This window comes from Nicotiana sylvestris, chromosome 8 (assembly GCF_000393655.2).
Source record: "Nicotiana sylvestris chromosome 8, ASM39365v2, whole genome shotgun sequence".
Classification (NCBI taxonomy): Eukaryota; Viridiplantae; Streptophyta; class Magnoliopsida; order Solanales; family Solanaceae; genus Nicotiana; species Nicotiana sylvestris.
This window is the reverse complement of record NC_091064.1, coordinates 202,936,459-203,007,371: the sequence shown is the minus strand read 5'-3', so window position 1 is coordinate 203,007,371 and position 70,913 is coordinate 202,936,459. Positions and strand designations below refer to the sequence as shown.

General features: G+C 35.4%; 7 protein-coding genes across 12 annotated transcripts in view; 2 read left to right on the top strand and 5 right to left on the bottom strand.

Annotated features, from left to right (window-relative positions):
* Positions 1-11,542, bottom strand: part of LOC104213337 (uncharacterized) — a 17,227-nt gene extending 5,685 nt beyond the window's left edge. Inside the window, exons 1-8 of one of the 5 annotated variants that reach the window (XM_009762826.2) lie at positions 11,203-11,542; positions 6,081-7,924; positions 5,442-5,960; positions 3,483-3,793; positions 2,937-3,397; positions 2,306-2,358; positions 2,107-2,223; positions 192-2,050 (exon numbers count right to left, since the gene is read on the bottom strand). In XM_009762826.2, the coding sequence (XP_009761128.1) occupies positions 192-2,050; positions 2,107-2,223; positions 2,306-2,358; positions 2,937-3,397; positions 3,483-3,793; positions 5,442-5,960; positions 6,081-7,914 (5,154 nt within the window). In that variant the 5' untranslated portion in view covers positions 7,915-7,924; positions 11,203-11,542. The remainder of the gene's footprint in view (positions 1-191; positions 2,051-2,106; positions 2,224-2,305; positions 2,359-2,936; positions 3,398-3,482; positions 3,794-5,441; positions 5,961-6,080; positions 7,925-11,202) is intronic. The other 4 variants (XM_070152891.1, XM_070152889.1, XM_070152890.1 and 1 more) reach the window with 4 other exon arrangements.
* A 9,648-nt stretch (positions 11,543-21,190) lies between these two features.
* On the bottom strand, positions 21,191-29,391 carry LOC104213339 (uncharacterized). The gene is made up of 11 exons (XM_009762831.2): positions 28,884-29,391; positions 27,790-27,865; positions 27,542-27,649; positions 26,746-26,862; positions 26,041-26,397; positions 24,786-25,102; positions 23,029-23,128; positions 22,881-22,940; positions 22,513-22,599; positions 21,901-22,041; positions 21,191-21,657 (listed from the first exon to the last, which is right to left on the bottom strand). The coding sequence occupies exons 1-11, from the start codon at positions 28,988-28,990 to the stop codon at positions 21,328-21,330; spliced, it is 1,800 nt and encodes a 599-aa protein (XP_009761133.1). The 5' UTR covers positions 28,991-29,391; the 3' UTR covers positions 21,191-21,327.
* Positions 29,392-34,781: 5,390 nt separating this feature from the next.
* LOC104213340 (probable aquaporin TIP-type RB7-18C) lies at positions 34,782-36,808 on the top strand. The gene is made up of 3 exons (XM_009762832.2): positions 34,782-34,989; positions 35,501-35,751; positions 36,208-36,808. The coding sequence occupies exons 1-3, from the start codon at positions 34,863-34,865 to the stop codon at positions 36,580-36,582; spliced, it is 753 nt and encodes a 250-aa protein (XP_009761134.2). The 5' UTR covers positions 34,782-34,862; the 3' UTR covers positions 36,583-36,808.
* A 3,922-nt stretch (positions 36,809-40,730) lies between these two features.
* Positions 40,731-44,190, top strand: LOC104213341 (VAN3-binding protein). Its single transcript, XM_009762834.2, has 7 exons — positions 40,731-40,818; positions 41,383-41,705; positions 42,443-42,824; positions 42,923-43,099; positions 43,215-43,264; positions 43,372-43,429; positions 43,730-44,190. Exons 2-7 carry the CDS (start codon positions 41,442-41,444, stop codon positions 43,963-43,965), a joined length of 1,167 nt encoding a protein of 388 aa, XP_009761136.1. The 5' UTR covers positions 40,731-40,818; positions 41,383-41,441; the 3' UTR covers positions 43,966-44,190.
* Positions 44,191-44,534: 344 nt separating this feature from the next.
* LOC104213342 (formyltetrahydrofolate deformylase 1, mitochondrial) lies at positions 44,535-49,343 on the bottom strand. The gene is made up of 8 exons (XM_009762835.2): positions 49,111-49,343; positions 48,910-49,022; positions 47,280-47,430; positions 47,102-47,175; positions 46,862-47,021; positions 46,447-46,545; positions 46,267-46,353; positions 44,535-45,141 (listed from the first exon to the last, which is right to left on the bottom strand). The coding sequence occupies exons 1-8, from the start codon at positions 49,267-49,269 to the stop codon at positions 44,989-44,991; spliced, it is 996 nt and encodes a 331-aa protein (XP_009761137.1). The 5' UTR covers positions 49,270-49,343; the 3' UTR covers positions 44,535-44,988.
* A 6,364-nt stretch (positions 49,344-55,707) lies between these two features.
* On the bottom strand, positions 55,708-57,616 carry LOC104213347 (uncharacterized). Its single transcript, XM_070155161.1, has 6 exons — positions 57,391-57,616; positions 57,209-57,284; positions 56,523-56,914; positions 56,322-56,431; positions 56,022-56,222; positions 55,708-55,962 (listed from the first exon to the last, which is right to left on the bottom strand). The coding sequence occupies exons 1-6, from the start codon at positions 57,614-57,616 to the stop codon at positions 55,708-55,710; spliced, it is 1,260 nt and encodes a 419-aa protein (XP_070011262.1).
* A 6,418-nt stretch (positions 57,617-64,034) lies between these two features.
* Positions 64,035-68,344, bottom strand: LOC104213343 (uncharacterized). Of its 2 annotated transcripts, none has more exons than XM_009762837.2 (3): positions 68,247-68,344; positions 67,971-68,120; positions 64,035-64,431 (listed from the first exon to the last, which is right to left on the bottom strand). In XM_009762837.2, exon 2 carries the CDS (start codon positions 68,118-68,120, stop codon positions 67,971-67,973), a length of 150 nt encoding a protein of 49 aa, XP_009761139.1. In that variant the 5' UTR covers positions 68,247-68,344; the 3' UTR covers positions 64,035-64,431. The 2 variants fall into 2 exon arrangements, with proteins under 2 accessions (XP_009761139.1, XP_009761138.1); XM_009762836.2 differs by having other exon boundaries at positions 67,975-68,120.
* Positions 68,345-70,913: the final 2,569 nt, after the last annotated feature.

The window sequence follows — 70,913 nt, the reverse complement described above, 5'->3', positions numbered from 1 at the left end:
AATTCCCTAAAGAAGAAAAGCGCAAGTTCCAAATGTATAGCTTCTGTACGTGCACAAATCCTCAGAAAACAATTCGATGCAAAAGAACACTGGGAAATTCTCCCAGAACTACTCATTTCAATAGGATCTTACACCGAGTATCATACAAGTAATAAGGCAGCCAAAGGCTGATAAAGTTATTATTAACAAACCTCCACAAGGGAACCTTCTTGCATTTTAGAGCTTGCAGCATCTCCACATGCTTCCACATCATGGGAAGCCAACCTGGAGTCAGCATTTAGGCCTGCAGTCTTGCTCATTTCTGGCATACTATGACCCTTTGCTCCTCTTACATCCTTTTCGACACCTGTAACGGGAGTTTGAATAACCTCTTCATTCCTCACGTTGTCCTCTGCCATGTTGCCTGAAACACCAGTAGGCTCGCAAGCAGGGGTCGTGTCTTCATCAGACGGACCCTCAGATCTCTTGGAAAAGATGCCAGGAATCTTTTCGACAATTGAAATACCAGATTCATCCCCATTCACCTTTTTACCCTTGCCGCCATGCCCAGAAGGTGCTTGGGAAACTTTCCAGTAGTTATCAGGACCAGCTTCCACTAATTGATTCAGGGGCAAAGGATCAACCATTGCTACAATTTTTCCAGCATGTGACACAGCTTCAGCTGCCAGTTCCGCAGCCTTAACTATAGCATCCCAGTTCTCAGCATTTTTTGATGCAGCGGAAGCAGCGTCAATCCTTCTCCTCGCAGCCTCCCTAGCAGCGAATATAATTGAACCAGAACTATTGCTAACTTCTCGACCTTTCAATATGGAAGCAGGAGTGGCACTCTCCAAGTTGTTCATGTTATGGAAAGAGACAGCACTGGTTTGATCAGGATTGCTCACTCCACATGCTATCAATGCCTCATCCGCCATCAGTTTAGCTTGCATTGCAGCATTTGATGCAATCTTAGCAGCAGCCGCGGCTGCCTTTGCAACAGAAGCAGCAGCTGCTACAGCAGCGGCAGCAGATGTCAGCTTAACCTCCACATCCGCCACCAAAACAGAATTCTTTTGCTTATCTAATTGGCTCCACACATCTTGGCAGTGACTGACTGCAGAAGCAGCACTTGCAGCGGCCTCCTCTGCTTGCAGCTTAGACTCCTCAACTTTGCCTAAATACTCCGAAGTTAAGGCCTTTTTTCCTAAAAGCTCTCTCTTAGAGAGATCAGTGGAAGATGGGATAGAGATGATCGGTATATCAGAATTGTTTACAGGGGCAGAGCTAGAAAGAGGTGCTATGACAACTGACGTTGAAAAATGGCCAAGTATGGGAGCAGATGCAGGTCCTGTCTGGCTTTGAGCAACCAATGGTGCAACAGCAACCGATGATGACTGGCCAAAATTATCAGATGCCGGGGCTTTACTTGATAATTGAGTACATACTGCAGGGGCAGGAACAGATTCAGAAGAGGAACCACGCAAAGATTTGTGGGCACGATCCTCAGTACCAGATGCCTTTTTTCTCTTTCTAGATTTCTGATCAGCAGGCAACACTGAGGCATTTTTTTCATCACGCGGAGAAGCCCCAGCCAGAATACCACTTTCCCCAGCATGAGCCACTGAAACAGGCATTGCATGCTTTGCACCAGCAGAAATGGACAAGGATGACTCCTTTACGGGGGTTAATTTCACAGGCTCTGTAACAGGCAATGCAGGAAAGGCAGAAGTTTGTGGAGAAGCAACCCAGGAACCAGGGAAAGGGGCCTGTGGTAGCCAAGAGGCAGTGTGTCCCACAAAATTTCGTACTGGTGGAGTCTGATAGGGATGCATAGGAGAAAGTGCCTTATAATCGATGACAGCACCTCTGGCCATGCCACTAGATGGCAGCCCATCACATGAGGGGGTAGGTATATTCCAAAGAGGGGATGAAAGTGGTATAATAGGACTAACAACGCGTGAATTGATAGCCTTGCCGCTTGCTCGTCCAGTTGCCGGAGTAGTAACTTTATTTTGATGCATAACCTGCTTGTTAGCTTGATCTGGAGTTCTGGGACCTGCATTTCTCATTTCTAAAGTACAATCAGTAGCAGCATAACATGAAGGGGAAAAAATAGAGATCCTCTACCTGAACGTGGATGAGACGGAGTTTCATTGTTTCCAGTGTGAGATCTCTGTCCACGAATCCTGTCAACACACGCACGCCAAGCAGGGTCCCACAGACCTCTCCCTCCATCTGCAGAGCCTCAAGTAACAAATAAATTGTCCAAGTTTTAGAAAAGAAAGTAAAACATGAAAATATAACTAACACAAGCAGACAAACTAACCAGATGCCCCAAAAGCTGAAATCATGCAAGCCTCGTCTGGTGCAGCACCTTGTCTGCAGCAACCATTTGAAACAATGAAATTAAACATATACATCATATACATGTTAGATGGGCAGGCTATTTCACAATCCTTCCAGTATGCATTACTAGTGAGTTGGTCTAGCAACATCAAATAATCAGACCAATTGGACACCCACCAAAATAGTAGATGTTCTTCCCTTTCCTTGAACTCAAAACTATATACTTGAACAAAACTGGAAGAAAGAAATATCATCTTCAAGTCTATCCTATCAATCTAAATAACTCGTCTCGTTCTCTTTCTTTTCTCACCTTCAAATCTATCCTGTCAATTCAAAAGTCTACTCTCTCCTTTTTCTTATTTCCTTTATAATTTTCTTCTTTAAATGCAGCTCTGGTGTGGAAAGTAGTAGGTGGTTTGAAAGTTTTGTTGCTAATTCCCATAATCAAAAAAGAGGAAACAAGCATTCCTACCCACCGCCATATGAAGTCATACCTACATCCAAACATGCTCTAGTGCAATTTTTGTGCTTACACTACATGGTCTTATTTTAACGTGGATAGCTACCAGCACATATGCATATAAATTAAGAACGTGGCATATAGGACTCACATCAGAGACCCATAAACAAAAATTTGAGCTCGCAGTTGCACTTGTTGCAGATCTGTGAAAGGCTGATGAAACAATACAGATGCAGTAGATGAAGTGTTTAAATCCGGCAAACTTGAAGTTGGAAAGGAAACAACCCCATTGGACTTTGTAATATTGCGCTCGTTGTTTCCAGCTTCAATTTGCAATTTCTGCGCAGCAACAGAAGGGCTAAACAGAGCACCTGATTTGTCTCTTCTATCCAACTGCTTCAATGAGTTTGTTTCCTTCACTTGGTTTCCCTTCTTAGGATTTTCTTTACTTGATTTACTCGAGCCACGTCTTGCCTTGCGCTCACCCTTAGCACCTCCAGACTGAGCCGCTTTGTCAGTTACTAGAGGACTTACAAGAGAAATTTCTTGCACGATCTTAGTATCAGTTTGTCTGCTGCCAGATGTCAAAAGCAGTCCATCCCCAGCCTTCAACTGTAATTCAGTCAGAACAGATTAAGGAGCTATGAGAAGCATAATACAAAAATAAAATAATACGATTGTAGAAGACAATGCAGACCTCAGTTAGTTGGGAAGCTTGAGTACTAGTGATTGATTTGTCTGCTTCTCCCTTAGCATTAACAACCAATGGACTTACATCAAAAGTAAAGCTCCTATCTGCTTTAGTGGAAGCATTTTCTCCTGAACTTATGGAGGTGGACTGCGCTTTACCACCAATTTCAATTGTATCAACAAGGGGAGCAACATTCTCAACTACAGCACTACTTCTAATCTCTGCTGTTTTCTTTTCACTTGGTGAAATAGCAGAACAACTTACGAAAGCAACAGAATCATGTTTAGGTCCTCCAATTACGCCAGAACTTTCCTGAACTGCAAAGGCAACTAAATCATTTCAAAACTCCTTTTGTTTGTAAAAAAAAAAAAGGCCTTTCGCAGAAAAGAACAAGCGTCGAATGCTACCAATCTTTTCAATTCTCATTTAGAATTTTTCAAGGAACTCGATGCTATGTATTGCACTCCACCCAGGCAATGCTCCTTTTTGCAGGTTTCTATCTAAATCATTACCAACCATTATCTATTATCAGCCCCTTCCCGACCAAGAGACATTCTAAAATTTCAAATGAGTCCAAAGCTCTTTTCTTCTTCTATCCATTTTTTAAAATAAACTCATAATTGTGTGATTTGACAAAATGAAGAACCTTGAGCTCGTCCAGCATTACTTGAAGTATACTCATATGCTTTCATATGTTTATTACACATGCACATATATGATCACAGAGATATTGCCTATAGATTAGCGATATTTGAAAAGGCTAAAAATGAGAAAGGAATTGTGAAGTTATTCTCATAATGTCATCTAATAGGTACTTGGTATAATGAAACGAGGAGGGAGGAGAGAGAGAGAGTCCAAGTTATCTTTGAGTTCATAAGGCCCTATGATCATGTTTCAATTCTTCCATTTGGCATAGATAACTGACACAGTAAGACAATTCAATCTGTCAATCAGTTGATCACTGAACAAGCAATACAATTGGTTCTAAAGAGAGAATGAACAGGTCATAAAGCACAAAAGAAAAAGCAGAAGAATATAAGTATGCAAAACCTGACATCTCAATATGCAAATAAAGATAAAACAGCAACAAGTAACCTACAAATCGCCCATGTTCACTAAGAGGCTTATGACACCATTGACTTCAAAAGATGATGGACACTGAGACCAGTTAGTATTATACCCATCTGCAGTACATAATAAATGGGGATCTCATAAGGCCACAAAGCATTCAATGAAATGCAAACACCACTGCTTATGTCATGCTTTCACAAAGACAACTCTTCAGTAGTTAAGAGTGTTATCAAAGGCGTTGGGGCTTTAAGCGCAAAGTGCAAATAAAACGTGGACTTTGATGAAGAAAGGTGCAAATGGACGGAAAAGATACAATTGTGTATTTGTAGTCTAAGACTAATAATTATAAGCATGACTAATAAATATATGAACAACGAAATTGAAAATTGAAAACAAATTATGATAAAGTGAAATATCAATTATTTAGTGTCCCCTCCCTAAGATTACTCATTGGCAAGGAAAAGTATGCCTTAGAGCCTTGATGATGGTACTGAAGTGCTCTCTAAGCGAGCCGAAGCGCGCTCTAAGCGCTCAACATGTATTGCGCCTCGCCTCAGGGCTTAAGCACGCTTTAAGCATGCCTTTGACATCATTGATAGTCAACATAGAAGTCCAAAATGTTCACTAACAAGAAGTTCTCTCACAATGAAATGAGAAAGAAAACTAGCTTGTAAATAGTTCATTAGCAAACAACAACCAGATGTTGTGGTAGATAAAACTGAGAAAATTTAAAACAAAAATTATATATTAAATTACCACAGTCCAGAGGGAGCAAAGGGAAGGGGGAGACAAGTATACCTAAATAAGCCCATTTTTCCAAGAATAAATGATAATCGCTGAGCAACCAACAGATCATAGATATAATTATATGAGTGCCGGAAATAAAAGACCAACCTCCAACTTTTCCCAATTCCACTGTTTCTACAATTATTTCCTGATTCCTTGCAAGAGCAGCTGCCTCAGCACCATCACCCTCTTTGATAGTTGAACCACTATTCATTGCACATGCTTCCACATGCCTAAAGCACTCGCTATTTGCTTCAGCAATTGCTGCTTGCTCAACGTCGCTTGCTGTGTCGGGATTACCCTGAATAGAACTGTTCTGATTAACAATCACAGGTGCTATATCCATATGACAGTCACCAGATGCATCTTTTTCATCAGCGGAAAGGGGACCTGGACGGCCTGCAATAGACTCCTTCAGTGTTGCCACTTGTGCTTCTACACTGGGAACAACTTCCATTTTCTCCTTTTCTGCCAAATGCTCTGAACCCATCAAAACTGATACTGGCTTCAGCTTTTCATCATGATTAACTATCTCAGTTGCAATAGCGCCACTACCAGAAGGCAACGGAACACTCACTGGTGTGCCACCTGAGATTAAGCTCCCACCTTCAAACCCAGCATTTGATGCTGCAAAGTCACACCAAGTAGCAGTAAGAAGTAGCAAAAAATTATAACAGGCTAAATTTCTAAAACACATTTGGCCGTCTACAATATTTAAGCACTAAAATGAGAAATAGAAAATGATACCTTGTTTAATCAATGCGGAATGGTCAGAGATTTTTCCAGGTTCTTCACCCACAGAGGAGGATCTAACCCCATGGTCACGCTCACATGATCTCTCTGTCTCATTTTCTACTGGCAGCACTTCCTCCTTTTCCTTACCGCTAGAGACATCCTCATTAGTAGTATCAACATCAACCACACAAGGGAAGCTTTCTCCACATATGTCCATCGATCCAACAGGCACAGACGAGGAGGCGCGGTCTCCAGCACATGCATCCCCCTTGGAGACCCTATCAGCATCATTTCCAGTTTCCAAATTCTCAGGTACTGGCCTCTCCACAATAAGTTCAGCAGAAATAGATGCCTCTTGTATATTACTCGGACCTTCCAGAGAATAAGTACAATTACCGTTACCATTATTCGGCTTTGACGGCTCGGAGAGCTCTGATATTGTACATGCCTCTGACATACCAAGATTAAGTGGGATATGACTTTCAAGAATATTTTCCTCTTTCTCATTGCAAGTACTCAGTCCATCTGATATCTGCACAGCAGAGACCTCCATCTGACCCTTGGAGCCGTTTTCTTGGTCCTCGGAGTCTCTTGAATCTAAACACTGACTTATAGATGCCTCCTCATCCTCACAGAGTATGCTATTACCTTCAGCCTGTAGCTTATCTTCCGAGACTTTTGAGGAAACCGTCACCAATCCGCAAATCTCAGGAGGTTCAGCAGAAGAAGCATCTTCTTTGCATCCATCAGCAGTAAAACTGCATTCGTTCCTTTGCACGCAAGATTCCTGTAATTTAATCATCCTGGTATCAGTTGGAAGCTCTTTTACTACTTCCAGTTCTGAAGCAGAGAGAGAGAGAGGACTGGCATTAGAGGTACAAGTTTCACTTTCAACGCCACTTCCACACAGCTTTTCATCACCTGTACTACTCTTCTCTTTGCTCACAGAAATTTGTTTCTCCTCTGGTTTGTGATGTTCACTTGGTAAACCACTTGTATTTCCACTATGACAGCTGGTTAAATTATGCTGACTATCCAAAATCTCCACACTCACAGGACGAGCATCTGTAAGGCACTCGTTAATTGCACTTTGAATTACAGGAACAGATGGATGTCTATCAGATTTATCAGGTAGAAATTCATCTTGTGAAGTTTTAGCTTCCCCTAGATTCTCATCAATGCTTTTTATTTCAGTCTGTGACTTTTCCTCAGCAGTAACTCCAGAACATCTCTCACCAGCAATGTCAGAACATCTATCAGCAATACGTTCCAACGCCTGCATTTCTGCAGCGCATGCAATATGTTTACCTTCTCTCTCTGTTCTCTCACACTTAGAGAATGTAACAGTAAACTCAACTGACTCATCTGCTGGTGCTGCTGAGCTGGACTCTTTAATATCGTCTCTTTTATCATCCAACTTCAAATTAGATTCCACTGGCTGGATTAAGCAACCCAATTCATTTCCAGCATCTGACTCTTCAATAATAGTGTCCCCTGGAACCATTTCTTCTTGCCCAACCGATTTCAATAACATTTCAACAGATTCTGTTGATGTTGCCTCAGACCACACATTATTACGCCTTGGTATGGAGCAAGAATCTGCAGCACTTGAACTGAACTCTATTCCACTACTTCCCCGAGAAAAATCCTCTATCCACTGGTTGTCTTCCTGAGTGGGGATACCAAGGAAAACCTCGTTTTCAACTAAGCTGTCAAATCTTAAATGCCCCTGAAGACTATCGTCAAAATCAAATTTGGGAAGAGCATAGGGATGCAAAACAGAGGAAACTTTGGAGCTGTCTTCACCAGTTAAATGACTTTGATAATCATTGTCATTGTAATCCATCTGTATATCCCTGGACAGCAAAACATATAAGTTAGTCAAACGATTAACAATGAAATTCATGGAGTATATATTAAAAGATTTTCCTCCTTAAGCCATTCAAACTTTCCAAGAAATTAAACTTTGACAGCCAAATGTTTGTGGTTGTACCTTTTTGGGATAAGTATTGTGGTTGTACTTATAAATTGGCATGTGAGCTAAACTTCAAGCCAAATGTTTGCAACTTGGTTGATCATATTCATTTTCTTCATCAAGTGAGATTATATAGTGTAATCATTGTTTACTGATTGTTATCAAATTCAGAAGAAACTTTTCGATGTGGCAGATCAACATTTGGCTCCAAGTTAGCTTTGTTTCAAAGTGTATCAAGACTATTTTTTGATGTCTGGAATTTGGTTTTACCAGGAAATAACATCCTCATTGTGACAGTTTCATCTATGGTATATTACGGAATAAAGTGGGAAGATTACCATATAAAAGCACCAATGCAAAGATGCGACAACAATACTAGAGCTAAATCAAAATTATCCCCAAGTAAAATCTTGAAAAACATCAAAGTGAACCAAAGAAAGACACACTTGAACCACTACAAAAGAAGTATATCAAATGCACAAGCATAATGCCAATAACAAAAAAGAAACGACCAAGAATCCTTCGCTGACAACACATCATGAAATGAAGCTTCTATTAATATGCCTCAGAACCTTCAACTGATTTTCAATAATTACTCATACATGAATGAAGGAAAAAATAACCAGCAAACAAAGTAATTAGGTTGAGGCTGTATAGAACTTCTAATAGTTTTTATTTATATTTGGCAGAATACATAGTTAACCCCCTAACCTTGAAGCCAAATCCCTTTGACACACCCCTCCAACACAGGTAACTCCTTACACACCAAATCTTTCCAAAGTATGTCTAACACGCTATTTTTTTCTCGACCAAAACATGTGTAACGTCAAGCACCAATAAGGTCGTGACGTGTGTCATTAACATTTTCAAAGCACATTATTTACTCTTGATCATCTTCTATTCAAATTTCAAGTTTGTAGCCCATAACTCCAATCTGATATTTTTCAATGTTTATTCCACAAAATCATACCTAAACAGTATAAGTACATCAGATTAATCCATCCATCCCAACTAGTTAATGCTAAGTCTTAGCTTGAGGGACATTTTTGGTATTTGCTTGGGAGCTATTATAACCCTATACAACAAATAGGATGTTTAGTTCAGACAACTTTGATAATTGGATGATTGATACTTCATTTTGTAAGATTGTGATGGTTGTATGCCATCGTTGTACGAAGCATTCATTGGAGCTTGTATGAGGATTTCACTGCCTCTTGAGGGGTTCAAACAGATTTGGTGCTTCATTGAATTCCTTAATATGAGGTAGTTGATTTCTGACACCATTTATTGCCTATAACATTCATATTTGTATATTATCTTCTCATCTCTTTTCTATTTTCTCTTTTGCTTTCTTTTTTTGAATTTCCATTATCTTTGTACCTGCCCGCTAACACAAAACAATAAAAACATTGTACCATTCATAGTTCTCTAAAAGTTGCCTAACTAAAAAGAAAATCCAGAAGATCTAAATTGCTCGGACACGGGTGCGGGTATCCGACACGTGTACGAATCAAAGATCGGATCCTTCGAGATGTAAATTCTAAGATTCGGGGATACGGATCCCAGTACGGACGCGGGCGCAGAGATCCGACCAAAAATTATTCAAATAAATAAATAAATAATATCTCTAAATTATGAGAAATTTTGTGGAATACTTACATATAGCTTGTAAAGTGTAGATTTTTTTTTATTCTCAAGTTGTAGATAATTAAGGAATTCATTTTCTAGATAAGGTGTGCTATTCTCTTCAAACTTATCCTAGTTTTGGTTCAGACTTCGAGAATCAAATTGTATTTCGTCTCGAATTTTTCCGCCCGTCGTGGTCAAAGTACCCAAAATTATTTGGCCAAATCCCTTACGAATCCCATACCCACACCCATACTAGTGGCGTGTCAACACGGGTGCGGCACTTAAACTACCGCGTCAGGAACAGAAGATTATAGAAGCTACTAACAGATGCACAAAAGTTTTAAACAACATACAAAATGCAAATAAAAAAGGCCTTAAACCTTTTCAACCCACTCTCTCCTAACACAGGTAGCTAAAAATTCCCCTATGTCTTTTATAACTGTGGTGTCCAGACCAGCTTGCGCACACCTCGACTAATTCCACATGATACCTATTACCTCCCACCAACATCAGGTGCCAAGAACCTCAATCCACCAAGGCTTTGACAAATAGAAAAAAATCACCTAGTGTTTTTGTCTACGCTAGGATTTGAACCTGAGACCTCAGGCTATCAACCCACTTCATTGACCACTAAGCGACACGTTGGGCGCTAAAATGACTTTTGCCAAGAATCTTTCTATTTTGATTAGAGATTTGTGAGTGGGTGAAAAATGTAAAGAACCTCGTGTTAAGAACCTCTAGGTAAAGACTCCCTAATTTGCCTCAAAAAGATAAATGTGTATTTCCTTTACAAGGAAAAAGACAAATGAGTATTGGAATAGGTCCAAAAGAAGCTAAATGGATATTGAGGATTCAACTAGCAAAGGTAGGCATGGTACCTAGCTACAGACCTAAAGAAATGAACTTTTTACCAAGTCAAAAAATCACCATTTCATCCTTAACCACCAAGACGCTCCAAAGTTTAACTGTTTCAACAATAGCAACTACTACCCCTCAGTCCCAAACAAGTAGGGGTCTGCTATATGAATCTTTACTTAGCATATTTCTCCATTTAAGCTCAACTCATGTCATCATCATACCAAATAAAAATAAAAGCGAAAAATAAGTTAACTCTATAAAATAATAGTAATAATAATAAAAATACTGATATTGGAAGTTCTCTAAATTTCTAGTGGCATATAAATCCTACAAACAAACAAAAAAAGCAGTCAGGTGCCCAAAGCATCCCGTAAGATCCAGGGAAGGACCAGATGCGATATAGACCGTCTACCTTAAGGTACGCACTAGTGGCTGCTTCCATGCCACACGGAGACAACTTCATCGTTGCTCCGAGGCTCCCCTTCACATATAAATCTTAGAATTTGCCTTCTCTCGGTTGTAATCAGAGAGACCAAAAAAGGACAACTTTTATAAAACTCAAGCGACCACTCAGATAAAAATCAAAGTCTAACTAGTCACACACCTGCATTTAACTACCATGAAAACTACAGTTGAAAAAAAAATTACACGGCTGAGGAAATGAACAGTTACCAGAAGAATTAAGTGTAGAGTTGCTACCTCCCTCCATCCGGTGATAAGATCTCAACCGTCGATCAACTCAGCCCAAACGATATCAGCTACGCGATGCTTCATACCATCTAGGGTTTTACGCAACAACTCCCAAATCGCCAAACCCTAACCCTAACTTTAAACCTAGCTCTTTTAAAACCAAAACACGCACACCTAAACGACGTCGTCGGAAGAATAAATATCTCCGCCTGTAACCTCCACAGCTTCAGCGACGAAGAAGAATTTTTTAAGTGAGCAAGTGAAGAAAATAGCGAAATTGAGTGCAAATGAGCTTCTTATATATGTACGAAAAATAGTGTGTTTATCTCTGTGTGTGACTAAAGGGGTTTACTGTGTGAAAATTTGTTTTTATTTTCACGTGGACTGGATCGAATTTTGAAAAAGTGGGGAGTTTTGTGTAAATAGCAAGGAATAACTAGGGGATCAAATCTCAGAGGTGATGTAAAGTTTTGAAATTTTGAGGAGTTTTATGTAAATAATGAGGAATGATAAGGATGAAAACAAAAAGGAAAGGAAGAATATAATGAGGTGGTGGTATCTTATTGGTTCTGGTGATTTTGGAGCCAATGAGACGTGTTGTTCTATGGTTTAAAGCGACGGGCGGTCGTTTAAAGTCACCCGCAGATGAGTTACCAATAGATCTTCTTTAATCTTTTTATTATTGTTTTCCTTTTTTAACTAAAACTATATTTCGTCAAACTTCTAAAATCTATCTTATTTTGAAAAATATTTTTCTCAAAGCACTTTAACCAATTAATTTAAAATTACTTTTGAGCAAAAATTAATATTTGACTCAGTTTTTTAAAAGTATTTTTAAGTATATTTTTCTCAAAAATATTTTCGATGAGAAACTATTTTTTTTTTATTTCTCAAAATTGCTTCTGCTTCTACTCAAAAACACTTTTTTCTTCTAAAAGCTTGGTCAAACACTTCACTTTGAGAAAAATACATTTCACTAAAAAAAAGACACTTTAGCCAAAAACAAAATTAGTCAAACATGCTATTAACGTGGTACATACACTAAACTATATTCCTTAAATAATAAGTTATATATAAAAATATATTAGTCTAGGGTTGGGCATATATCGGGTAAAACCGATAACCCGAACCGTTAATTTTTTATTGGATTATCGATATCAGGTTATTGGGTTAACAGTTCGATAATGATTTAGAATTTTTTTACTATTGGGTTATCGGTTCGGGCCTCGGTTTGCCAATTTTGTTAATGGGTTAACCGATAACCCAATAAGAATTAATAAAATTACGACTTTATCCTTAAGTATATACAAATGCTAGGGCTTCAGTTCATTCTCTCATATTCTTTCTCAACCTCACTTTTCAGTTGTTTCATCTTCATTCTTCATAGACCTTACTAGTTACTCCTAGCATAAGTCTTTAGTATGCTATATGTGAATTCTTCTCTTTTTTTCTTAACTCCGGCGAATTGTCTTTTTTGTTTTGCTTAACTCTAGAGTGAGTTATCTTATCGGGTAAACCGATAACCGATTAACCGATACCCGAAAATCAATATCTTATCGGTTCGGTTATCGATTTATCAAATTTGTAAACCGATAACCGATATGCTAAATCGATAATATTCATAATCGAACCGAACCGACTCTCACCCCTATATTAGTCACTCATAACTAGACAACAAATATTCGACAATGACAACAATTAACCCAATGCAATTCCACCGTAAAGCACAGAACATCACTCTTATATAAAATAACATGACATGCATTTATCTTTTGGTGCATCTAAATATGAACCAAAAAAAATTAATTTTATTTTTTGGCTTTCTCTCCTTTAGGTGATAGAACAGAAATCAATTTCCTTCGAGAAAGAAAGCCATTTGAGACATAAATATAATTTTCCTTAGAATATTTTTTGGCAAATAGTATAAATAAAATGTACTTATCCATTATAAAAATCTTTTCAGATCTTACGATAAATGGAAGTTCAATTGTTCAACAACTAACATAAGACACACACAAGCTTTAGACTCGAGTAAAGCTAAGGCACTTGCAACACAATGGGAATTTTCTTTTAAAATAAAGTTAAAATAGTGTATTTAATGAATTCTCAAAAATTAGTAGGGTAATAAATGGTAAATGAAAAATTAAATTTTGAAATAAAATGCATGATACAGACGCAAACCAATAAAAATATGAGAAAACGATCTCCTATAACCACTTGTAATATGAATTGAAGAAATTCATCTTACAAAAATCTCACATATTTTGTTTACCAATCGTTTGAGTCTGTGACAAAATCGAATTAATTTCATTGAGTCTGTCTAAGTAATAAACTAATAATCACTCGCACGCTTGATGAAATTTGAGTTGACTTTGTATGCATGGCATTACCCGTTTGACCATAGATTTTGCCAAAATAAATTTGGGTTTTATTTGGTAAACACATATTTGATCATAGATTTTGGCTACATTTTGGCAAAATGTCAAATCCCAAATCTCAAAACCAGCTCAGTAGTTGTTTTTGGGCCAAAATATCATTATTATATTTTTTAAAAGTTGCCCCAAACTTTTATATTTTATAAAAGAGCCCACCATTTATTATCTTGTAACAATGTTGCTTCGTCTTCTTGGTCATCTGATAGCGTACATGTATTTCATTATAAAAATGATAATTTTGTACCAAATATACTTATACTCAAGACTATGGTTTGCGATAATATAATGAATGTTATTGATAATAGTATTGTTGGGTATTTATGATAGTTTTTAGAACTTGTGGGTATAAGTTATGTTTCATGTTTTTCCAAAATAAATTTTAGAAATATGTTTTGAATACTGATGTCCAATCACATTTCATCTTCAAATCAAATTTCAACCAAATCAGATTTTTCAAAACAATTTGGGAATCTATGGCCAAATGCTAGCTTAGTATGTGGCAAATTAAGTGAAAGTAAGGGCGTGTTTGGTACGAAGGAAAATGTTCTCCATGGAGAATGTATTCGTGAAAATATTTTTTTGGAAAATAAGTGGTTTTACCACTTATTTTCCCTTGTTTGGTTGGTGAGTGAAAAAGAAATTCGAAAATATTTTCTAGTGTTTCGTTAGACAATAGTGGCGGATTCTTCGGAAAATTACACTGTTTAGCTCGGTAATTTTTTAAAAAATATGTATATATACTATATAATGACCCCCTCCCCCGACTTCTGATGAGTTTATTTCTTTATATTTTGATTCCCCTTAATGAAAATCCTAGCTTCGCCACTGTTAGAGGGTGGAATTTTTTTGTTATAAAAATAATTTTTATGCTACTCTCCCCCTCCCCCTCCCCCCCCCCCCAAAAAAAAATCTCCATGTTTTCTGTGCTCTCCTCCACCCCTACATAAATTTATATTTTACGTTAAAAATAATGAGTTCAAATGAATCAGTGCCCGAGTGCTACGTCTGCCTCTCGTCAAATGGAGAGAAATCACCCAAATTTTTTGCTTCTGCTGGGATTTGATTTTTCGTCCTCGTGGTTTTTGTTATACTTCATTGACCGCTAGACCATATACTGAATCGTTTTCTTGTATGTGTTTCTCACTTGCCTCCAAATTGTGCCATAAACTTGACAAAACAGTGGAGTAGCAACAATTGTATCAGTTTTTATCTAGTATTTACTATAAAAATTACACGTATTTTTCAAGAGGCTTTTGTGGCCCACATATTATGGTAATTAATTTGATTAATAACTTGTCTTCCAAGTAATTACCTTATTAGATAAGATTTTATTGTTATGCATATCTCGAAGTTTCCTTGATAGAAGAAAACTATTAATTATGAGTCTCAAGGGTAATCGTATTTTATGGAAGAAGTTCCTAGAGTTAAAGTATTTGCCTAAAAGTCCATAGCCTACCTATAAATACGCATGTGACTCTATCAGTCAGACATCCTGCGATAGGCACAGGCTAGAAGGCTCATAAATTTTTCTGTTATAGATTTACGAAGGCGAGTCCCTACAATATTTGAACAACAATGGTTGAAGATATGTTCCTATTAATATTCCGTTGCGTTGGCTCTATGTATTTATGTGATTTTCTACATCGTGATATTAGAACTTGCCTTTAGCCGTGTTGTTTAGTATCTGTTGATGGTAATTGTGACTGTAATTTACCATGTTCATGTAACATGAAATTTCTCTATCGCATGGAGAAATTTTACGGTTTTGACCTCCTAGTGTATTGTAGTTGACTTCATAATATGTGTGACCTTTATATATATTTCTGTCGGCATTCTGCTCCTTGCTCGTCAGTTGTGTTTTAATGTAAGAAAGAAACACTCGTAATCTGATTAGGTTCCGTGGTTTGACGTTTTATAGTAAGATTAGGATTATGACGCCTCGTGTGTCTAGGTTACTCCATTGAATTTGGATTTACGTTTCTGTTCTGGTGGTTCATCGCTTACGAATATTTTATTCTTATGATGTTTGATTATAATTAGAAAATTGAATCTGTTTGTGCAACAAAATTTGCTGACATTAAATATCTTATTCAGTTTGATATTTAATGTGACATGAACTATCCATAACTTGTCTTCTTGTTTCAAATCTGTTTGTTATCAACTTTAATGAATATTAAATTATTTTATCCTCTGAAAGAGGAGTCTAGAACTTACATATAAGGTTGCTACTAATTTAAAGTAATTAGTTTAATTATTAGAATTGTTTTCCTAATGGGTCTATATAGGCATCTGCTTATACTTCGTCTTGCTCATTATTAAGAATGTAATCAATATTTTATTTTTTGTTGTTGTTGTTGTTGTTGTTGTTGTTGTTTTTTAGTGGTTAAAGGTTATAATGACATCTATTTAGTCCAGTTATCTTATTAAAAAGGTAACCCGGCCCTACAGGGAGATAACCATTTTAGTAAGGTTAATTGGAATGAGGTAGTAAACCTTCAAGTTGAAAATTATCTTATGCCCAAAGGTACGGATTAATTTTTATTAATTTTGTGTTACTAGTCTAATAAAGTAAAGTAAATTCTATGCATGGGTTGCAACCTCCGCCCACATGATGGTCTAGAATTTACTTAGAATCGGTATTTTACGTGATTCACCTTTGATGGATTGTACTTCATAGCTCATGTATGTTTATCCTTGTTTTGCAGTCTTTACCGCTTTTCCTACCACTATTTTTAATGAGAATGCTCGAATTCCAATAGTTTTTGGTGACAATTATACTGACTGGAAGGAGAAAGTCCTTCTCACTTTAGGATGCTCGGATCTGGACCTGACACTCCATGTGGATGAACCACCTATTCCCACGGAATCAAGTACACGAGCGGCTAAGGCTAATTATGAGCGGTAGGAGCGATCTAATCGCTTAAGTTTAATGCTCATCAAAGCCCACATAAGCCAAATCATTAAAGGGTTCTATCCCTAATAGCGATAAATCAAAGTTTATATGAAGGCAATTGATGAACAATTTGTAAGCTCCGATAAGGCATTGGCCAATACTCCTATGAAGAGGCTCTCAAGTATGACTTTTGGCGGAAGTCGTTTAGTGCGTGAACACATTTATGGAGATGAGAGACATTGCTTACTGAACTTAAGTCCCTTGAGGTTGATATGTCTGATGAACCATTTCTTGTGCATTTCATTCTCAACTCACTTCATACGGAATATGGTTCGTTCAAGATTTCTTACAACACACATAAGGATAAATGGTCAATCAATGAACTCTTGACCACGTATGTTCAATAAGAAGAGAGGTTGAAGCATGAGACACCTGAAAGTGTTAATACGGTGACTCATGGTAAAAGAAATGCAAAGAAGCGCAAAAGAGTTTCCATGAAGAAGAAAAACACCTTTGACAAAGATGGTTGTCGTTTCTGTAAGAAGAAGGGAATCTGGAAGAATGATTGTCTGAAATACAATAAATGACTTAATAAGAAAGGTAATTTTACCTTTGTATGTTATGAATCTAATTTTACTGAAGTTTCTGATAATATATGGTGGATTGATTCTGGTGCTTCAATTCACATTGCCAAAATCATGTAGGGCTTTCTAACTCAGAGGAAGTCGATAGAAAGTGAACAATACGTCTATTCTAGCAATAGGACGTGTTCACGTGTGAAAGGCGTGAGGACTTATAAGCTCATTTTGAAGGATGATTTTCACTTAAATTTAGAAAATACTTTTTATTTTCCAGACTATTCTAGAAATTTAATTTCTCTTTCAAGACTATCAATTAGTGGATATGATTTGAATTTTCACTATCCTTTTGTGAAACTTTTGAACGACAATAAAGTTGTTGTTTTTGAAATTTTAACGAAAATTTATATAAACTTGAGCTAGATCCCACATTTGAATGCAATGTTTTACCTTTGCATGACAAAGAAATTGGCACTAAGCAATGTATTATCAATGAGAACTCATCAAGTCTTTGGCACAAGAGATTGAGACACATCTCTATTAAAAGAGTCAAAAGGTTGATTAATGATGGAACTCTAAAAGCTCTTGATTTTTCTGACTTTGGGACTTGTGTGGACTGAATAAAGGATAAGCACACCAACAAATCAACAAAAGGTGCTAAAAAGGAGTTCCCAATTGCTTGAGATCATACATACAGACATCTGTGGACTTTTTCCTACCCCTTGCTTGAATAGTGAGAAATATTTTATCTCATTTATTGATGACTATTTAAGATATATGTATCTCTATTTTCTGTTTAACAAATCAGAACTACTTGATGCTTTTAAAGTTTACAAAGCAAAAGTAGAGAAACAAACTGGTGCTCAAATCAAAATTATAAGATCTGATAGGGTGGAGAATAGTATGGTAGGTACACAGATAAGGGACAAGTTAAGGGTCCATTTGATGAGTTCCTTGAAAGTGAAGGTATAATTGCCCAATATACCATGCCAGGAAAACCACAACAAAATGGTATAGTAGAAAGAAGGAATCAGACATTAATGAACATGTTAAGAAGCATGATTAGCAGATCAAGTTTACCTTTATCCTTATGAAGCCTTAACAATCGCTGTGTATATTTTAAATAGGGTTCCATCAAAGGTTGTCCGTAAGATAGCTTTTGGACTATGGAAAGGATGGATATCTAGTTTACACTATTTACACGTTTGGGGATGTCCATCTGATGTGAGGCTTTATAACCCGCAACTAAAGAAGTTGGATAAAATAATAATAAGTGGTTATTTTATAGGCTATGTGATTAACTCTAAGGGATATAGGTTATATTGTCCTTCTCATTCTCCTAAAATTATTGATGCTAGAAATACTAAATGTCTTGAGGAGCATGAAGAAAGTGGAAGTGGTTTGACTCAAAAAGGTAGAATTTGAAGAAATAAGGGAACTACCTGTGGTACCTTTATTTATTGAAAACTTGAATGTTGCTCAGAAAAATTCTCATGAATTATCTAAATAACAACAAGTTCAAGAGTCACCACCACTTGGGGAACCACATCAAGATCAACCCGCTTTACCTGAATCCACCGAAGAAGTGTTTGAACCAGTGGGAATAAGAAAATCCTCAAAAGTTCGAAAACCAGTAATTTTTAGTGACTATGTTGTATATCTCCAAGAGTCTGATTATGATATTGGACTAAAAGATGATCCATGCTCGTTTTCACAAGTCATGAGTGGGGAAAACTCTACACTTTGGTATGATGCCATGAAAGAAGAGTTAGAATCTATGTCTGAAAATAAAGTTTAGAATCTCGATGAATTACCAAAGGGATCCTCTACTATAGGTTCCAAATGGATTTTCAAAACCAAAAGAGACTCATCTGGTAATATCGAACAGTATAAAACCAGATTTGTAGCCAAGGGTTTTACTCAAAGGGAAGACATTGATTACCATGAAACCTTCTCTCCAGTATCAAAGAAGGATTCATTGAAAATAATCATGGTATTAGTAGCTCACTTTGATTTAGAGCTATACCAAATCGCTGTGAAAATGTCTTTCCTGAATGGAGATTTTAAAGAGGAGGTATACAAGCGTCAGCCTGAAGATTTTGTAATAAGGACAAAAGTAACCTTGTTTGCGAGTTGAATAAATACATTTATGGGCTAAAGCAGGCTTCCCGCCAATGATATATTAAATTTTATAATGTTGTTTCTTCATTTGAATTTACGGAGAACATCATTGATCAGTGTATATATCTTAAGATAAGCGGGATCAAATATATTTTTCTAGTCCTATATGTGGATGACATTTTGCTTGCAAGTAGTGATTTGGGGTTGTTGCACGAGACTAAACAGTTCCTTATCCAGAATTTTGAAATAAAGGATATGGGTGAAGCCTCTTATGTCATTGGCATAGAGATTCATAGAGATAGATCCCAAAGATTATTTGGACTATCTCAAAGGGTCTACATTGAAAGAATTAAGGAAAGATTCAGAATGAAAATTGTTCACCTATAGCAGCACCCATAATTAAAGGTGACAATTTCTCATTGAATCAATGTCCACAAAATGCGTTGGAAAATGAGCAAATGAAAAACATTCCATATGCTTCACTTGTTGGGAGCCTTATGTATGCACATGTCTGTACTAGACCTGATATTGCTTTTGCGGTAAGAATGTTTGACAGATATCAAAGTAACCCTGGTCTTGTCCATTAGAAAGCTAGTAAAAAGGTTTTGAGATATTTGCAATGAACCAATGATTTTAAGCTCACATACAAGTACTCTGACTCACTGGAAATGATTGGATATTCATACTCTAAATTGGGTGGATGAAAAGACACTGGAGGTGTTGTATCGTGGAAAAGTGTCAAGCAAACGATTGTTGCAACATCTACTATGGAAGCTGAATTTATATCATGCTATGAAGCTACATCACAGGCGTTATGACTGAAGAACTTTATTTGCGGCTTTAGGATTGTCGATTCCATTTCAAGGCCCTTGAGAATCTTCTGTGACAATTCAGCTGCAATGTTCTTTTCTAAGAACAATAAAAGTGGCAGCCGAAGCAAGCATATCAACATAAAGTATTTGATAGTTAGAGATTATGTCAAGAAGCAAGATGTGTGTTTTGAGCATGTCAGTACTACTTTGATAATTGTTGATCCTATGACTAAAGGTGTGCCGGCTAATATTTTCAAGGATCATGTAACCCATATGGGTCTTAGTAGCTCAATGTAGCCTTGCTTTACTCTCTAACAGTTTGTCTGGACATTATGTTTATTTTGATATGCATGACAATGCACACTTTAGTTTTTCATGTATTACTTTGTGATCATTGGATCAATAAAGTTGGGCATTGAATTACTTATATTTTCATTCATAAAGTTGTTAGACACTTTATTAGAATATATTGTGCATTGTAATACATGGAAGGAATTGTTTGTTTAAGAGCATGACCGCCATGATTCGTGTAAGGATATCTTCTAGTTAAAGTGATTATTGCATAACTTTTAGTTGAGTGATAAAGTATGTGGCCATATTGTTATAATTGTCACTCATACAGGATTATCTGATTATAATATGTGGACCAAGTGGGAGAATGTAAGAATTACACGTCTCTTTCAAGAGACTTTTGTGGCCCACATATTATGGTAATTAATTTGTTTAACTTGTCTCCCAAGTAATTGCTTTATTAGATAAGATTTTATTGTTATGAATATTAAGAAGTTTCCTTGATGGAAGGAAACTATTAATTATGAGTCCCTAGGGTAATCGTACTTAGGGCTAAAATATTTGCCTAAGAGTCCCTAGCTAACTTATAAATAGGCATGCGACTCCACAAGTCTGGTATCCTATTATAGACATGCTAGAAGACTCTAGGTTTTTCTGTCAAAGTTTTACAAAGGTGATTCCTTACAACGCTTGAACAACAATGGTACGTTTTTATTAATATTCCATTGCGTTGGCTCTATGTATTTATGTGATTTTTTTAAATTTACACCATATCTTGGCACTTCACAAATTAAAAGTTGAATATCTAAGTAACTCGATTTGCTAGAACCTGCAGATGAATTGAAGCCAATGTACATTCACTTGATTACCAGATCAAATCATAACCCTACAAACTGAAGGAATGAACCAAGGCTTAAGCATTAGTTATGTGCATCAGAAAGATCAACTCAAGACTTTCTCTACATTATTCAACACTTCTATGCCCACCAAGGCTTCTCTGTAAAATCTTTTGAAATTACATATTGGAATCTTGAAGAGTAAGGTAGCCATTCAATTATCTGAGATGACTTTTTATTGGTTCTTCCTTCAACACATTTATGTATGGAATCGCGAAGCTTCTTTTCAACGTTTTCCATAACCCAGTTAAGAAGATCATCCGCTGGAATACTTGCTTCCTTCGCATATCTTTCGAGAACCTTAGGTAAGAATACCCTTTTTGACTTCTTTACAACAATATTAGCCTGTAGAAACTCTCTTTTTGCCGCTTCCAATTCCTCCACAATATTTAAGGCTGTGTACACTTTCAGCTAGAAAAGAAGAAAGAAACCGAAGAAGTGTTAGATGTTGACAATCTGTTTAGATCCAATGTATATTGATATTACTCCGTTTTGCTTCAAATCTATCAAGAAGTCCTCAAGAAAGCGATATTGTTGGTTTACCAATATAAGGAGAAAATGCAACTACTTACCGAGAGATCAAAAGAAGCTCTGGTGCACAGGAAATATACAAGACAAAAAAATAAAATAAAATGAGAAAACATAACTACTTACCATGGGATCGGAAAAAGCGCCAGTGCAAAGAGCAAACAAAACAAGGGGCTGGAACTCTTGAAGGGCGAATTTTGAACTGATGAGTTGCTTTTCTTCGCCCGATCTTTTCCGTAAAGCAGTTGACAGAATGGTCTCCAACCACTGTAATTGGAGTTAAGAAAGAAAAATCATCAAGTGTTGTTAAAGTAAAAACTGTGGATTTACTAGGCTTTTTTGTAGCTAGTGTATATTTCAAGAGGACTTTAATCATTTTCATATTTCTTTTGGCATTTAAATCAGCCACAACTGCTGAAGCCCTAAATTTTTCTCCTCTCTTTGAGAAAGTGCATATTGGAAGATAATAACATACCATACTACTGTATATATATAAAAAAAAAAAAATTGAGAAACAATTGTACATATTGCATAAGGCTACAATAACTTTAACTATGTCTTAGTCCCAAACAAGTACTTATAAGCTGAGAATGGAAACCGGCACAGAGAATCTTTTTGCTAAATTATTGTTACATAAAATGAGCAAAAGAGGCAGGATCCAAATTAGTTTCTAATGATGTTATACTGCTATTCCTTAACTGGAGCTTTTAGCCATTCTAAATTTGAAATAGTGAATACCCGTCCAATCCGATGCGTACGCAGGCCAAAAATCGACTGTTCAATGGCATTGGCACTTATGATCTGGCCACCAACATTGTAAGCAGCCTGCACTATACAGAGAAGCAAATGGTGATTCAAATACTCAAAGATACATCTATGATAAATAAGCGAAGTAGATCAATCAGCAACCAGACAGTGTTTCTATGCATTCCCATCCTAATAAATAATTAGAATGAAGGATAACAGAGAAAATCATTTAAAGAGAAAAGAAAAGGACCATAACTCCGATACCAATCTGTATGCATATTTAAATACTTGCAATCCATAATAGACAAAAAGAATAAAAGGAGAATGACGCATAGTAAACACAAATTAGATTAGACTACCTTGTGAAACAATGCCAACCTCCTAAGAGAGTTCTGTGGTACTCCATATGCCAGATATGCCTAGATAAGACAAAGAAGGAAATGTAAAGAAACATAATAAACAAATCCAAAAGGAGAAACAATACAAGCAAGCAAGAGCCGTCTTTACATGCATAACTAAGGAATTGTACAAATTGATCCAGAATGCCATCTTGGCATTGGTTTCCATCTGACTGATATTTGTTCTTTCCAATTGCTCCACCAAAACTCTGAAAGTTTGAAACAAAGATACATATCAGAGTGGAGATTATCATGTCATCTGTTTTTTTTCTTTTGTTGCTTTATAGGCGTCTTTGCTATAGAGAGATAAACCAGCATATATAGCATGTATTGCACCAAATACAGAAAGATGATACGAAAAGCCTGAGCCCCTTAGCAAATTATGAAAATGTATCTTCCACCTATATCATTTTTATTGATTATAGAATAGTTGGTGCAACAAGATCTCCTCTGACTTAGTATCTTTCACCTTCAAGCAATAGAAAAGTTCTAAAGGCATTACAAAAGGATGCAAGGTCTACTTAGGATATAGTAATCTGTAATTCCACTTAGACACTTAGTACTTCTTCTATATCGGGCCGTCTTCAAAACAGTAATATCCTAACCGATCAAAGAAAAATTGTAATATCATAAAAGCTTATCCAGTAGGTCAGAACTCCTTAGTATCTAAAAGAGATGATGCTTTACAAAATGACCCAGATTAAACATAATGCTACTGGTGAGAAAGTGAAGAATTTCCAGAGCTTTTCCGGGTATCCTCTGATAACTACGTTAGGCAAATGATCCAAATACAGAATTGGCCCGTAATTATGGTTACAGCCTCTCATTCATTCCCGTTTCCTTTCTTTAAGGAGGAAATAAATGCTTAACTGTAACAGCGATTGGCTTTCTCGAGAGTGCTTATTTGGTCTTCTACATAGTTTAGTCTAGAAATGCAATGGATGCTAGTGACCTGACTAATAGGTGTTACACTTCTAGAAGAAAAAAGAGCACTAAAGGTTAACCCGAAGTCTCTTTTCCGGGCTATAATTTGGAGCATAACATAAATTCTGAAGGATGGCGTGGCCCCAATGTAGGATAAGATGCGGGAAGCGAGGCTTAGATGGTTCGGGCATGTGCAAAGGAGAAGCCTAAATGCCCCAGAAAGGATGTGTGAGTGGTTGGCTTTGGCGGGTATGAAAAGAGGTAAAGGGCAGCCTAAGGAGTATTGGGGAGAGGTAATCCGGCAGGACATGGCGCGACTTCGGCTTATGAGAACATGGCCCTTGATAGGAAGGTGTGGAGGTCGAGAATTAGGATTGACGGTTAGTAGGTAGTCGAGCGTTGTTCTATTCCCGCACCGGGTTAGTAGGGCTAGTCTGATAGTATCTTGCCTTAGGTTGCTAGTATTACATATTGTTTTCTTACAATCTTCCGCTACAATTTCCTAGTATCTTGCCGTTGTTATTGCTTTCTTTCATCTATTTTTCTGGCTCTTAGACTAATAGTATTATCTTTCTGGCCTTTGTTGTTGTTACTGTTTGTTCCTAGTGTTCTTTTCATCTTTCTAAGCCGAGGTTCTATCGGAAACAACTTCTCTACCCTCAGGGTAGGGGTAAGGTCTGGCTACACACTACCCTTCCCACAACCCACTTGTGGGACTCTATTGGGTTTGTTGTTGTTCTTGTTGTAAAGTAAATTCTGATTCAAATGGTGGCTCTAGGACAAACAAAATCATTAAAAAAGGGAGAAACAACCATCTTGTAATTCAAGAAAGCAGCATAGAGAAGTGGCAGCGAACTCAAGACTTCTCTTTCTTAGGGCCTCAACTTTTCAGTGGTAAACTTATGTAGTTTAAGCTTCTTTTATGCTATCAATGAAATGCACCTGTAGTTGCTGATGGCATAAGATGCACGAGAGAATTTATTCTTGTCTGTTGCTATCCAAGATATTTCAATAGTGGATTTGCAAAACCAATCTCTGTCTTCTTTAATATCATGCTTTGGAATTATCACATTAGTGGATGACCCTGATGACAAAGGTGATCGCTTTTCTTCAGTACTGCTCGACTGATCTGTACTACGGAGCCAACAGTATACTGCAGCCATGCACCTTACCATTTCCTCAGACAACTTACTGGGGCACTGGTAAAGATGGTCTTTAAGACTTCGGGACAGAGGAGCTTTCTCCATTGATGTTTGCTCCTGCAATAATTGACAGAAAATAACATGAGTCGATCATGTGGAAAACGTTGCTCCGATGAATTAGAGGAAACAAATAATGAAAGCTCTACAAGTAAAAGGGTATTTCTTTGACATAATTGGGATTGAATGTTTCATAGTGAGTAATTTGGATCCCCTTTCAGCAGAGAATGATAAAGGGCCAATAGAACAGCTTGTTTGTTAGTAAAGCAAAAGGCAGATTCAGCACAGAGCACACCACAAGAATGTAATAGAACACTAGAGGATAAAAGCATTGCATAATATTGGATGTGCTATTTAGAAGTGTCAAAGAAAATTAAAAGAAAATATAGATATTGAATTCCATTTGATACTATAATGTGGGCACTGAGTATGAGTGGGGAACTCAAGTTTTAGCATGCCAGAACCTGGATAACAAGTACAGCCCAAAACCAAAGACTAAGTAAGATATTTTGAACCTAGAGCTGTATTAAGTTAGTTACAACTGCTCAAAAATTGAATTCCTTATGATATTTAGCTTCACCTTTAGTTCCAACTTTCTCCATGCACATAATTTTAGGTTTCAATATTTAAGAACCAACACAAAATGTTAAATTGGATATAAATGCATGCATGGCGTAAGCCGTAAGGTGACATGCTTAAATTATACTCCACGTATTCAACTTTAGGTGTGCTTCATACTGGTAAAAAAAATCTAATGGTAGCAAAATATCAGAAGCAAATAAACAAAAGTCAAAGTGGTTTGTCCTTTTAATGTTTTCAGTTTCCTAGCAGAAAAAACAAGAATTCTAGGATTCATGTTTTTCGCCATATGGATCCTGACTGGACAAGGGGCTTAAGCAAGAGACCGACCAACTACAGCAAAGTGTTAAGGTGTGGCCACGTTAGCAGAACTTCTCATACTCTTCGGATTTTTTTTACTCTTAGGGTTGGAACCTTACCTTAGCATGGGCTGAACAACTTTTCTGAATGTGTGCATTAGCTTTACTATTATAAAATGAAGCATGTCTTGATTTTGACTGCGACAAGTTCCTTTTTCCCAATTCATTTATGGCAGCAAGAGCTTGGAATGTCCGCAAAGGAAACTTTTTGGATGAGCAAAAGGCACTTGATATTATACTTGGGTGTTTTCTAGACTCAGCTTTACTATGTGCTGGAGAAGTCATGACCGAACTTTGCTCAGAAGAAGGCCGGCTAATGCATTCTTCAAAAACGCTCCTGTACAGAGAAAGGACGTGCTGCTCACGGTTTGCAACCTCTTCTTCAAGTAATTCAATCTCAGCTATCAACTCTTTTGTCTGAAATGAGAAGAAAACCATATTAACCTTGACTAAGTTGAGCAGAGCCAAGGCTGGGAGTTGAAAATGAGAAGAGAACATCCAATATTTGATGTTGTCAACCTTATAGACAAAGAATATATATATATATGAACTATATCCAGAACTATAATGGGAAAACTCAAGTCAAGGACAATCTTCAGAACTGTATAGAGTTACTAGAAGACATGGTAATCAACCATTCCAATTAGCAGATTGCAGGAGTAAAAAACCATTATCTGATGCTCCATTTCCTATATTTTACCAAAACAACTCAAAGGACTAAAGCGATAAAGAAAGTAGAAAAGTTAGTTGTCAAAGGTCAGGTACCTGAGCAGCAAAATGCCTATGTCCAGGAGAGAGGGTGCTAGAAGCTCGTCCCATTGCCCTCTCAAGCACCATACGCATTGATTTTTCTTGCTGCAAGCGCATTTGTAGCTGCTCGATCTGCGCATATTGATTATGTGAAAGAGAACCATAGATTCAGATATTGGTAAAGTTTCTGAGAAGTTACTTTTGACTTCCAAATGAAACTAAGATGTACTCCGTTCCAACTAGGAGAAACACGATGATATTGAAGTGCTCAGAAATCTGTATATCCATGGAGTATTGGCCTCATTTCCATTTATAGATGTCCAAATTAATTTTCCAACATGGAAAACAAGGTTCATTTTATCCTAAATTTCAAGATTGGAGTTTTACTAAGATCCTGCTTACATTAATGAGTTAGTAAAACTTTCAGAGATGGATAGTGAAAAACATGAAACCTCAATTTTTCTAATATTGTCTGTTTAATAAGTAAATTTTTCTCTACTTCCTAGTAGACAAAGATTGGAGAACAAGTACATTCAGTACCTAGCTTTAACAATAATAAGAATTCTATCAATACCAACAGCATAGACCTAGAATCAATTTATGCTTTACACTAACTGGCTTGATGCATGGCTCAATGTATCTCGAGTTGCTGCAGTTTAAGTAGCAGCAAGGTCAACAAGACGGTGTTGAAGATAAAAATCAGAAGTATCCAACAAATGGCATAGGCAATTTTTTTTTCTGTAAAAAAATGTGATAATGGATTTGACTGCATATAGTAATGTATGATAGACATTAAGTGAATAAAATTTACATCTTTTTCCAAGGAGACTCTGTGGCCTGGAACTGCCTCTCTGCTAATAATTTTGGAGAATTCATGTAATGGACTTGCTTTACAACTCCTTGCTGAAGGTAGCAAAACCTGCACATTCAAGATTTTATCTGCTCATGTCATTTACTTATCTAATCAAACTTCATCATTCCTCTAAATAAAGCAAGCCCGAATTATTAAAGATCCTCAAATTTCGCTTATACAACAGAAGAAAAACATGAAGCTCTTACAGGTGGTTCATTCAACTCTTTTCTTACAGATTGTCTGTCTCCGCCTTTTGATACAGCAACGTTTTTGTCGGAAGCACTGAGACAAAAGCATAACCAACTTAGAAGGCCAAAGACACAACTCAATTTTAATTCATGCACATTTAAATTAGCAATTAAAGAATGAATTGACACAAGATTCCCTACTTAATCAAATTAATCTCATCCTAATTTGAGCAACTGTAGTTTTTGTAAACTTCCGCCTTTGTGTTAGTTCATGTTCTTGGTCAGCAATATCTGGACACAGCTCTAGTCATTTTTCACCATGGATGTGAATCCAAGGAAAAGAAACAATAAGGATTAACTTAAACATAACAAGCAAATATCTGTAGCCATTTTATCTTGTAAAGGTTCATACATGTTGCTAACATGAGGTGGTAATAACATGATTTTGTGTTAATTTCAGAGGATTTACTGATAAACTACTCTGAAAATGATTCTTCTTTTTTCTCCTTCATATGCCAAAAAAGCATGCTCTTCTTGCAACATAAATTTACAATCATATAAGGCCAAGTCAAAATATACAAATGCATTCACACTCAAGTTAAAGTTAACCATCCAATTAGACGTTACTGATTAATTCAATAAGTTGAAGAGGAAGGCAAGTATTTTTTTTCTCTAATTTGGACATCCAAGAACTGAACATCATTCAGAAGATTTCGAAATCCTGGTCTTTGAAAAAAAAAAAAAGATTTAGTCTTCTATACAAGAAAAGACAGCATTCCATTTTTAAGTGGCAATGTTCCTCAAAATTTCATATCTCCTTGAAAAAGGGCAGCCCGGTGCACGAAACATCCGTTATTCATGCAAGGTCCGAGGAAGGCTGCACCCCAAGGGAGTGTGATGTAGGCAGCCTACTCTGATGCAAGCATCAGTGGCTGATTCCACGGCTCGAACCCGTAACCTATAAGTTACACAGAGACAACTTTACCGTTGCTCCAGGCTCTCCTTCAATATCTAAACCATGAGTAACCATCTAATAAACCAAGGAACATCAAATACCAGACAAATCGCATGATTAGAGGAAAATTAAAGTAAGCTAAGGCTAAAAAATGAACCTTTTGCAACGCCTATGTTGGGCATAACCATATGCACATTTCCAAGAACTGCCATTTTCTTTCTTCCCAACTCTTCTCTGATTTTCATCTATCACTATATCATTCATTGTTTTTTCACTTTTGTTAGAAACCAACTAGAAAATACTCTGATATCTCACATTACATTCTTGAATACACTACAAAACTCAGACATGTACATACATACTTAATAAACTCAAGAAAAAAAAAGAAAAAAAAATATTTTAGCATGAGTTAACAAAGCAACAAAAAAACAAATGAATGGGACTGGACAAAAGATTATGATGAATGGGCTACAGAAAGAATAAATGAAGGAATGAAGGCAGGATAAATGATTTCTAATGGGGGTTTTTAAAATAAATAAATTGGACAATACTAAATTATTAATCTGAAGAAATTGAATGCAGAGAACAATGTTTAGAACAAGATGAAAGAAAAAGAATGGTGAAGTTGCCAACTACTTAGTAAAACACACACACACACACTCTATAGATTATAGATATAGAAAAGCTATAGAAATTACCACAAAGAGATGGGACCAAGTTAGCTGCAAAGCATTGAATTGCATGACTTAAGTGTAGTTGAGAGCATTGAATGAGATGGTAATTAATTTCACCTGCCACTCTTTGCATTTACGAATCTTGATTTTGGTCAGAACTTTAACAAGAAAACTGAGGGGATGATTTTTTTTGAAAGACGGAATTGTTATAGGAAGAAGTGTAACTGTGCCAAGAATTTGAGCATCGGATGCTGACTTTTAATTCATACATAAGAGTTAAATCTTATGAATTAAAACACTGATAGACGGTCATAATAAACGGTCTATATTATCATTCTTTTAAAAAATTTATGTCTTTTAAGAAAGACATTAGTACAAGAGCATTCAGCTCTCCCTAGCACTGGAAATTTGCAAGTAATTGAAATTGATGTTATTATTAAGGTAGTAATTACATAATCTAGTAATTACATTGTATTATAATACGATCTATTTGTTTGTCATAATATAATTACAGTATAATTATAAGTGTACCGTTTGGTTGCATAAATATAAATACACAGTTAAATTTTAAATATAAAGTTAATTATAAAAAATTAAATTAGGATTTAACAAATATATGCTTTATAAATTATATTAAATTTTGACAATTAAGATGCATATTGTTTCTTGAAAAATATATTAATTACTAACCATATATTTGTAACTAATATTGTAAAAATAATATTTTGCTCTAATTAATTATAAAAACTAAAAGTACATATTTTGTAAAAACATCCAAATATAACATAAATTTAAAATTCAAAAAAATAACATAATACTCTTATGTAAATTACAACATAACATATAATAAGTTTCAACATAATCTAAGTAATATAATAAAAAAGAAATGGAAAATATAAGTCTATATAACCTCATTCAACAATGAGATTCTATTTTAATGGCATCACTCATTATATGCCGAATTTATTAATGACTCGTTATTTTTAAACCTTGTTTAAACCTAGGACTTCCCTTTTTTCCAAAATTCCTTTTGTTTAAACCTTGTTTTATATGTATACAATTTGTTCAAAATCTTTGCCTTGCTATTTGAATTATACAACGTCCAACGTGCTTTACTTGCAACTATTTGATTCAACTATTTGTTTGTTAATGGACTAATTTGTAAGTATAAGTTCGGTCGGGACCCACAGTTGTGGACCAAGAGGGGTGCCTAACACCTTCCCCTCGAGGTCATTTCGAGCCCTTACCTTAATCTCTGGTAATGCAAACCAATCCAAGAGTTAATCGCTCTAGATACCCTAACGCACCATAACCCATTAGGTGGCGACTCTTCAAATACCCAATTTCCAAAAGGAACTGAGTTATTACCCCCCATGAAAGTCGAAACCCGGACTTTCTCCGCGAGGTGCGATATAACTCAAGATCAAACTTTGTCCTGCCACGCTTCAGTCTCGATTGGCCATACGATGGATGAACCGGTTTCGACCGTATACAGTACCAGAACATGACATGTACTTATTTTTTCGTCCCTTGCAAAGACACAAACACGTCTGTGACCATCAAAGAATATGATGAGATATTTTAAATATCTATTTTAAATATCACGTATAAGCTTAGGAAAATAGAAAACCTTTCGAATAGTAAAGGGCACTTTATCCCTTTAGTGGGTTTACACAGTGCAAATTCCGATCAATCGAGTTAGTGAACTTCCACTACCAGGTGGTTAAACCGGATAAATAAATTATGTTTGTGGTTCAATATTGGACTATATTTCTTCCCCGGGCGGATTTATAACCCAACATATGGGCATGTGAATCGATGGTCTCTCTATTAAATTAGGTATTTTATGTACATATTTTTTAGAATTGATCTGTGGCCGACACTCATGCTACAAAAAAGCTAATTGGTGCACTTGATTGAATGTTGAAGTATTTATCTAGAGAAGTAGGAATTAATTCCACTTAATACTTATTTTTCTCGATACAATTATGTTATAAAAATCTTATATCCGCCTCAGATTCCCTCACGGAATCTTGAGATAAAAAAATAGAGAGTTTATTCTGCATAGGATTTGGTTTCTTTAAAGTTATTAACAATCAGAATAAAACTGGAAGAAAGATTCTTGAATAGTAGCTTTCAAAATGTTGGGCAATACTGACTAGTAAATCAGAGCATGCATGCACCGAAAAAATGGGTCTCACCACCATGCATGGTTGGTAATACGTAATAGTAATAGTTAAATGAAGGTGCAATAAATCAGCCATTGATGAGTGTAGAAACTTAAAGAGTCTAGAGAGCTTTGAATTCAACCAGTTTCAAAATTTAGATTTTGGACCACATTTTGGTCAATTTCTGCGTTGACTTAGATTATCGTTCACGTCACAAATGCACTATTAAAATAAAAAATCTTCAAAATAACTTAGTGTATATACTAAGGGTTCGATAGGCCGATCCGGGTTAACCCGACACTACAATTGTTGACCAATTCTGAATTCCGGTCTGAGCCGCTCCAAGCTGTGCAACGGCGGCCCAAAGGTCAAGCCACTAAAACAAAGGCTTTAGACCCCCAATTCTGGGGGGCCCAAAAATTTTCTTTTTATTTTCTACTAGTATTTGTATTGAAATCCTGACTAATCTAGATTCGTACCACCTCAGGCCTAGTAAAAGAGAGAACACATTTTAACAGGATTTGTTTAAGCACAGGACTCGAACCCAATATATCTAAATAAGGTAATAAGTTAGATCATATACATCTTACAACAATCTTTAGAGGTAGGGTCTAAATATATTGGGTATCTTAAAATAAAAAGTAAAATATTTTATATAAGGTAAAGATAAAAAATAAGACTTGGACTATTGAAGATACCAAAAAACAGATTCTAAAAGTTTATTACACGTTTTTAGTGAGAAATGTAAAAGGTGAATAATAATATAGGTACTTCACTAATTATGTTAATAGTGAAATTTAAATAATGAAAAGTTTTATATTCGCGACAAGGGTTTAGGGATAGTGACTCTCTTTCCCCAATTAAAAGTTATAGTGTTCTCTGTTGAAAAAAAAGAGTTTTATTTTTTCTATAAAAAAATAAGAGTTCAAGTGTACCGTTGAATAAAAGTATATTCGCCTTCCCCCCCCCCTTTCCCCTCAGGTTTTAAGCATTTCAACAAGTATATTAGAACATAAAAAATTATTTCGATATCAAGTTATCAACTTATTGAATCTGGTTCTATTATCTAAGATCAACAATATCTTAGGAGAGATTAAATTATTTATAAAAAGAAACTATTAACAACTTTACATCTTAAAAAGTTAGAAAAATAGACTTCAATTAAAAATATAGATGAATTATTATTATTTTTTCTTCTGAAAGGCCCCAGATTAAAAATTGGCTTTAGGCACCGATGTAGTGTCAAGTAAGTTTATTTGCCGAAACTTGCACAAATAAAATGAATTTACCTGCTAATGTCATTTATGTTGAGATTTATATTAGTCACGCCAAGTTTCTTTTTGGCCAAAAGTATTTTTGACCAAAAATTGAGCTCTTTGGCCAAGCTTTTGGAAGGAAAAAAATACTTTTGAGGAGAAGCAGAAAAAAGTAGCTTCTCTCCAAAACATTTTTTTAAGAAAGCACTTTTGAGAAAAATACACTTAGAAGCAGTTTTTTAAAGCTTGGCCAAACACTAATTGCTGCTCAGAAGTGCTTTTCAAACTAATTAGTCAAACACAAACTGCTTCTCACCAAAAGTACTTTTGAGAAAAATACTTTTGAAAAAAAGCACTTCTCAAAATAAGCTGATTTTTGCGGCTTGACCAAACAAGCTAATAGTCTAGAGATAGAGTGCTAGACGATTCTAAATTATTGTCTATAGCGTGGTCGTTTTCACTTGGCATGGACCATGCATTAGGCCAAAAGTTTAATTACAATTCATAATGAACATATGAATATAAAATCCATAATTCATTATTTCGGCATCATTTGTTTTTACAATATTCTTTCACTGTCGATATCTATCTACAGTCTCCTAATATATTTTATAATATGTTAGAGGTTATTTTTGAAAAATATGTTGAGTGAATTTGAATTTCAAAACTTGAAACTTAAGATAATTCAGTGTTCGTAGTTTTCACTTTGAGATTCATCATATTTACGATTCTAATAATATTCATGTTTCATGTATGTGTGAAACTGGATTAAATTAAGAAAACATGAAAATACTGTCGATTAATTTAGTGATCATTGCTTTTGGTTCTTCTTCGCCTCTTTTTCATCCTCTTGTCTCCACTCTCCATGCCTTCAATTTCAAAACTTTATAGCTCTTCTCCTTTGTTAATTGTTTAAGAAAATTTGTTCTAAAATCGTAGAAGAGGTTTTACTTTTTCTTTTATTTTGCTTTTGATTTGGTAAACCCTCAAAGTCCATTTTCTCTCTCTCTCTCTCTCTCTCTCTCTTTCCTTTTTTGGTGATATGAAACTCCAAGGGTCAATGACCCTTCTTCCCAAGGGTCGTTGAAAGTGAAAGAACTCTAATCATTAGAGCAATTCTCTCTTAATTTGCAAAATAGGTTTAACTTAATAACCTTTTAAAATGGAAGTAGAAAACAACATCAAAGTACAACAATTAAAATAGCCCCTTAATTCACTTTTTACCCTTTCTTATTTTCAACCACATTAAAAGTATAAACAAAAACAGTAACAATACCCAATGTATTCCCACAAGTGGAGTTTGGGGAGGATAGTATGTACACAAATCTTATTCCTACCTTATGAAGGCAGAGAGACTGTTTCTGATAGACCATCGGCTCTAAAAAAGCAAAATAAAAAACAGTAATAACAGCTAGAAAAATAATATAATCGAAACAAAAAAATAATAACAATCTAAATATAGGAAACACGAGGATAATACTAGTACTACATTTATGAAAAAAGAGTACACATCAAACCTTAAACAATTTTTTTACAAAAAAAACTAAGGTGTGACATAGATGTATGTACTAAACCACGGATTTCCCCTGGTTTTGGTTATTTTATTCTCAAAATGACATCACAAATACCTATCCTTCTTTAGTTTTTTGTAAGATTCTTTTTTCCTCTTTGAAAGGTTGTCGTATAGTAGTTAAGCTTAACTAACCAAAATTTCCAATTCATTTATTGGAATGTCCATTACTATATATGTAATTGAACTTAATTAGTTGTCTGCCTAATTAAACCCCAATAATGTGTAATATTATATCAAAGAAAGCCGGTGGGTTGGGCCGGCACCAATCATTTGCCGGATTCTACTCAAATAAGGCCCCATGGCCGGTGAAACCTAACCCAATAGGCAAATAAACTTATTTATTTTTGTTTCTTTCTAATTATAGTCTCAACTATATAAGCTATTATTTCTGGAACTTCAAAAACGATCAAGTTTTTAGCAAATACCATAATTGATTAATTAGCAAGTTTTTAGTTGGGAGCAAAAATGGCGAAGATTGCCTTTGGTAACTATAATGACTCTGTTAGTGCAGCCTCAATCAAGGCATACCTAGCTGAATTCATTGCTACTCTTCTCTTTGTGTTTGCTGGTGTTGGATCTGCAATTTCTTACAGTAAGTAATATATTATTGTAACATCTATTGATGTTTACTTTCCTTATTGTGATGTCATAAGTCACTCAAATTTAACCTCTATTTCGTTACAAAGACAGAATATAATAAGTTTATATGATCAATGTCGTGGAACTAATTATGTCTTTATGCTTATCGTCATAGAAATGTTCTTAGAAAAGATTATGAGTCTCAGACGCCCAATGAGAAAACATACATGTTTCAAAAGGCTTTTTTTTATTAAAGTTTGCATGCTATGGGCAGGGGCGAAGCCACCTAGCTAAGGGTGGTCAATTGTTGAAAAATTACACTATGTATAAAAGTAAAATATTAAATTTTAGATGTATCCAATATATATTGAACACTTTTTATCGGGAATTTTTTTTTACTTCTTACAAGTTTGAACAACCTCCAGGAAATTTCTGACTTCGCCACTACGAAGTGTCTATTTAGTAGAAAAAAATATATTATATATCAAACTATAGTATTTTTTATTTGTTGGGGGATTTTGCAGATAAGTTGACAACAGATGCAGCTCTAGACCCAGCTGGTTTAGTAGCAGTTGCGGTGGCTCATGCATTTGCATTGTTTGTTGGAGTTTCAATGGCAGCCAATATCTCAGGTGGCCATTTGAATCCAGCTGTCACCTTTGGATTGGCTGTTGGTGGCAATATAACTATCTTGACTGGTTTCTTCTACTGGATTGCCCAATTGCTTGGCTCTACAGTTGCTTGCCTTCTCCTCAAATTTGTTACTGGCGGATTGGTATGTATTATGTGGAGAATTAGGGGTTGTTCAATTTAACCCAACTAACCGCCCATCCAACCACTTAAATTAAAAATAGTCGACAAATGTATAATCCATATATAATATTTGTATAACCGTATATAATCGATGTATAATTTATGTATACTTACTAGAAAAAATAAACATTAAATCTGACTTTGACTATTTGAGCAACAGGGCTAATTTATAAGGGGGAAGTACACAAATAGCTAATCTTAGGATTGCTACTTAGGTATTAGCCAATACTTATTTTGTCATGAAAATTTGAACCAAAAATCTCAAATTCAGGACAATTTAGGATCTTTTTGTTCTGAAAAAATTAAACTGAAAACTGAAATTTAGGATACATAGGCTAATTCCTAAATAACAGCTCCTTAAAGTGGCTACCTGGTGTCATTTCTAACTTAATGGGCCTCAAATATTGGGCTTTTGCAGGCTGTTCCTACCCATGGAGTTGCTGCTGGGCTCACTGGATTTGAGGGAGTGGTAATGGAGATAGTCATTACCTTTGCACTTGTCTACACTGTTTATGCTACAGCAGCAGACCCCCAAAAGGGTTCCCTTGGAACAATTGCACCAATTGCAATTGGGTTCATTGTTGGAGCTAATATCTTGGCTGCTGGCCCATTTAGTGGTGGGTCAATGAACCCGGCTCGATCTTTTGGGCCTGCTGTGGTTTCTGGAGATTTCTCTCAAAACTGGATCTATTGGGTCGGCCCACTTATTGGTGGAGGATTAGCTGGGCTTATTTATGGTGATGTGTTTATTGGATCACATGATCCACTTCCAGTCTCTGAAGACTATGCTTAGAGATCGTTCTCGGGCTAACACATTGACCGACCATTCAAAAATAATTACATTTTTTAGTCAAGTATACAAAAAATATGTATTAAAAATATATATTTTATCAGCTATTATTTTTGGAAGCGGCTATATTGTGTAGTTTTCCCTCTTGTCATTTGTGTTTTTCAAATGTAACATTTAATTTTTTGTGAGCTTTGTAATTTCTGCTCTGCAACAACTTGTACTTCATTTTATTTAAGAAAATGTGGATATTTCCTTTTGTAATATTTTGCAATTATTTTTTTTCCTATATTCAAAGTCACCTTGAAATTTGGCAATTTAATCAAACTAAGACACATAAATTAAAATAGAAGGAGTATCATGCATTTGTACGTTAAACGTAATAAAATCAATGCCCTAATCTTTTCAAGACTTTTTAGAACTTTAACCATAAAAGAAGAGTGGATTTTTTTTCTTTTTGCCGCGTGATGAGAAAGTTAATCAAAAGGCATCTTTTTCATAAGAGTGTGCAAAAAGCAATATCTCAACTCTTTTTATTCAATCCTTGAGGGTTGGCTTTTTAAACATTGCAATTACCTTTCTACTTTGTAATGGATCAAATTTGCAATGGATGTAAAAGTTATTCCCTGTATGATTGATTGGACTACATATTCCCACTACAATAAAGCTCTATTTTGAAAATTTACACTTGCTTTTCACAAGTCAATGAGGAGGCGAATAATCACATTTAATTTGAATTATCCATCCAAAAAATTTAGGAGGGTGTCCGTTCTTATATACGGTCAAACCTCTCTATAACAACCTCGTTTGTTCCGAATATTTTTGGATGTTATAGCGAAGTGCTATTATAACATAACATTAAAATTAGTTCCGAAAAAACTTGGCTTTTATAGTGAAGTGTCATTATATAAGAATGTTGTTATAGAGAGGTCTGAGTACTGTACTAAGTTCACAAGTTATGGAATTTTCTTCCTTTGCCTTCCAAGGGTGGGAGGGGATATAGAAGCAGAGACGGAGTCAAGATTTTAATTTTATGGGTTCTGAATTTTAAAACAAATTTCAAATGCTAATAATTCAGTTCTAGATTCAATATTTGTACATATTTAATAATTTAAAAAAAATACAAATACACTATTTAAGTAAAAGTTATTGAGTTCGACCAAACACATAAACGGGCTTCTAGCTCCGCCCGTGTATGGAAGAGGAAAATGATCATGTTCATTAGCCATCTTTTGCAAGTATGTGGTATATGCATAGATAAACTGCATGTATTTTTGTTCTTTCCCCACTCTTTTATATATAACTAAATAAATATATACCAGTATTATCACTTAAGTTTAAAAGAGTTGCCTACTTAAAAATCGATTATTAGGTGAGGTAGCTTAATGCCTCAACTCTATTTCCCCACTAATTTCTTTTGGTAACGCATGCATAAGTCTCAAATTATTCCTCAAGTGCTTTGAGATATGATAATGATACATGTCAATGGAAATAATGAGAGTAAAATGGACGCATAATAGTGGCTATTTTCCCAAAGTTGCAAAACAATGATTGATTCCTATGGCAAATACTCTTGGGTATAGGCATGTGAAAGGATCAAAAAGCAGCAGCTAAATATGGGAGCGAAATCATTGTGCTCGCATGGGATTCCAAGTAAAAATTTCACTATAGTCACTATTACTCCCATTTATGTAGTGATCTCCTCGACCATAAAGCAGCCAAATGCAGCTGTAAAATTCATCTGAGTTTCACTTTCTAAGTCAGCTTTTTGAGTTATTTTATCCGTAAGATAATAGCTAGTTACACAAGGCCGAGAACCGGGGAGCAACCATAAAGTTATCTGCATGTGGTTTATAAGTCACCGGTTAGAACCGAAAAGTCAGCCACTGATGCTTGTATTAGGATAGACTGTCTATGAGCCTGTTTCGCCAAGTTGCAAAAATCAGCTTATTTTGAGAAGTATTTTTTTCCAACGTGTTTTTTTATCTTTTCAAAAGTATTTTTGGGGAGAATCAATTTGTATTTAACTAATTAATTTGAAAAGCACTTCTAAGCAGCAATTAGTGTTTGACCAGACTTTTACGTGTATTTTTCTGAAAAATACTTTTGCAGAGAATCTATTATTTTTTGCTTCTTCTCAAAATCACTTTTTTCTCCCAAAAAGGATAGGAGAAGCTTGGCCAAAACGCTATATATTATGATGTGTGGCCCTTCCCCGAACCATGCATGAACGTGCCATGCGTTGTGCACCAAGCTGTCCTGCCATAATAATTAGCTATATAGCATGTCAAGTCTGATCACTTGCACTTGAAGAATTTTTGCTGTTCATGATCATCCCACAAGCCTATCTTTTCTGCTATCACCACTTTGGTATGATTAAGATCTTTGTTTATTTAATTATGTTCCAATTACTGCATTCTCTAGTGAGAAAGTATTAAAGAAAAGTTTAATTTATATTATTGTTAGTGTCCACTATCAATCTGCTATAACATATTAAACTACATTAATAAAATTTATTTATGTTAATTCATTTACATAGTTAGTATATACAAATTAAATTCATTAAAAAATGGCAAACTGAATGAGTTTAAGGTTACGAACTTGTTCTATAAAGGATTTGTCTTAAAAAACCACCTTATTATTTAAAAGACATTAATTTGATAGATAAAACAGATAATTAACTACATTCTTGAACATTTTGTTGCCCCGGCCTTATCCCAATTCCCATGTAACCAAAGAAAGATCATTATGCATATAACCAATTACCAAACTAAAAGAAGTGAAAGCGCAAATTCTAACCATAAAAAGGGCAGCTCGGTGCACTAAGCTCCTGCTATGCACGCGACCGGAGAAGAACTGGACCACAAGGGTCTATAATACACAGTCATACCTTGCATATCTGCAAGAGGCTGTTTCCACGACTTAAACTCGTAACCTCTTGATCATATGGCAACAACTTTATCAGTTACGCCAAGACTACCCTTCTAAATTCTAACCACAGAATCATTATTGAAGGATTAACCATTATATATCTTTGGAGGAAATATTACAATCTTAAAAGTCCATCTCTAACTCCAATTTGTCGATTTAATCAATTACACCCTTGAAAAATCAACTTTCCGAATTGCACGTCACACCACTTTATACACTAAAAAACCTTTTTAATTATCTTATATTATACCTCATCTTGTCCCTACACGGCCTCTTCCCAAATCCAAGGTTCGCAAAGTTTTTATTATTATTAAAGCACTGTTTTTAAACCGTGTAATAGTGTACTCCCAAAGTTAAGAACCACCGAAAGTTATGTCTCAAACATATATGATAGATTTGATCCCCACTACCCATTTTTTAGTTGTTTTAAGTTTCTATGTAGTGTAGATTTTTTTTACAGTATTAGGTTACCAAAAATAAGGATAGATATAGATTTTTCGTACCGGATTCATTTGAATCCAATATTTCTAATAAAACTTAAATTTATGTGCGGAAATTTACTAAAATTGTCACAGATGGTAGGCCTCGACCCATAATATTAAAAATAAAATTGGATCATTACTAAAAAATTTAAATGTTGAACTAGTAAATATTAAATTTTGGATATATAACTAAACTCATAAATATTAAATTCTGGATATATAACTGCAACAAACTATTTTTTATAGGTGAGTCTAGTAACCTGAAAAATAAGGTACATTACATGCAAAAACATATTGAATACTTTGATAGTACTACTTTTTTTTTTTTTTTACACTATTTATATATAGAAGTTAAATCCTGGTTGGAATACAATAATGTTGTTCACACTGTAGGCTCGTGTGCCTGTGTATAAACTAAAATCCAACCTTTTGTAGCCAGTGTTTTAACGTTAGGAAACAAAGGGTCCGTTCAATCAGGACAATGTTTTCTAGGTTTTAGTCAAATTAATGTTATTTTATTGGTGGTTTTTTCAAAAGGAATATTAATTGGTTTGGAATACGTGAATACCAATGTATTTTTTTTTCACGAGGACGTATATTTTAAGGTATTATTTTCTGTCCTTATGACACCAACCTGAATTCTTGGGAGCACGAGACCAAGTGTGTGTATGTGTGTGCCTATGTTAGCTATCATGTACCTCTGTTGTTTGCTTTATTGTCTCTCCTATATATAAACTTATTCTACAATTAAAGCTAAAACCAAAGTGTGTATGTTTTTAACTTGCTTTTTCTGCCATTAGTGTTTGTATACAATCCTCAGATTGCCAAGGTAAGCCATTCCTTCACCCCTCTCACTCATTTCTTAAGATACAAAATATTTGATACGACGGGAAGTCATTTTACGAGAAAATATTTTTCAGGAAAAAATTATTTTGCTGCATAAAATTAGTTAGAAAACATTTTTATCCATCAAGAAATAGGAAAATGACTTCCATCGCTTACCTACGGAAATCATTTTTTTTTACAATTATCTTCACTTTTAACTTCATGTTTCTCAAATTAATACTTGGTGGATCTTTAGAACTCAAATATTTCGTTAAGACACCCTCGAGTTTAATAATATTACTCTCACCGATCAAATGCTGAAAATTATTTGACCAGTACGTCATGAGTTCGAGCTGTAGAAACATTATCTGGCAGAAATGCGGGGTTCGACCCTTCCCGAGCCCCACGCATGTCAGCTGACTCACTTTTTTAGCTAAAATAAAAATAAAAATATTTTTTACAAAAACATAATCATGAGTCATACTACAAGCTAATTGTCCACTACTTAATAGTAGTATACTTCAAGTGTTGCTTTACTCTTCTTTGGTTTGAACACTAAAATATTCAGGCAAATATAGCAAAAGGGTGAGAATTGGAGAGAGCTGAAAACAGGAAGTAAGAAATATTATGGAGGAAAACTATCTGTTGGGTTGGAAGAAGAATGATTCAGATAATTGGCTTGTGAGTGTAGAAGAGGATGAAGAGATGAAAGCCGATTTACCTTCTTTACATCAACCACAAACACCAATGGAGCCTATGGATTTCTTGTCAAGATCATGGAGTCTTTCTGCTTCTGAATTATCAAAAGCTCTTGCTCAGAAACAGAAACTCCATACTTTTGACAGGAAATTTAGTGTGATTCCTGAGTCAGTTTCTCCACCTCCACAACTGGTAAGTTTCCTACTTCAGCTTTTGTTTCTTTTGCTTCCATTCATGTAATATGTTGTTGGGTGTGCGAATAAAGTCCCACTTGGGAGCCTGTATAAGAATCTCTTAATTGTGTGCTGCTTTTTGAGGAAAATCGTGCCGGCTTGACTCAAAGCGGACAATATCATAGTATCTTTGGGCTGGTTGAGCCCAACATACTTTCTTGACTATAATTTCATTTTTCATGGTTCAATTTTTTGCATTTTTTCAATCTTGAACTTGGTGACATGAGATTTTTGAGTCCTTTAAGTTCTAAAGTCAAACAAACTTACCGCCTAACACCACTAAAGCAAGAGGGGAAATAGGGAATTGACCATTTGGTGTTTGTAAGCAATATAAAACCATAAAAATGCTATATATATATATATATATATATATATATATATATATATATATATATATATATATATATTATATATACATACACATACAAGCAAGTTCGCGTTAACTATATAAATCTTCATTGTCCATGTTGCTGACTGTCAACTTTTCCTTGTATCTTATCTTGGGACCAACAATATGAGCAACCTCACATAAGTGGAGTTGGAGTAGGTCCAAAAAAGAAAGAAAACTTATTTGACTAAGTCATTTTTGTCTTAATTTGTTGTAAGATGCTGAATTTTTATCCACAACATTCCAATTCAAAGAGTTGAAAGAAATTTAACCTCTCAAATATCTTATGAGTGATGATCTTCTGGCAGCCAGGAACCAAGATGTCGAATTCACAAAATGGGCGAAGAACCGGGGGGATTGTAAGGTGGTTCCATCCTAAGGATTCTAACAGTAGCATAGTCAAGAAGAAAGAAAAGGCGCGCCTAGAAAATGCGCATATGCACGCTGTCCTATCTGTAGCAGGACTAGCTGCAGCATTGGCTGCTGTAACAGCAGCAGAGAACTCGAATGGTTCAAGCTCAAAGATGAGCATGGCTTTAGCATCAGCTACCGAACTCTTGGCCTCACATTGCCTTGAAATGGCTGAATCAGCCGGGGCAGAACATGATCGTGTAGCCTCAGTTGTTAGATCAGCAGTGGACATACATAGTGCTAGTGATCTTGTCACACTCACAGCTGCAGCTGCCACAGGTACATATGTATTAGTTAATTCCTATGTTCTTGCAAATGGATTTGAGCTATTGATACACATGTTTATTAACAATAACCATATTGCTATGAATGAAAAGCTCTGAGAGGAGAAGCAACTCTTAAGTCAAGATTACCAAAAGAAGCAAGGAGGAATGCATCTATAAGTCCATGTGACAAAAGCATGGTAGAAGATCAAAGTTTTGCTGCTTTCCCTAATGACATGGACGAACACGATTCCCCCTTTGTAGATGAATTGGTGCATATCACAAGGAAAGGTGAACACTGATTTATATTCAAGAAGTATTATTAGTTTTGTTATTTCACAATGTCCAACTAAAGATCATTCAATTTTCTACTTGCTAATTTTACTTTTTTATTCTGAATTCTTAGGTGTGCACCGATGGAAACGCGTGTCTGTATATATAAACAAAAAATCTCAGGTCTGTCAATAGGCTTTCAAGATTTTCTTCTTTGAGGTATCATAAATTTCATAAATTGAGTTGCGAATGCACAAAAATGGAATCACTAACTTCTGTTGAATTGACAGGTTGTAATCAAGTTGAAGAGTAAACATGTTGGTGGAGCTTTTTCTAAAAATAACAAATGTAAGCTCTCCCCCTACATTTCATGACAGTTATTTTTGTTCTTTCTTTTTCCATTTCCTCTATTAGAGTTGTTCAATAAACGATGCACTCCATTCTGAGTCAAATCTAGAATTTAAACTTGATGAGTTCAGCAATTAAGGCTCTTACCACTAAATCCATTGCACTGTTTGAAATTTTAGTGATTTTTACACACGCGCGCACGCGCACACACACACAATGCTTCCTGTCGAAAATGTTGGGTTCAGTTGAACCCATTGAACTCATGTTGTGTCTGCCTCTGACTCTATTGGTGTGCGACAGGTGTTGTTTATGAAGTGTGTGATGGAAGTGATGCATGGTTGTTCAAGAAAGAGACTGAAAGTCAAGATTTGTACCTTGGAGTAAAGACGGCTCAGGGTCTTCTGGAGTTCAACTGCAAGAACAAAAGCCAAAAACAAAAATGGGTTGATAGAATTCAGAAGCTTCTTGATCGAGTCAGTTTATTTGAAGATACCGAGGGCTCAATGACAATGTTGAACATTAACAAGAGCATTTGACTAACATATTAGTTTCTTTTTTTCAATTTTTGTGTTACTTTCTGTATAAAGATGTTTGAGATAGTACTTGGTTTGTCCATTGATGACTTTTCACTATTCAACAAGAATTTAGCATCTGAAAGCTTGGCATTCTGAGGCCAAGTCTTGTTTGTAAGAATTTTGTAAATTTTCCTAGTACGGTTTGGGATGAAATAGGCTTGAATAAAGGAGAATGGAAACAACGAATTCATTATTCCCAACTTATTAGTTAAATACACTTGAATTTTGAAGAAAGATGTCATTCTCCTGGGACTTGTTCTTGTTTATATTTCAATATTTTTTTCCCTTTATTCCCTTTTTGTTCATATCAAATAAATGGAGAAAACTCTATTACAACAAAGTGACATCTTCTTTAGTGCAGAATGTGCGCGCACACACACGCTATATTCTGAGCCTCACTTCAACTTATCATTATGTTATGACTATAATATGAACAGGAGCAAAGACAGATAAACAATGAGGGATGAAATGGCTTAACACATGAGAAGGACAAAGATATGCAGTTATTTTGGGGGCAGATAAAATCCAGCTTGAAAACTAAGTAAAAATTTGACATTGAAGACCATCTGAAATTCATCATCTGCAGTGTTATACAGTAACATAACTCAAATGACAATAAATTTAAACGTTCTACAACCATTGAAAGCAGCTTTGAGGCACTTTGATAATAAGATCACAATTTGGAACTTGTACAAATATTTGCTCCAAGTGGAAAAGGGGAAGAAAGATCAAGACATTGTCTTAAATCTGCGAATTTTCAACAACATTTCAGATGAAACCTCTTTATTTCTCATTCCTTTTTCATAACTTGCTTTTTCTGGCAGTTCTGTTACAAACTACACTCATCTTTTTCATCTTTACTTCTCAGAATGTCATGTATGGCAGTTTACTTGGATAACCAAGTGACAATGATGATATTCGCAATCACTGAATGATGGACAGAATAGAAAGATAATGATGCAGCTATCCCAGCTCCCTTTTCAATCAGGACCTAAACACAACAGTCTTGCTCTCCTCATACGGCAAAATACGCAGCTCACAGTATGATTTGATTGCTTTTGCAAGACACCTTTTCTCAACATCCTCAGACTTTTGTATAAAAGTCCGCAAATTATCTCTATGAGAAACTCTTTCAACCTGAGAGATCAAAGCTTGCAACTATTAAAGCTGGGAGTGCATATCTACAGTGATGGTCAAAACCTACTGGGAAAAGATAGCTAGTATCCCAAAAGATACTTCAAGGTTAGTCATTGTACATCTGATAGATAAATTAGAAGGTCTCAACCAGTGTCGGAGCTAGGATTTTCACTAAAGGAAGTCAAAATATAAAGTAGACACACAAAGAAGCCAAGGGAATTTAACATATAACCTATTTACACAGTATAATTTTCCAACAAAGGGGTGTAAATTGACACCCTTCGGATTGCAACTACAAATACAAGGTGAGCTGGTGAGACTTGCATTAAGAAGGAAACAATCAAGTACATGTAAAAAACTATAAAATAACATGGAGAAACTATGACCGGATGAATCTTACTCCAAAAAAAAAAAAGGAACTATGAGCGGAGGAACAAACCGCATACAAACAAGAGAGGAAAAGCGAGGGATCAAAATAAGAAGGAATAGCATCAATGAACAGGAATGACATGTTGCTTTCAGAACACAATTTCACCTAGTAAACCCCTTTGTTTATGCATAATACAGATGCATGAGAGAAGCTATAATTTCTTTAAGGAAATTGAATACCATATGTTTTACAATGCATACTGTGTCTTGATGTAGGTTACACCACCAGTCCCTATTAAAACAGCTTTTGACATTAGGGCTTCTGAACCTTGTTAGTTCAATTCGAATGCAAACTAAAAACTTCATAATGACCAAGTTTAACATGGGAGTGCAAATCAACGACCAATTCTTTGGTAAATGATAGCTTATAATATTTGGCTGGAAAAGCACAAAAAGGTGAAAACAAGCAAAGCTGATCCAATAAAACCAGACTATCAAAAAACCAATTCTTATGTCAACCTAAATATTTCTAGATACCTCACATCTTACAAGTATATGTCAATTATTTTGCAAATATTTCGGTCAGAGAATATTGGAAGAAGGCAGATACCTTTAGCTTCACAAGTAAAAGAGATGAAAATCTAATAAAGATAAAGATCATCACCCTTTCAAAGATCACCAAGCAGTTCAATTTCTAAAGCAAACACTTGGAATCGTGGAGTACATAAGAAGCTTTACAAACATGAAAACTATTACCATTTGCTCAATGATTGGACCTGCATCTAGTTCTTCACTAACAAAGTGACTTGTCGCCCCAATCAACTTAACGCCAGCATCAAAAGCCTAGCAACAGATAAAATAAATCTTATAAAACTATAATTCCATAGAGGAAAACATGAAAACGACTTCTTGAAGAAAGGGAGACAGGGAAGGAACCTGCTTAGATGGATTACTGCCCTTGAATGATGGCAACAAGCCATGGTGAATATTAATGATATCTTTCTTATAGCTTTTTAAGAAGTCTCCAGACAATACCTGCACAAAACGACTGCAGATTTGTATTACACAGAAGCACCTTAAGGGCCCAAATACAAGGTATCTGTCTAATAGTACGACTGCAGATTTGTATTATAGTGAAGCACCTTAAGGGTCCAAAAATACAAGGTATCTGTAATAGTGCATGTCATAACAAATCAGATGAAAGACTACTTTAAATCAATTTGTCGGACCATAAAAGGAAAGCAATCTAGAACATGTTGCATGATGAAGAACTGTTCCAACGGAACAGATCAACAATTATTTCTATGTAAGAAAAAACAAGAGTAACAGTTATGTCTCGTGGGTTGATTACCTGCATGTATCTAGCAAGCACCAAAAAATCAGTATCCCGAACTATTTCCAAGATTTCTCCTTCTCTTTTATCCTCCTTGGTCGTTGGCAAATGATAGTATGGAATTCCATGCCTCTCAAGAAACCGAATCACATGAGTGTTTGGACCCCGCTCATGGTTGCTGGTGAAAAAGCATATGACATCATTAACGGTCCTTATAATGACATTGAATCACTATAATGAAGAAGTTTCGTACTTTACCTTATTACAGAAGTTATGTGAATGGGAAGCCGTCCGTCCTGCCAACCATGCAACAAGTCCACAAGACAGTGTTCCTGTGCCGAAATTGTGACTATTTATATGATTACTCTCTAAAAGGTTTAATTATTTTTAAAATGATTAAAGTTTAAACAGCTCTGAGAAGTTTGAAAATCAATACCTGCTTTGAAGCAAGAACTGCGATCTTATATTTGGGATCGATATCAGGCACCCGAACAACAGACTTCATTGCATTGAACATTTTAGCGAGTTTAGAGAAGTCTGCATCCATTTGCTCACGTGGCCATTTAGCAGGGTCAAAGACAAACTCGCTGTAAGTTGCAGCAAGAATTAGTTTCTTTAATTGTTGTAGTTACTGGAAGACAAAGAAAGGTAAACAAGGGTCCGAAGACAGCTGATTAATCACATCAGAACAGAGAATATTTGTTCATATTATTGTTGGAACACGAGCATTTGCCTTGTAAAGCAAAGAGTAAACAATTATCAATGGACTTCAACAAATAATCCAACCACCAACCCTAAGCATACACATTAACCTTCTTAAACTCCAGCCCCACCAATACCCATGAGCTCACCTGTGGCCCTTCCCATTTTGCTTCCTTAGTGACTTGATCCTAACTTTATGGACGGAGGAGGAGGATTTTTTACACTAGGCTATCCCAGACACAATATTGTTTTTCAACTTACCTATAGAATGAATGGTTTTTGTGTTTTTAATTTTATTTACGGTTTAATCTTCAGAAAACCTCCTTAACTTAGGAGATCAGAGATTTTACAACATGGCCTTAAGAGAGCATAGAGTTAACAATTCCACAGAGGCCTAAAAGAATCATAATGCTCCTTTAACTATTAGTAATATATAGACCAAAGAGTTGAAGTCAGGGAATATTGCAACAGATCAAAATTTTAGGGTCGTTTGGTTAGTCGCATAAGAAAAAACAACCCCAACTACCAAATAGCTAAAATAACATTTGGTTCTCCAATAAAATTTTGCACACTATTGCAATGTTTTTTTCCAGTATTATATTCTGTATTACTAATATTGATATGACTTGTGTGTAAATCTTTGTCTTATTTTATGCGGGATATAACACAGAATCATAATATCTGTACCAAAAATACCTGTACAAGAGCATTTAAAGCCTATAAAGTAGACAATAGCCACATAACTATGTGTACATTAATATCACTATATAACTATCCCTACATTAGTATTTACTGTATAACAATAAATGTATTATAGTTCATGTATTATTAGTCCGAGAACCAAACAGTCCCTAACTTTATTCAAGGTGTTGAGACACACCCATTGACTTTGAGAATGAACTTATGAATTGCCTTGGACATTGGCGGAGCTAGGATTGGAAGCTTATGAGTTCGGGATAACAGTTCTATTAAGCTATTGTCTTCTAATTAATAATTTGTCCATATTCAATGAATTTTCTAAGACAAATACAGGATTTGGACCAAACTTATTGGATTCGGCCAAACCCGTAAACTAAAGGCTAGCTCCGCCCCCGTCTTGGATGCAGGGGCAAAACCTATTTCAACTCTTTGACACCTAGTGTATGCTCTAAAGGAAATTTGGTCTCCCCTATATAAGCAATGTCGTAGTCAGTAAACCAAATTTTATCAGCAATCATGGGATATCAGTCGCTTAATCATGCATCCACTCCAAACTATTTCATGCCAATACGAAATAACTTATCTAACAATTCACCGAAATGTTTTCCAATTTTTCATTTATTTAAAAGTAATAAAAAGAGTAAATTTGAAAGAAGAAAAAGAACCTTCTGGAGTAAAAGATATGGTTGTGGTCAGGAACAAAAATGTCAGCAGTGAGAATATTTCCATCCCTTGATGCTATGCACTCCGATAGTTTAGCAAGTATTCCTACCACATCCTATTCATAAATTAAAAAAAAGGAAATTTAATTCTCATATCAGTCCAATTAAATATAACAAAACTATGAAATGACAGGGAAGACTTACCGGGCAATGAAATTGATGAATGCCATGGACCAAGGAGCTTGAGGTGGTGGAGTAAGCAATGGACCCAAAAGGGATTTGTGTAGTTTTGAAGGACCTTTTCGCAAATCTAAGAACTTGTGAACGAGAGCTTGGGGATATTACTCTATGGAGGAAGTTCATGATCCCTCCCCACTCCTTCGCCACTTTGGCCTTCCTTCCCTTTTACCAACCAAATCTTGTAAATGTTTTTTTGATTTTTTTTTCCTTCCTCAGATTACCGTTACAGATTATTGAGCAATAGGAACTTTATGTTTGGATAAATTGTACTATTTGCTATTGTCGAATAATATTTTATTGTTTGGTTTGACTTTACGATATTGTACTGATAAATTTACTAAAATATCATCAATTGTTTTAAATATTATAAAAAATTACACAAAAAATAATTAGAATTGAAATTAAAAATCAATATTATATAACTAATTGGAGATAAAGTAATTAGAATTGGAGTTAAAAATCAAAATAGAAGAAAGAACAAAACAAATAGAAGGCAAAACTTATACTTGATGTTGGAGTTGGAAGCGGCAGAAGGAAAAACTGAATGAAGACGTAGGTTATAGGTTAGGAGATTTGGATTAAAAAAAAAAGCAAATAGTAAAATAAAATTATAAAATAATAAGTTAGGATATAATTGGAAAGAAAAATAAAAAATAATCTCACCACATCAAATTGATTGTTTCAAGAATAGGATACAATGGAAAACAACCATCCAAACATGATGTTAGGCTCGAATCACTTTTCTAAAGGCAAATAGCCAGCGGGTTGATTATTTATTTTTCCTAATTTTTTTGTGTGTATATATATATATATATATATATATACATATTATATATCAATTAAGTTAATGCTTCTTTATGTAATCAAATATGCCTTTTTTTGAGAGAGAGAGTGTTTATAAAAGGCAAAATGTATGATAGCCCCTTACGGCTTGTTTGGATTTAAACTTATCATAAATTTTTATTTAAACACATTATGTATGTCACGACTTAAATATGTGCCTCTTAATTGGTTCTAATGGTGACAGTATTCTTGAATAAGAAGAAGAAGAATGTTATGTAAAGATGTAGGAGTTGGCAGTGAGATGGTCTTGTTGAAACTTAAACGCTTCTCGTGAATGATGGTGAGGAGGTGTATATATAATGAGGGCATGAATTAAATATGTGAGAGGAAAAAAATAATAAGTAGATGAACAATTACTAAAGGTATGTTTGGTACGAATAAAAATATTTCGTTAAATATTAGATGGGCGTGGGGATGGGTGGTTGGGGTGGGAAATATGATGTGGAATGTTGAAAAAAACTTTTGAAGAATATTTTTTTCTCATCTTGATAAAGAAACATTTTCTTTCAATTAGAGAAAAATGAGTTCATGAGAAAAATATTTTTCAAAATATTTAAGCTAATCAGATATAAAAAATATTAGAAAATATTTTGCACAAAATATTTTTCTTAGTACCAAACACACCCTAAATGCCAATTTCGTTAGAGAATGTGTTGTGTTAAGTTAGCGCCTTAAAATGCATCTCTGGAATGCTCCAAGGGAAAATGTTTGATAGATCAAAATGCCATATAAAGTGGATTGTCCTTTTTACACTTAAAATGCGTTAAAGAATGCAAGTTAGAGAAAAATAGTTAATAACTAATCGTCAAATCTTGCAAGTTAGATAAAAATATTTAATATTTGATAATAGTTCAAAATAAAAATATATTTTAACAACTACATATTAGCATGACATTATTACTAATCCAAACTTATAATACATACCAACTCGTAGTATAAATAAAACTCATACCTCTCCAACAATATACAAATATAGCAACTGCAGTTAAATCCCACTCGGTCGGCTATATATACTACGGCCAAACATATTTTGCATTGTGAGAATTTATAGTTCAAACAAGAAAAATAAAAATATGTAATCCAATTTTTTTTAAAGTCTTGTAGCGTCTTCGTGCAATAAACATACATAAATACTACTCCCTCCGTTTCAATTTATGTGAACCCATTTGACTGGACACAGAGTTTAAGAAAAGAGAGAAAACTTTTGAACTTGTGGTGTAAAATGAGGCACATATATTTTGTGTGGCTATAAATCATTGCATAAAGGTAAATTATTTCCAAATAAAGAAAGGGGTCATTCATTTTGGCACAGACCAAAAAGGAAATAAGTTCACATAAATTGAAACGGAGGGAGTAATATTTTTACAATTGTGCCAAATGTAACACAGTTACATGTTTTTAGCCTTTAGAAAATGGTCTCAAACCTTTGATAATATTCAGTTCATGAGTATCCCGAGGATCTTCTTCTTCGGTCTCAATGGCGATTTCTATTTGATGCAATCAAACTAAACTTTAAAATGTGTTCCCTCCGTTTCATATTAAATGAGGTACTTTCCTTTTTAGTCTGTTCCAAAACAAATGACACATTTCTAAATTTGGAAATAATTCAACTTTAAACTCTTTCATTTTACCCATTTACCCTTAATGAGAAGCTTTTATAGCCACACAAATATCATGACCCTACAAACATATTTCCCCTTATGCTTTTAAGACCACAAGTATCAAAAGTCTTCTTCTTTTTTCTTAAACTCCGTGCCGAGTCAAACTACCTCATGTAATATGAAACGGAGGGAGTAATACATTTTACATTGTTATGGAAACAACGCATATGAAAATAACGAGATGGATTGTAACGTTCTTCATAGTCATAAAAGAGATAAATGAATTGCAAAGAATGTGGAGTCCATAGTGGGGAAGAAGTAACTACCAGAGCTTAACGTTGGCTCGTGCATGTTGGACTTTACTACACCTATTTTTTATTGTTCAGATTTTGGACGTATATCATTACAATTATGGGATGCCTGTAATGATCTCACTGTAAGAATACTTGCCCAATCAACTTTGCTTAATTAGTGGTTAGTGCTCTCAATTAATCATTTATAGATTATGTATTTTTAGGTAAGAAAATGGAATGGGAAAGGAGCGATTGTTATTGGTTGACCAGTGAAGGCGTGAACTCGCCAATAATATTGACTACATCAAATGGGATATGAAAGGCGTAGGGGATGTATGAACGAGAATAAGGCACAATCATCGCTACTACATCTCTATACGTTCTGGTATTATATTAATTTATTTTTCTTTCTCAGAACACAAAAAGAATATCAACTTCCTCCTAGTGTTCATGTTTTGTTGTTTTACTTGAATAATCGGGTCATTGATTCCCTTCTCTCATATTTCAATATATTGAATTCAGCTTTCTTGCGGCTAACAACTCTTTCTTGAAATATTCTCTGCATAACCAGGACTATATTAGCATGGATCAAGTGCAAGTTATGTCACGAAACCTTTTTAACAGAAACCATGAGCAATTTGTCTCCCAATGCCCATGGGCTTAATAGAATTCAATTAGCTAAAAGAAACTGTTGCAACTTACTTTTACCTCTAGAGTATATTTTGACAAAAATAAATTGTAGCAATGTCCCTAATTTATTGTTACAACTCACGGTACATCACCGGTTCAAATCCAATGTGTGTATATACTTGGTGTAAGTCCATATAACTTTTCTACTAGTAATAGTTAGTGTCTGACGACATTTGTTGCGATGCCATCTCAATTGTGCTTGTAGTTTTCCAAAAATTGCTTTGCAATTATATCCACAAAACTCAGTAGTCTATTAAAGTTACTCAAGGTTGCGGTAAAACCAAAATTTTGCTGGGAAGTGAACACAATTAAAATAGAAAAAAGGTTTTATTGTTTTTAAAGAAAGCTCCTGAAATATGCGAAATTGAACAATTTTACCCTTATTTAAAAGTAGGTCTCGAATATATCCCGGTCTTCAGCAAACTGGCGCAAAATTACCTTTTTGGATAAATAGACCTTATTTTCTTTACGTTTTTATTTCGAAAAAGGGTCAAATATACCCCTGTACTATTCAATGTAGTATTTAGAAAGGCTTCTTTATACTATTGGTACTTTTGACTCCCTAACGTCACAATATTGAATATTTGTACTATTTCATTAACGGAGGGGACACGTGTTCAATGTCTGTGCAATTTTCAGAGCCAACTTAAATACCCATCTCATAATTAACTACCCGACCCACCCATTTCAATAACACAATACCCAATTAAATGAAAACCCCACTTAAATAAAAACCCTCGTCTATATCAGTTTAATTTCATAATCTAACTCCTCTCTATACTGAAATTGTGTCCTCCATATTTTATTGTTTCCTCCATAGTCGAACTTGAATTCGCATGTATCTGTTCGATTTTGTTTCTTTCCCTCATCAATTTAGGCTGGATAAGTGGGTGTTCAATGTCTGAATCCAGTTGTTCTTCGAAAAGAAGGTGCTTTTGTGGTAATATTGTCAACCACTTCACTTCAACCACTGTTTATAACCCTGGTAGGAGATTCTAGTGCGTGAAACCTGAAGTAAGTGATATATATCTATAGATTTATATAATTTTGACCTTTTTTTTTATAAAATTCCAATTTTGTTAGTTTTCTGAGCTATTTTGTATTGATTTTCTTTGTAAGAATGAATCATGTGGTTTTTGGGAGTGGCAAGACGAAGTCTTACCTGACAAAGCTTTGGTTGTTATTAACAATTTCAAGTCGAAGTTTGATGTTGCTCAAATTCAGCTTATTACCCTGAATAAGGCATTGGATGCGTGCAAGATTGAAAGGGACAGACTGATGCAAAAGTGGATGCATTAGAGGCTATAAATATTGTTGAAGCAAACAAAGCAAGAGAGTAGGAAGAAAAAGTGTTTAAGTTGAAGATGTTCATTATAATTTCATGTGAGCTATTTGTTGGATTTGTTACGGCTTTCTTGATGAAATGAAGCTCAGAATATGTAGCATTGTGTTGGTGGACATTATGTAGTATTTTGCAATGAAGTTTTTGATTTCATTACTTTGTTTTGTATTTCGGATAAAGTTAATTGCAATGAAGTTTTTGATTTCACGTCTTTTGCGTTCAGTTCTTCTTAGTTAGTGTGTATTAAAAAGGTATTGATTGCACCAGTTGCTTGCATTAGTGTAGTAATCAGTTGTGTATTTCAAGTGAACACAACTGCAGAACTGCATATTTATACCTGCAGAACACAACTGCATATTTACATAACTACATATTTTGAGTAAATCAATTATAGAACATACCTGCATATTTCCTTAACTATACCAACTGCAGTAATTAGCACACAATTGGCTTTAACTGCAGTAACTATATCAACTGCAATAATTAGCACACAACTGGCTATAACTGTAGTAACTATACCAATTGCAGTAATTAGCATAACAACAGAATTAGCAAAATAAAGGCAACGTCATTGACAATTGCAGTAATTAGCAAAACAAATGCAACATCATTGACATTCAACATTAACCATCTAAAATGTACTGCCACAGCAATATACATGTCTTGATAATTGGATGTCATTCTATAACCCCAAAAACTTAAAATACTAAGTTATAAGATGACATCCATTTCAAGTTTCAGTACTAACAACATCAAAGACCATTAAATACTACAAAAGTATAGTTGGATTGCACTAATTACATCCCAAAAACAAAACAAAATAGTCCTAAACTTGAGGTTCATTTTCCTTTCCTTTCTTGCAGCTTCCCAATCCTCTGCTGCCTTTGCTTCTCTAGCTGATTCCCAGTTGTAGCAAACTGTCCCTTCCAGGTAAGTGAAGGTGGTGTATATGGAAGATCTTTGGGCTCACTAACACCATGGGTGTCACCTGTGAAGTTAATTGATCTTGTCCCAGTTGGTATAGCTATTTTTTGTCTCTTTTGAAGTCTTGTCATAATTTCTGAGATAGGCATAGGCCTAACAACAACATCTTCATCATTGCCAAGTTCTGGGATATTAGCATCTACATTCTTGCTTGATTGCCCAACTCTCCTAGCTGTAGGTGTTGGCATAAAGGTAAATTCTGTGCCTTGACTGGGTTGAGATACTGGAGGTGCTTATAAGCTTATATCTTCTTCTGTTTCCTTATCTATTAAAGATCTTTGCTTCTTTTGAGGTTGCTTTGCCTTGCCTTTCCCCTTTGATGGTTGTTAAACAAAGAAGATAATTCAGGTAATATACACAAACACAAATAAAGCTAAACACAGCTAGATAATTGAGGTAAATTATCATGCCACAGGTCCTTGCATTATGGTTTGATTGTCCACATTTACCACATGTTATCACCCTACCCTTTCTGGACAAAGACCACCCTCCTTGCCTTTTAATTGCTTCATTCTTCTCCCTGTCCCTCTTAACCTTTGGCTTGCCAGCCATCTTCACAAAATCTAGTGGTTCCATTGTTTGGGAAGGTTCAATTTTCCAAAATTTTCCACCTGGAACAGGCTGTAATTTGTTTTTGTAAGTCAATAAGTATGCCTCCTTGCTAAACCACCAATGCATTCCTGTTAGTGGGTCTATATTCTTATGGAGCATAGTTGCAATATCATGAGGGCATGGGATTCCACTAAGACCCCATGCCCTACAAGTACACATCCCTAAATCCAGCCTAACACAATGTTTATCACCTCCCTCAAGACACTTCATACTCATTGTCACCATTGGCATTGACTTTACAACATTGACCAATCTGTATATACTCATTATACAATTGCATGCTTTTTGGATTGAAATCAATAGCCCATGTCTTCACTTCATCTTCATGTACCCTAATCATGTTCATGACCTTGAGTCTTATATCCTCCAACATCTTAATTATTGGCTTGAATCTAGAATCCAGAATCCACTTGTTAAAGGATTCAGTCAGGTTGTTATCAACTGATTGATTCTTGCATACAATATCCAAGTAAGCTCTACACCAAGCTTGAGGTGGATACTTCAACAGACCTCAACAGCTTCCTTCTTCAATTCTCCTAATTTCTTTAGTTGATCTTTAAATTCCTCTTCATATGTGTACCATGCACACCACCAAAGCGGCTTCTTGTGTTCTCCAATATTAAATGATTTGCACCAGTTGGCCTCAATATGCTTGACACAGAATCTGTGGTGTGCTTTTGGAAGGACAGTTCTGACAACTTCAGTTAACCCCTAGATATTTTCAAGTCAACCAAAAAAAATTATATCAGCTAGTGTGCATAAAACACCAAAGTAAATGACAGAAGAAATAAAATAAAACATGAAAGTTACCTTTTGCATGTCTGACATGAAAGTGATCCCTTCACCATCTTTGAGGTTCAAGGAATTCTTTAGTAATTCCATAAACCAAATCCAGGTTGCCTTTGTTTCTTTGTCAACAACTGCCCATGCCAAAGGGTAGAAGTGATTGCTACTATCCTGACCAATAACAACTAGCAATATTCCCTTGGACTTCCCCTTCAAAAAATGTACCATCAACACCAATATATGGTCTAAACCCCAAACTAAAACCCATTTTCATTGCTTGAAAGCAAATGTACATCCTAAGAAATCTTCTTTTCCCTTCAGCAAGTGTATTTTTTGAAAGATTGATAACAATATCACTTCCAGGATTACTTTCCCTTAATGCGATAGCATAAGCCTCAAGCTTATTGTATTCATCAGTAAAACTGCCCTCTAGAGTCTCCAATACCATCCTCTTTGCCCTCTTGCACTTCCCATGACTAACATTTAACTCAAATATCCTCTTCAAGTCAGCCATCATCTCCCTTACCTTATATTTTGGATCATCTTGTAACTTCCTCTTAAAATATTGAGCTATTGTGTGATAGTCAACAGTAGAATTATCAAATGAAGTGTCACAACTATGGTTTGGATTTAGGGTCTTAATTTTAACCCCCAGCATCCCCTTCCTTGGATACTAAACAAACAAAAGGGCAGTCTTTTGTGTTTGTGCAAGTATACCTAACCCTAATCTTGTCACTCTTCTCCAATTTCAGTTATTTCTTATTGGCCAAAGAATACAACCTAAGACACTTCCTAGCTTCTGCAGTATCCTTAAAGGTCATACCCTTATACAACTCCTTGTACTCATTAAGTTGTTCAGTTATGTCCCTCTTTTTTGTGATTTTAAGAGTTTCAGTTCTTCAGAATCATACCCATCAGCATCAGTACTAGAGTCAGACCCTATATCACTCAAGTTGCAATTAGTGCCAACCTCATCCACATTATGGTCTACAATATTGGATATACTATGTAAGGGAGGATCACATTCATCAACAAACAAACAGGTTGATTACTTTATATTTATTACAAATTAGCTTCAACAAATGTCTAATACCCTCATCCCCTACAATCTCATAAAGTGTACCACAAGGGCCTTCAATTATTAGTTGTTGAACTCCTACATACACCAGATTTTCTACGAACTCATTGACTAAATCAGCAAAAGATAGAAGGCCTGGGTCATACCCTTTCTTAATGTGCTGCACTTTCGTTGGGTATAGCACTTGTGGGTTGCAAATCCAGTCATCGCCATAATTAAATATTAAGTCAATTAATACCATCACTGACTTTCTGCAAACATGCAACAAAGAAAAGACAGAAAAAATTTAAAAAACAATAAAGAATTCTAGCAAAAGAGGCATAAAAAATAGGAATAAACATGTGAGATCCCCCTCCACAACAATAAAGAAAGACAGAATCTGCATTTACAGTGGCACTATGAGGGCCCTCCCTTAATAAAGAATTCACAACACAACAAATAACGCCAAAAATGCCAGACATGCAAATGATTTAAAGGACCCATTTCTTTACTACCAACCAAAAAGTAACCAAATTTATATGGGACTATCTAGATACAACAAAAAATGTAAACAATACAAAAATAAAAACCCTAAACCACATTTAAGAAATTATTCGAAACCCTAGAACACAAAACTTATACCAGCTAGAACATTCAACAAAATAGCATAACAAATCAACTGAAAAAACAAAAAAATGAACAATTTCATGGAGAAGAATGGTACCTTTGAACTCGTCTAACCCTAAATCGCCAAACTTCATGCGCAAACCTTCTATCGCCAAACTTCAGTAAAGAACTCGGACTTAGAAAAGAGAGACAAAACTAGGGCTGGCTGGTGTAAAATAAGAAGGGTTTTTATTTAAGTGGGGTTTTCATTTAATTGGGTATTGGGTTATTAAAATGGGTGAGTCGGGTAGTTAATTGTGAGATGGGTATTTAAGTTGGGTCTGAAAATTGCACAGACATTGAACACGTGTCCCCTCCGTTAATGAAAGGGTACAAATATTCAATACTGTGACGGTAGGGAGTCAAAAGTACCAATAGTATAACAGAGTCTTTCTAAATACTATATTCAATAGTACATGTGTATATTTGACCCTTTGCAGTTTTTATTTTGAATTAGCATTTCTAGCCAACTAATATGCCACATGTCCTAACTAATAGCCCATTTGGTTAAACTGCAAAAAATCAGGTTATTTTGAGAAGTGCTTTTTTTCAAAAGTGTTTTTCTCAAAAGTACTTTTGGTGATGAGCAGTTTGTGTTTGGCTAATTAGTTTGAAAAGCACTTCTGAGTAGCAATTAGTGTTTGGCCAAGCTTTAAAAAACTGCTTCTAGCTGTATTTTTCTCAAAAGTGCTTCTCAAAAAAGTGCTTTTGGAGAGAAACTACTTTTTTCTGCTCCTCCTCAAAAACACTTTTTTTTCCTTCCAAAAGCATGGCCAAACACCTCACCTTTTTGCCAAAAGTGCTTTTGGCAAAAAAAAAAAAAATACTTTTGACCAAAAATAAGCTTCGCCAAACAAGCTATAAACTAAAGTGAACCAAATTTACTCCTACATATGAGTATTAGTCAATTTTGCCCCTATATTCTGTGTATAATTCAATTTTGCCTCCTACACCACTACCAACTCTTTATCAGTTTGCCACCATGTGTCCCTAACTAAGCATCCATTAGGGCTGTATTCTGGGCCAGGGCCGGGCCTTCGTGGGCCAAACGGGCCGGGCTTCGTGGGCCTAGGCTCTGGCGGTCCCGGGCCTGGCGGTCCCGGGCTTCGTGGGCTCAACGGGTGTAACCGGCCCGTGATGGGCATAAGCCCATATGGTCCTGGGCTAAACGGGCCGGGCTCGTGTGCTTCGCGGGCCTAACGAAGTTTTTTTTTTTTTTTTTTAAAGGCAATTTCTTGTAGTATCATGGCTATATTAAAAATATATATGTAGATCTAATTATTAAAGTGCTTGACGAAAAAGAAAAATAACAAAACAATAGTAAAACACTAAATTGTCATGCATAATATATTGTCTTGTAGTATATATATTGTATCTTATGTATATATATTATAACTTATTACTTATATATTTTCTTGTAGTATATATTGTATGTTATGTATATATATTCTCTTATATATTTTCTTGTAGTATATATATTGTATCTTATGTATATATATTATAACTTATTACTTATATATTTTCTTGTAGTATATATTGTATGTTATGTATATATATTCTCTTATATATTTTTTTGTAGTATATATTGTATCTTATGTATATATATTCTCTTATATATTTTCTTGTAGTATATATATTGTATCTTATGTATATATATTATAACTTATTACTTATATATTTTCTTGTAGTATATATTGTATGTTATGTATATATATTCTCTTATAAATAATTCCAAGTAAAGACAAAGAAATATTGCGAAAAGATATTCAAGGGTATGTCTTATAATTTTTATTACCAAAAATGGCATATCTTTCTTAGTCTTCCTTCCCCCAATGGAATGAGCACAACAAGGTACTAATACCACCATTAGAAGGAAAAAAAACTAAGGAAGATGTGCCAAAATACAAGTTACATATTAGTCTATGTATTATCTCTAACAAATCTCATAAATCCTTCAAGGTTCGGAGGAGGTTGCGTTGGTGGTGGTGGAAAAGAAGCTTGTTCATCACCACTTCCGGGCGAAGCCGAATCCTCCGCAAGTTCCGCTATCATTTCTTCATAAGCTTCATCTATCGCCGGTTGTGCTTCTGCAATTCCAAAGTTTCTTCTTTCCGAGCGGATCCAATCTCTAAACAATACTGATTTTTCCAAGCTATCCCTCATAGACGCTCTATGATCACCTATTTGCAGTCTTGCTTGACTGAAAGCGCTCTCTGATGCAACAGTTGAAGCTTGAATTGATAAAATATCCCGAGCCATCCTTGTAAGAACCGAAAAATATTTTTCCCTTGCCTTCCACCATTCCAAAAGATCAAAAGAGCCGTCTGGATTCTCCTTTTCAAGTCCCTGAGACAAATAAACTTGAAGCTCATTTAGATGTGAAGTTTCATCATAATTATCACCTTGAGAACCCCTGAACTCCGTCCAAGATTTAAGAGCTTTTAAGCCCGCAGCTCTTTTAGACGATTGTGAGCTAGACGAAGTAGGGGTTGGAATAGTTGGCCTAGCATGCTCTAAGGCAAGTTGATAAGCATTATAAACTGTTTGAGCATTAATTTTAATTGAGGCTTTTGCATCTGCAAGTGTAGCAACTTCCTCATTTGAAAGATCTAAAGCCTTATAAATATTTGAATACCAAAAATGAGGACCTCCCAATTTCATTGTAGGATTTAACATTGCAGCAAGACCATAAATAGGAGGGATAGGAAAAAAATATTTTTTAAACTTTTGTTTCATTTCATTTATAGCAAGTTCATAAATGTCCCCACCCTCACCAAATTCAACAAACAAATCAGATAGTGCTGCAATATAAACTAAACAGTTTGAAATAGTAGGATAATATTGCCCAGAAAATGCATTTGTAGCAATTTGAAAATGTTCTAAAAAATCTAAAAGAATTTTAACATTCGTCCAATCTTGAGTAGTAAGCATTTCATCATCATCCTCACCACCTACCCGAGAATTAAACGTTGCATTAATTGGGTTTCTATATTCATATGCAACTACTAAACTTTCGTACATACAATTCCATCTAGTCGGGCAAGGTTTAGGAACCTTTCTTTCTCTAAGGCCATATTCATCACATTTTTTAAAATACTCTCTAAGTCTACTTCTACGGTTTGAATAAAAAAGCCAATTAAGAGCCATTCTAACCTTTTCAATTTCTATGTTTAAAATTCGCATACCATCACCGACAATTAAATGATAAATATGACAAATACATCTAACATGGAAAATATTAGTAAATGCAGGATTTAGTGTTGTTGTAAGCATGCCTATAGCACTAGTGTTACTAGAAGCATTATCCATAGAAATTGCCATTATTTTATCGCTAAAGCAAAAATATCTACAAATATCTGCAACAGTGTTAGCTATAAACTTACCTGTGTGACGCGAATTAATTATTCTATATGCAATTATGCGTTTTTGCATTATCCATTCCTCATCTATCCAATGACTTGTAACAGTTAGATAATCACAATCATTACCACTTCTACCAATATCAGTAGTAATAGAAATCCGATTAGGTATATGAGTAAATAAATACCGCAAATATTGTTCATATTCATGTTTGAATTTATAAATATCACTCTTAACTGTTGCGCGAGGCCAACCTTTATAAGTAGGATTAAAAACTCTTCTAATATAATGAACCCAATTAGGATTAGAAGCAAAAGTATAAGGTAAGCACATAACAGTAATCATCTTTGCTAATTCTTCACGATCTCTATTTGGATCGTAATATAAAATACCTCCGGTGACAGTGTTAATTCCTGGTTGAACTAGATTTGAACCTGTACTAGGGTTAACCGCAGAATCTACACTTGTCCCCTCTAGCTGCGCTTTCATTTGTAAAAATCTAGCCTTATCTCTAGGGTGTGTTTTTATGTGCCTAGTCAAACTACCCGTGCCGCTACGGTCTCCAGTATATTTATGCGCCATTAATTTTCCACAAGTTTTACACTTAGCCTTATTTTGTTCTCTTACTTGAGTAAAAAAATTCCAAACTAATGATGTTTCTAGGCGTTTAGCAGGTTCTCTATTAAAAGTAGGAGTTTCTACAGGTGGGTCGACCGGTGCATCACTTGGGTTATTAAGAGGACTAGTAGGTGTATCATCTAAATCCGGTGCTTGAGTTTCATCATCATCCTCATTTTCCTCATTATTTTCTAAGATGGTTTCATTAGGATAAAGAGCATTCATAATTTCATCATCTAATCTATCACCTGGTGCAACATTATGATAAAATTCACTATCGGTAAATTGAAAACAAGGGTGATCACTATCAAGAATTACGGAAGGAGGAGGACGTCTAGGTTGGCGACTACTTTCAACTTGCTTATCTTTTCTAGGTCGGGGAGCCGGGGGAAGGGTAGTTGGTTGGCCACTACTTTCACCGGTTTTATCTTTTCCTTTACCAAACATTTTTTTCAAAGTAAATGCCATATTAATTATAATTATGCAAACTAAACCACACAAAAATATATTCTTAAAACGTAAGAGTTGAAACGAGTTTACCGGATTGCCGAACAACTTCTTGAAAATTAAAAATCGTTGAACACTTGAAAACTTCAATTCAACAACTTCACAATTTTTCACGAAATTTCAACAATAAATTAAGTAATTGTAGTAGAGAGATTGAGAGATATTGATGAATTGGTGAATAAAAATGAAAGAATGAGGGAGTATTTATAGTTGAGAAATGGGAAAAAGTGTAATTATATAAAGTTTGGGGTTAAAAAAAAGTTTGGGGGCCAAATGGGCATTTTCTAAACTTAAAAACGGTCAAATTGTCAGCCCAAACGGCTAGATTTTAAATATGGCCGTTGGAGAATTTAAAAAAAAAAATTAAAAAAAATAGCCGTTGGGCCCGCCAGGCCCGGCCCAGGACCGGCTGACGGTCCCGGGCTAAACGGTCCCGGGCTCGTGGGCTAATATATGAAGACCGGCCCGTCACGGGCTTCTCAGGACCACCAGGACCGGCCCACCAGGCCCGTTAGGACCGCAGGCCCGGTCCGGTTCAGGCCCGGCCCACCAAGCAGCCTTAGCATCCATCCTTCACCACTCGTATAACATATACTTAAAGGTTTTACTAGGATAATTGCTATAAAAAATAAAAATACTCTAAAAGACTAGTGAGTGTACTTTTAGCAAAAAATTAAAAATTAATCGTTCATGAAACTACATTACAATGCCGAATGAGAAAATGTACTCACATGATCTGCATAACTAATATGTTGCTTTTATACCACGATTTTATCCCAACCAAATGTGGGATAAACTCATCTCAAATTTAATCATGGGATTAATTATTCCTAATCCCTCATACCAAACGAGCCCTAAGGGTGATTTAATTCAAACACGTGGTATATCATTTGGGATAAGAAATGATAATTAAAAAAAATTAAGAGATGAGGCATGTTAGTCCACAAGAGCAAATTTGAGTCACTTTGTTAATGGGGGGTAAAAGTGTTTAATTTCGCATAGCTCAAGAGTATTTTTGATCCTTTGCCCGTTAAAATATTATCACACAATCATGTAGGAGATGAGGAACCTACCAGCAAAGCTAACAATCTTTCTGTAACTGAAATACATCAATATCACAAGAGGAATGAGGAAAATAGTAGCAAAGCTAAGTTAGCTATGGGACCTATGTTGTAAATCATATTTCTTAGAAATCATCAGAATCACAAGAGGCCACGGGACACTTATCAGTAAAAGCTAGGTGAACTAGCAATCAAGCATACACCATAAGTCCCATTAGTTAGAAATGCACTGCCCAAGATGCAGATCACACTGCCTAATGAACATCTTCTGCTCAAAAAGAACCAAGAAACTACATATGCTAAGTATTGAAAAAGAGAGGATAAATGGAAAAATTTACTGCAACTCGGCAGTACCACGCTTTAGTGAACATCACATAACTTGGGAATGTATGCATCTTCATGGTCACGTAGGCACATCAAATATATCAACGCAGGCTTGAACCGTAAAACTGGAGCAACAAAATATAATTCTGGTTAAGCCCAAAGGGATTGCTGGTATTATAGTTTGCATACTAGGCAATAGAAATCACGATAACAACTCACAATAAAGGGGATAATAAGAATATGAATACAGGGGCACTAGGTTTCCTTTCTATTTGATCCGTGATTAGGAAACTAAACTATATCATTGAGAGGAAAACACGGACTAAACACTAGGAAACTATATCGACTATCCTTTTCCTTTCATTTGTTTTTAATTGAATCAGAAAAACTAAACTATATCGTTCGGCAGAACTGGAACCAAATAAGAAGTACAACGCTTTTACAAGAGTTGCTGAGCTACCACCCTCTTGTGCTCTTCTCCTTCTCCTTTTCAAAGACTTGTTTTCCGTATGCCTCCACGTTCTATATAAGAACCTTGTTCCTGGAAATTAAAGACCATATTTCATGTGAGAATCACATAATTCATACACCATATACTCCAAAAGAACATCATCAGAACATAAATATTTCCCCTCATATTGATTAAACAAAATAGCATCTTTCTAGAGTGCCCGACATTATAGAGCACCTTGTGGCACTAAATTCGTGGCTGGAAGTGTTCAGACACGAACAAATGAATTAATGTTCTACAAAGGTACCAGAGCATGAAGAGCTCCAACGACGATACCTAGCAAGTTTAAGTGAAAATGCAATGAATGCAATGAATCCATCGAGTTTCGAAGGCTGCAGTTGGTCCAAAGGATCGGTCCCAAACGGATTTCTCGGTCATCAAAAAAAATAAAAAAAGAGAAAATGCAATGAATTGTTTCAAGACCGACTCGAATTACCTTTTTCTTCTTTTATTGAATTGATCCCTCAAGAACAAAATTCACTTGATTGATATATACACACACTATCACCAAAGGTTGTGGTGGGGTGGTAAGTATCTCTATATCCTTAACCGAAAATCTATGGTTCGAGCCCTGGGAAAGGAATCGCCTTTGGTAGGAAGCACTTTTTACCCCCAACTCTAAGTGAGACTTCCCGACACATCCGGACAAAAAAAAGTTTATTCGGAAAAAATGCACATTCATAGTCATTTCAACCAATCAATTAACGCCACTACAATTCAAAACTAATCAGGGTCTTCATATAAATTCTCTGCCAATATTAAATAATTTGTCTTGTCAAGTACAATTAGGATTCTCTAAAACACAAAGAATCTAAGAGTACATATCATATCATGTTATTTATTCTCTAGTCAGGGTCTTCCTTACTATCTTCTTGTTTTATCCTGCTTTTATATGGCTTTTTGGTACTGTACCTTGTCTACATTTTCATTAATATGGTGCTTATACTTTCCTGAGCCGAGGGTCTATTGGAAACAACTTCTCTATCCTCACAAGGTAGGGGTCAGGTTTGCATACACACTACCCTCTCCAGACCCAACGATGTGGGATAATACTGAGTATGTTGTTGTTGTTGTATTTATATACACAAATTTCGTATATGTGCTTATATAAAGGTTAGGACGGTGGAAGGCGACTCGGAACACTTCCTCTCGGGATGGGCTTGCATCAGGGATCCGCGCTTAGCCTATTTTTATTTGCGTGGGTGATGGATGTTCTGACGCGGCACATTCAAGAGGAGGTGCCATGGGGTATGTTATTTGCGGATGATATAGTACTAATTGACGAGACGCGATGTGGTGTTAACGCGAGGCTGGAGGTTTGGAGACAAAGTCTGGAGACAAAGCCTGGAGTCAAAAGGTTTCAAGAAGAGCAGGACTAAAACAGAGTACTTGGAATGAAAGTTCAACGACGCGACTCATGATGCGGACATGGAAGTGAGGCTGGATTCACACATCCCTAAAAAAGGGAGTTTCAAGTACCTCGGATCTATTACTCAAGGTAATTGTGAGATAGACGATGATGTCAAACATCGTATTGGAGCAGGATGAATGAAATGGAAGCTCGCTTCGGGGGCTTTGTGTGATAAGAAGGTGCCATCAAGACTTAAGGGTCTACAGAGTGGTGGTTAGACCTACTATGTTATATAGGAAGGAGTGTTGGCCTGTCAAGAACACCCATGTCCAAAAGATGAAAGTAGCGGAAATAAGGATGTTGAGATGAATGTGTGGGCATACCCGGTTGGATAAGATAAGAAATGTTGATATTTGTGAAAAGGTGGGAGTGACACCTGAGAGGACAAGATGAGGGAAGCTAGATTAAGATGGTACGGGTATGTGAAGAGAAGGTGCATCTAGGGGTGTCAATGGATATTCGAAAACCGACCGAACCATACCGCACCGTACCGATTTTTAGGTTTCTTTTTAAGAAACCGTAAGTTTTTATATAAATCTATAACCGCACCGATAATTAGGGTAGATTTTTTATTTTATAAAATTAAACCGAAAAAATACCAAACCGTACCGAATAAATTTTACATGTGGAAAATATATTTATCTAGTAAGTTTAAAAATAATAATGCATTAAATTTTTCTTTGGGCCTTGGAATTATGAAAACTATTACAAGCCAACAAGTAATTAAACTCAAAATGTTAGTTCCTAAAACCTATTATGCTACTTATACTTAAACTAAGTTATCTCAAGTATCTTTATTAGCAAGACACAAAGTATTATAGCGATTACAAGTAGCAAACTACAATGTATTGAATATGTTTCCTTCCATATAATTTAGATTTACCTTTTTGAATATTTAATCTTCTATAAACTTTATTCTTGAGTCCTAGCTTGGTTAATATCTTTCTACTTGTGTGATTTATATTTTGTTTGCCGTTTGGTTGGTTTCTTTTACGTTGTTGTAGAATAGTTGATGAATCTATACTCTAGTCATCTTTTATGTTTTTTAATTCATCACCCTTTAAATAGTAAAAATATCTAAAGAATTTTACTAAGTCCTATAAAAGAACGTATGTTATTGCATTCTACTTCTACTGGTGAATTTTACATGATATTTAAAAAAATACCAAAAATTAACTGAACCGTACCAATACCGAAGAGAAACCGACATGATTGGTACGATTTCGAAAAGTCTAATTTTGGTTATACATAATAGAAGAACTGAAAAATTGGTATGGTACAAATTTTATAAAATAACCGGCCGAACCGAACCATTGACACCCCTAGGTGCATGGTTCTTTTACGTTGTTGTAGAATAGTTGATGAATCTATACTCTAGTCATCTTTTATGTTTTTTAATTCATCACCCTTTAAATAGTAAAAATATCTAAAGAATTTTACTAAGTCCTATAAAAGAACGTATGTTATTGCATTCTACTTCTACTGGTGAATTTTACATGATATTTAAAAAAATACCAAAAATTAACTGAACCGTACCGATACCGAAGAGAAACCGACATGATTGGTACGATTTCGAAAAGTCTAATTTTGGTTATACATAATAGAAGAACTGAAAAATTGGTATGGTACAAATTTTATAAAATAACCGGCCGAACCGAACCATTGACACCCCTAGGTGCATATATGCCCCAGTGAGGAGGTGTGAGAGGTTGGGGGGGGGGTGATTAGGCATGACATGGCTCTACTTCAACTTAAACTTACTGAGGACATGACCCGATAGAGGTATAAAGGTTGAGAATTAGGGTAAAAGGGTAGTGATTAAGCGGGCGTGTCTTATTTTTCATGTCTTGTTAGTGTTAATCTCGTACTTTCATTTCTTCATATCTGTAGATATTTTTTACTATATGTTGTTTCTTTCGCTCCGACTATTATATCACCTTTGCACCTTTGCTTGCTGTGGTTACTACTTGTTGTTTCTGCTTCCTTTTTAGTTTTTTTTCTTCTTGAGCCGGGATCATCGAAAACAACCTCTCTACCTTCGTAAGGTAGGGGTAAGGTTTGGGTACATTCTATCCTCCCCAGACCACGCTTTGTGAGATTCAAGATAAAGGATCAGAAAAAAAAAATTAACTAAAGGAAATAAGAGAAAGGGAGATACCTACGTCTGTTTAGCGTAAGAAGAAGAGGAAGGAACACGCTTGTTCCTAAACATCATATAAGCAAGCGGCAATACAACTCCGATCATCATTACAGCTGCTCCCATCATGTACCTCATTGGGCTCGGCGCTTCCACTTCTATTACTGTCATCTGCACCCAAAATTAAATTGCAATCACAGAAAAAGAAACCTTCAATTAACTGTTAAAAGGAATTTTGAAATACATATATTTGTACACAAAAAAAAAGAGAGAGGGAGATCGGAAGAAATGACTTACGAGCGTTGTTGATTGGGGTTTATGCAACTAAAATCGATCGGATCGAACTTTTATTGAGGGTCTAGACTACTACTGAAGATTTGATCTGGAGGGGATTTTGCCCTTTTATCTCTTTTGCGTAATTACACTTCTTGCCCCTCTCTTTTGTCATAATTATAGTTTTTTACCTAAATGGTTTTCAGGTTTAGGAGTTGGCCTCATCGCTTTTAAATAAATCTAAATAGAAATAGGGCATGGTAATTGGTCGGTCATGAAATAATTATTTCTGTATTTTCATTTTCAAGTGACATATTACTTAAATTCCAAGTGAATTAAAATTATGACTTGAATTTGTATTTCAAGTGAGTGGTTAGACATTATTTATTTAAAATTATAAAAATAATGTAGTATTTGAAGTTGAAGTTGAGAAAAAACGTATTTGTGTTATGAAATATAACTCAAAGTAGCAATATGGAACAAGGAAATAAAAGCAATTTAGTAAAACATGAACAAGAAATGGAGATAGAGAGAAGGAAGAGATTTTTTTCTTTAATTGTGTGTATTTTTCTATCTATTACAAGGTCTTTATATAGGCATGAAAAGTGAAGAAAATATGTCATGGAATATGTCATTGAACATAGAAAACATGTCATTAAGCATTTGACATGAAGATCATGGAGGAAGAGTAAACATCCACCATAATATGATATTTATCATAACACTCCCCCTTGGATGTCCATAAATAATGTGTCTCGTTAAAACCTTATTAGGAAAAAACCCTATGGGAAAAAAAATCCCAATGAAGGAAAAAGAGTACACATATACGCCTTTTGGTTGCCTCGTTAAAAACCTTGCAAGGAAAATCCGGCGGGACAAAACCTTGTAAGGAAAAAAGAGTACACCGCGTATTAACTCCCCCTGATGAGAGCATCAGTTCACATCCTTCAGCCTTCGCATCCCAATCTTGTACACCAGTTTCTTGAAGGTTGACGTCAGTAGAAATTTAGTGAACAAATCAACCATATTATCACTTGAACGAATCTGTTGCACATTGATATCACCATTCTTTTGAAGATCATGTGTGAAAAATAACTTTGGTAAATTGTGCTTTGTCTTATCTCCTTTTATGAATCATCCCTTCAATTGGGCTATGCATGTTGCATTGTCTTCATACAAAATTATGGGTAGTTTGTCACACTTCAAACCACATTTGTCTCGGATAAGATACATTATAGACCTCAACCAAATACATTCTCGACTTGCTTTATGAATAGAAATTATCTCGGCATGATTAGAAGAAGTAGCCATGATTGATTGCTTAGTCGATCGCCAAGATATGACAGTGCCTCCACATGTAAACACATAGCATGTTTGAGATCAAGACTTGTGTGTGTCAGATAAATACTCTACATCGGCATAACCAACAAGATCGGGATTGCAATCATTGCCATAAAATAAGCCCACATTGGTAGTCCCTTTTAGATAACACAATATGTGTTTGATTTCACTCCAATGTCTCCTTGTAGGAGCAGAGCTATATCTTGTTAAGACATTAACTGAAAATGTTATGTCACGCCTTTTAGTGTTAGCAAGATACATTAGTACATGAATTGCACTAATATATGGTACTTCAGAACCAACAAGTTCTTCATTATTTTCATGAGGTTGGAATGGATCTTTATTTATATCGAGTGATCTCACAACCATCGGGGTACTAAATGGATGTGCTTTATCCATATAAAATCGCTTTAAAATCTTTTCAGTGTATGCTGATTGATTGATAAAAATTTCATTTTTCATGTACTCAATTTGTAGACTAAGACAAAATTTTGTCTTTCCAAGATCTTTCATTTCAAATTCTTTCTTTAAACAGTTTACTGCTTTAGGAAGCTACTTGGGAGTTGTAATGATATTTGAATCAACATACACAAAGATTATAACAAATTTAAATCCTGATCTTTTTATAAAGATACAAGGACAAATTGAATCATTCTTGTACCCTTCTTTCAATAGGTACTCACACAGGCGATTATACCACATGCGCCTTGATTGTTTCAATCTGTATAAGGATTTTTGAAGCTTTATTTAATAGATTTCTTGGAAACATTAATATGCTTCAGAACAATTTTAATCCTTCAATGATTTCCATTATACGCATATCAAGTTTTCATGTATTGCCAGATTAAAACTTGAAATAATTATATCCACCATAAGAGAACATGTCTCCATATAGTCAATGTGAGGATATTTACTAATTTTCTTGTGTCATAAGTCGTCTTTATGTCTATCGACATGAACTTTTTGCACAAGAACACATTTATACCTCCATTGGCTTTATACTTTCAGGTGTTGGGACTATCCGCCCAGCTTCATATTTTTTCAAGTGAAGTCAATTTTCATTGCGTATTTTTCATTTGGCCAATCATTTATCTGTCCAAATTTCATGACAGATTTGAGCTCAAGATCCTCGTCAATATTAATAATATTGAGCGCTACATTATGTTAACAATACCGTCGACGATCATTTTATATCGGTTCAATTATTACACAATAAAGACATAACTTATTGAGATCTCTTTTTCTCATTATTTTCAGGTACCTGAGCCTCTCACATGAGGTCTTACGAAGTGTTATGTCGTGGTGCTCTTCTAGAGCACTTGCCTCCTTATTATGACCATTTTGCCCCTC

Bases quoted from the DNA above. Each gene is read 5' to 3' on its own strand.
- LOC104213341 (XM_009762834.2), top strand. From the start codon at position 41,442: ATGGAGGAAAACTATCTGTTGGGTTGGAAGAAGAATGATTCAGATAAT. The intron at 43,100-43,214 runs GTGAACACTGAT...CTGAATTCTTAG, and splicing joins GGTGCATATCACAAGGAAAG to GTGTGCACCGATGGAAACGC. The intron at 43,265-43,371 runs GTCTGTCAATAG...TTGAATTGACAG, and splicing joins ATATAAACAAAAAATCTCAG to GTTGTAATCAAGTTGAAGAG.
- LOC104213342 (XM_009762835.2), bottom strand. From the start codon at position 49,269: ATGAACTTCCTCCATAGAGTAATATCCCCAAGCTCTCGTTCACAAGTT. The intron at 46,546-46,861 runs GTAATCAACCCA...CGTTTTGTGCAG, and splicing joins TGCTTGCTAGATACATGCAG to GTATTGTCTGGAGACTTCTT. The intron at 45,142-46,266 runs GTAATAGTTTTC...TTGATCTCTCAG, and splicing joins GTCCAATCATTGAGCAAATG to GTTGAAAGAGTTTCTCATAG.
- LOC104213347 (XM_070155161.1), bottom strand. From the start codon at position 57,616: ATGGTATTAATTGACTTAATATTTAATTATGGCGATGACTGGATTTGC. The intron at 56,432-56,522 runs GTACATTTTTTG...TGGCATGGGCAG, and splicing joins ACCATATATTGGTGTTGATG to TTGTTGACAAAGAAACAAAG. The intron at 55,963-56,021 runs GTCTGTTGAAGT...ATTGTATGCAAG, and splicing joins TGAAGAAGGAAGCTGTTGAG to AATCAATCAGTTGATAACAA.
- LOC104213340 (XM_009762832.2), top strand. From the start codon at position 34,863: ATGGCGAAGATTGCCTTTGGTAACTATAATGACTCTGTTAGTGCAGCC. The intron at 34,990-35,500 runs GTAAGTAATATA...GGGATTTTGCAG, and splicing joins TGGATCTGCAATTTCTTACA to ATAAGTTGACAACAGATGCA. The intron at 35,752-36,207 runs GTATGTATTATG...GGGCTTTTGCAG, and splicing joins AATTTGTTACTGGCGGATTG to GCTGTTCCTACCCATGGAGT.
- LOC104213343 (XM_009762836.2), bottom strand. From the start codon at position 68,120: ATGACAGTAATAGAAGTGGAAGCGCCGAGCCCAATGAGGTACATGATG.
- LOC104213339 (XM_009762831.2), bottom strand. From the start codon at position 28,990: ATGAATGATATAGTGATAGATGAAAATCAGAGAAGAGTTGGGAAGAAA. The intron at 27,866-28,883 runs GTTCATTTTTTA...CTTTTGTCTCAG, and splicing joins CAACATAGGCGTTGCAAAAG to TGCTTCCGACAAAAACGTTG. The intron at 26,398-26,745 runs GTACCTGACCTT...TTCTCATTTCAG, and splicing joins ATAGGCATTTTGCTGCTCAG to ACAAAAGAGTTGATAGCTGA.